Source organism: Phyllostomus hastatus, unplaced genomic scaffold, assembly GCF_019186645.2.
Source record: "Phyllostomus hastatus isolate PE091 unplaced genomic scaffold, TTU_PhHast_1.1 phas_contig_437, whole genome shotgun sequence".
NCBI classification, from domain to species: Eukaryota; Metazoa; Chordata; class Mammalia; order Chiroptera; family Phyllostomidae; genus Phyllostomus; species Phyllostomus hastatus.
Genome location: NW_025333881.1, coordinates 1 through 70784, shown reverse-complemented (window position 1 = coordinate 70784; position 70784 = coordinate 1). Strand labels below are relative to the sequence as shown.

Sequence of the window (70784 nt, the reverse complement as noted above, 5' to 3'; positions counted from 1 at the left end):
AAGCTCACATTCATTTGAGAGAGTGTTTGCCAGTTCACCAAGCCTCCATCATCACAGGTTCTGTGTCTCTCATTCTCTTAAGTGAACTTGCTGTTCTGTGAAGAAGAGGCTGGCTCAGCCCTCACAGGTCACTTTCCTGGGCTCATAGCACTTGGGAATGAATGTAACAGAAGTGTGTTTGTGCACTTTCCCAGTCATCATAGGAAACATTTTATTTTTCTCCATTTTCATTAAAGACAATTAAAAAATTAATCCATTTGTATAATGAATTCTAGACATACTTATCTTTTTTAAATGCTTTATTTTATTTTTCAGTTACAGTTGATGACCAATATTACATTAGTTTGTATACAACTTGGCTGCCTTCATTTGTCTGTGAGGGTCTTAGATAAATCCTCAAAATATAGCATACCCAAGAAAGATTAGTTAATATCCACTGAACAATTAGAGTGCATAGATATCAACAAAAATGGGATGTAATGCCTTAAGGTTGTAAATGATGAAAAATGCTCCTCACTGGAGTTGGTCCTTGTGCACATCACTTTGGGAACCTTGGTGTGGTTTGTGTGAACCAGGAGACAACAGCAGGCACACACGTCTTTCTTAATTCAAGAAATAAATACGTATGAGCACAACATGAACCACATTCCTGTAGGCCCCATATGTAAATAAAAAGTTGTAAAGAGGAAGATGTAAACTTTGGAGTTCCAACTTAGGTTTCTTTCTTTTTTAAAAAAATATATTTTATTGATTATGCTATCACTGTTGTCCCACTTCCCCTCTTCACTCCCCTCCACCCTGCTCACCCTCTTGCACCCACATTCCCCCCTTTAGTTCATGCCCATGTGTCATAAGTTCTTTAGCTTCTACATTTCCCATACTATTCTTACCCTCCGCCTGTCTATTTTCTACCTATCATCTATGCTACTTATTCTCTGTATCATTTCCCCCTCTCTCCTCCTCCTGCTCCCCTGTTGCTAATCCTCCATGTGATCTCCATTTCTGTGGTTCTGTTCCTGTTCTAGTTGATTGCTTAGTTTTTTTTGTTTTTTGTTTTAGGTGTGGTTGTTAATCATTGTGAGTTTGCTGTCATTATACTATACATGTTTTTTATCTTCTTTTTCTTAGATAAGTCCCTTTAACATTTCATAAAGTAAGGGCTTGGTGATGATGAACTCCTTTAACTTGACTTATTGGGAAGCACCTTATCTGCCCTTCCATTCTAAATGAAAGCTTTGCTGGATAGAGCAATCTTGGATGTAGGTCCTTGTCTTTCATGACTTGGAATACTTCTTTTCAACTCCTTCTGGCCTGCAAGGTCTCTTTTGAGAAATCAACTGACAGTCTGATGGGAACTCCTTCATAGGTAACTGTCTCCTATGTCTTGCTGCTTCTAGGATTCTCTCCTTCATTTTTACATTGGCTAATATAATTATGATGTGCCTTGGTGTGTTCCTCCTTGGGTCCAACTTCTTTGGGACTCTCTGAGCTTCCTGTACTTCCTGGAAGTCTATTTCCTTTGCCAGATTGGAGAAGTTCTCCTTTATTATTTGTTCAAATAACTTTTCCATTTGTTGCTCTGCCTCTTCCCATTCTGGTACCCCTATAATTCAGATGTTGGAACGTTTAGAGATGTCCTGGAGGTTCCTAAGCTTCTCCTCATTTTTTAAAAATTCTTATTTCTCCATTCTTTTTTGTTTGGTTGTTTCTTTCTTCCTTCTGGTCCACTCTATTGTTTTGAGTCCCAGTTTCCTTCCCATCACTATTGGTTCCCTGTGCATTTTTCTTCATTTCTTTTATTGCAGCCTTCATTTTTTCATCTAATTTGTGACCAAATTCAACCAATTCTGTGAGCATCCTGATCACCAGTGCTTTGAACTGTGCATCTGATAGGTTGGCTATCTCTTGGTTGCTTAAAAATATTGTCTCTGAGATTTCACTTGTACTTCAGTTAGAGCCTTCTTTTTTTGGTCTGGTTGCACCTGTTACGTAGTGAAGGGCGGAGCCTTAGGTGTTCTCCAGGGCGGGGCAACCCAGCCACTGGGGTCTGAGAGAAAACAATGGTGCTTGCTCCTCTCTCTGTTGGATTTCAGTCCCTTCCGCTGCTTCCCCAAAGCTAACTGGGCCTTTCTGGTGCTAATTCCCATGTGGGTGGGCTTGTGTATGTTCTAGGACCCTGTGAGTCTCTCCAATGCACTCTTCTGTGAGGCTGGGAGTCTCACCCAGTGCCTCAATGCCTGCAGGTTTTTCAGTCAGTGTCCCGAGGTTCTATATCCCAGTGCTGGGACCCTGGGTTGCATGGTCTGTCTCACTGCTCAATTTCCCCTGGTTTATCTGCATGGGAATGTGGCCAGGACTGCCAGGCACCTTGTGCACAGTGACTCGCTTCGCAGTCACCACCTCGCTGGGTCTGCCAGCTGCCTGTGTGCTCAGGATGCCTTATGCACCTGGGAAGCGTTGTGTCCAGTGCAACTGCTTTTTGTACCAACCCCTCTCTGCCCAGCTGCCTGACTCTGCCTCTCCTGCTGGTATGGATGAATGTCTATATTTTAACTACTTGGTTGTCCAACTTCCATACAGTTCAATTTTCTGTCAGATCTGGTTGTTATCTTGTTTCTAAATTGTTGCCGACCTTATTTTGGTTGTGTGAGGAGGCACAGTGTGTCTACTTACGCCTCCATCTTGGCTGGAAGTCCCCCAACTCAGGTTTCCTACCAATTTGTCTTCTCTCTATTTCCCCCAGAATTCAAGCAATTTTGTTTCTCTTCACCCTTGGATGCCTGTCCCCTAGATGAAAATATATGTGAAGTTTTTACAATTGTGGAATGAAAACTTCTCTAAGACTGAAAAATAACAAATCAAGAAGGAAAACATAAAACTTTTCTATGTCAACCAAATGTACTGGAGAAACAAACTCATGCCCATAAATAAACACAGACACATAAAAATGTTGACAGAGGAAGGTACAGTGTGTCAATATTCCTCCGCCAAAGACCTGGAGGAGCACCTGGGACAGACAGCAGGCTGTGTGCATCACTGCTGTGCCGGGGAGTGCATACCTGGGGACGTGGGCACCTTCAAAGGACCGGGTGAGACAGGACGTGTCCCAGATGTGGGCTCTGGACAGTGATCTCAGGATGATCTGTGGGAGCAGGGGCCCTCTAGATTGGTGTTGTGGGGACATGGGGCCAAGTTTGTGGCTGGGCATCTCAGGAAATACCTCTGAACGAAGCAGATGGGAGAGAGGATGTGGTGTCATAGGAAAGATACTGCCTTCCCTTCTGTTCGCAGGCCCAGGAGCTGCTTGGTAGTGTGTGACCCGCACTGTGCCTCCTTTCTGTCTGTGCTGAGACAACATGCAGTGTGGAGGTGTTTTGTGTCTCATGTCACCCTGGTGTCGGGATGTCCTTGTCTGATGCTGATGTTTTGAGAGAGCACGTGTTTCCTACCGGAGAATAACCCTGTCTAGCAGTGAGCACCAGGCCACCTCCTGGGACACTGGGCCTAGCTCTAAGCGCCAGACCTGTTCCAGTGTTTGGGCTTATTTTCCTTCCTCTTTAAGCTAAACAATTATATTTGTAATAAACACATGTAAACAAAAATGAGAATGGGGAATAAGAAAAATAGGAATAAAAATTAAAATCTATCAGTTTGACAAAGATGAAAGAAAATGATGAACATTTGAACCAGTGGGGAGGGAACACATTCTGTTGTGAAGGCTGAAGGGATTGCAAACTGGGACAAAACTCCTGAAGGATGCTTTTATTAAAGGTCTCAGTAGTTTAAATGTGCTTACATTTTGACACAGAAATTCCTCCTTTAGGAATTTATCCTAAGAAGATAATCACACTTGTATATATATATACAAGTGTATATATGTATATATATATACATATATATGTATATGTATATGTATGTATGTGTATATATATATTCATATATATTTATATGGATGCATCTTGTGTTGTAGTTTTATAAAGTGAAAGGATGGAATGTCTCTAAATGTTCCAATCAACAGAATGATGGTAACTGTGGACAGAGGATCACTTAATGTGTCTCAGGCAGTGACACCATGGGATCTACAGAGAGGGTCAAGTGTAATGTTCAGAGCAAACCCAAGAGGTACTCACTATGGAGTCCTTGTGGGGTAGAGGGGAAACGAGACTCAGAGAAGTTCCTGGTGGTGGAGGTGCGGTGAACACAGGGGGTTTTCTCTCAGAGCCTTAATGACTCACTTTCACTGGGTCACTTGACAGCTGTTGCCAGCAGACAGGCCTGAACCTCAGTAGCTCTGCCTCAGGCCAGCCTGTGGTGTGTGGTATTTGCTGAGAAAGTGCTTGGCTTTCTCTGGAAAATATTCCAGAACCCGAGTCTAGGGGATTTTGAAAGTATGTTTATTAAAGCTGGGGACAGTGACACTAAGGAAGGACTTAGGGAAGAAGAAGTAGCTGGAGAAAGTCTAGGTGGGGCAGCTGTCAGCTCACTGGGAAGTATGAGAAAAGGGGGCTTTGGAAACAGGATGGAGGTAAGGTCAGTACTAGCTTCCCACTCCCCTGGCTGAAAATCTCAAAGGCACCTTAGAACTCAGAAGGAGAGAAAGAAGTTCATGTCTGACATGGGCGTGTGGGTGAGCTCTAGTGTGAGCTGTCCCAGGTCTCTGTCTGGAGGGTTTTTAATCTCTCTTCTATGGGTGAGAATCTTATGAGAGGCTGTTTACAGAATATTCATCAGCTTTCCATGGGTGTTTTAAATATGCTGATGCATCAGAATGAGCACATAGGGGGCTTGGGGATGATCCTCTGGTTAGCTCAACTGTTTTAATTTTTCCTTAGTTCTGTCTGGCTCTAATGGTTTTTGTTTTGTTTTGCTTTGTTTTGTTATTTGTTCCCCTGACTTCTGTCCTTGGGTTCATCTGGCACAAATGGCATTAATTGAATGTCTGTTGTTTATTTTCACTCCAGGCAGGGAGATTAAAGCTATGTATTCTTGGGTTAGGGAGGAGAGATACAAAGCATTTCTTCTCAGTGTCCTTGGTTAGGGGAAGATGAGGCCTTGTGACTCACCAGCTGGCTGTAAGTTGTTCAGACTGTTTGGCCTTCCTTAATTTTCTTGGCCTTGGTTTCCGTATTCCTCTTGCCTAGGAAGTTTCCTAGCTCCTTACTATCCTGCCTCACTATGACTGTACACCATGCAAGTGAATGTTTGCAAAGTTCCAGCATGTTCTATGATAGGGCTCAGCTCAGGAGGACATCAGGGGCATTTTACCTTAGCTGTCCAGACCACAGTCAAGTTCATCATCCAGCATGGGTTTCAAAGCCACTACTGTCTCAGGACTAGTTAGAGTCTGGAGACAGAATGCAGAGAAAGACTAGGACCCTGGCTCTGTGACTCTGGCACTGTGGTGGGGGAGATGGGTCAGTAGCAGAAATCACACAGAGAAATGTAATCATGACCCAGTGTTGTGAGGGAAAGGTTCCTGATGTCACGTAAGCAGATAACCAGGAGACCTATGGGTCCTCTTCCACTGGTCTCCATCTTATCTGAAAGATATAAAAGATAATGGCATCTAAAACAGAATAATTATACACAATCATAGAACAGGAAAGGTCTCTTGGAAATTAAGAATATCAACATATAAATGAATAATTCAATAGTTGAACTGGAAGATTCAAATTGTACTCCTACTGAGTTACACAAATGGAAAAATATAGGCAAGCTGGAGAAAAGACCTATTAGTCTGTCCATCAAGGGATCCCAACAAGTTTATAATGCCTGTCTAAAAATAATTATGAGTAGGGAATGATTTAAAAATTTTCAACAATATTTCTCAAAGTTTACAGGTAAAAATTTGTATTTTAAAGGGCCTAGTCAAAGCCTTGCTACAGCAAATAAAAACAGACACATATAATGACACATCATGATGAAATTTGAGAAAGAGGGTGGGAGAGACTGTGAAAACTTCATTGGCAGCAAATATGGGTCTGGAGACTAGAAGACGTTGATGCAATGCCTTCCACTTTCTGCAGAAAAAAGTTTCCAACACAGAGTTCCACATCAAGTCAAGATGTGAGTAAGGGCTAGGATAGCCTACAGTTTCTTCATGTGTTTAGAGTTTTAATAGTTAAGTTTCCTTGTTCTTTTTTGGAAAATACTACCAGGAAAAGTGGGGAAAATGAGGAAGTAAACCAAAACAGAACATGAGGGTACCTGGTGAGGGGGGACCCAGAACAAGAGAGGCCAGGGCAGACCGAGATGAGGTGACACACATCCAGGGTGTCAGCCTGGCACCAGGTGTGCAAGGACCTGGTCCCCCTGTGGCAGGACCAAGGGCTGTGGACAGGTGTCTACAGAGATGACAGAGGTTGAAAATATGATGTGTTCCAATACATGCTCGTGAAGATTTAGACTCTAGGGAGAGCAGTGAAATGAATGTGTAAAGCCAGACAGAATGATGCTGTGGCTGACATAGGACCAGATGCTATGACCAACCTCTCCCTACCCTAGTGCTGACCGATCAGTGGAGACGTCGGCCCTGAGTCCCTCAGCCCCCTATGCAACCCATCCCCTAGAAGCCATTGGGGAGCCAGCCAGGTCTTAGAGCAACAATTTACTGGTGACGCTGGGTTTGTGCTGCTTCCTTAAATAAACCTTTCATTTCCTTTTTTTCTTTTCTCTTTTCTTTTCTTTTTTTATCCTGACCCAAGGATATTTTTTAATTGCTATCAGAGAGAGGAAGGAAGAGGAAGAAGCATTGATGTGAGAGAGAAACATGATAGGTTGCTTTCCCTGGGTGCCCAGACCGGGGATCATACACTAAACCCAAGCATGTGCCTTGACCAGGAATCAAACCCACAGCCTTTTGCTGCATGGGACAACACTCCAAATTACAGAGCCACCCACTGGGGCTGACAAAAATTCTTTGGTGAAGTGTCTGTCTAGAATATTGATCACTTTTTATTGAGTTATTGTTTTCTTATTGTTGAGTTTGATGATTCTTATATATAGTCTAAAACAAGTGATTTGCAAACATTTTCTCCCAGTCTGTGGCCTGAGCTCTTTTTACAGCCATTACAGCAACACTAATGCACAGATATGTTTTTCTTGGAAAGGAAATCAGAATCGACTCACTGTGAAGTCTTCCTGGTAGAAGACTTTGGTGACTGAGGGAGCAGGGGGACAATGTGACTCATTTATTTTGTGTATTCTTGAGAGTGTTTTGAGTTCTCTTGCATAATGTTTTCAAAGAACAAATTACATAAAATATCTTCACTAATAAAACTCCTGACAGATCATTCTCACATCACGATTTAAGATCCAGATTCTGAACCTGTCCTCTGGGACTAACCATTTGCTTCAGAAATTCAATTGCTGAAAAACTTGGCTGGACTCCATGGATGAATTTTCCCACAGAAAATAGCTCAAAATGTCATGTATAATAAAAAAAAGCATTTTCTTAAAAGCAACAAAGAGTTGAAAAGATACTAATGACCACACCCAAGAAGAAGGGAAAAACCCAGCTTGGCCTCCACAGAAGGCAGTGCCCTCAGTGAGCAGTGGGGGAAGGTGTGCAAGTTCATTGCCCAGAGCCCAGACATGGAGCCCAGCACTGTCAGCTCTGTGCTGAGCTCTTGACTTTCCTCTCCATCTGCCTTCCCTTTTATACAAGTCAACAAAGTGTTTTTAGTTGCCTTCCATGAGAGAGCATCTTGCATCCCCATATGAGAAGGGGGAAGACTGGAGAAAGGCCGAGTGAATGCTAGTGAGAATTCCTTTGCAAATGGGACAAAAACAGTGCAAAGTGGATTGTGACCTGGAGATATTCCTGAAGATGGCTCAACTATGTCTGGAGGGCAATGATCCAGTCCAGGCAGAGGTTTTCATAAATCCAGCCTCATTGCTTCAGAACAAATCAATGAGCGAATAGTTACAGGTACATGATAGGTATACTATGCACGTGTTCTTGATTTTAGAAGGAAATTCACTGAAGCTGCCCACAGGTACAGTGAGCTCTCTTACAAGGCAATGGGGCACAAAAGCAGAAGACTAGAGGCATTAAAACCTGCTTGGCACTGAAACATCTTAACATCCGCAGGATGACAGCATTGTCAAATGCTAGCTACTCTTTTTCAGGGTGAAAGGGGCCAGCAACCTGCTGCTTATGGGATCCTAGAGAAAATGTACCTGGGTGGGGTCACCAGAGGAAATGAGCTTAACACATTTGCTGCCATGCTGATACCTCACCAAAAGCAACCTCGGATGATGGTTCTACCATCTTGGACACAGCTGTTACTGAAGCAATGTGTTGTCTGCAAGCAAATTATAAAGTAATGTTACCTCTGAAGAACTTGGGGATCTTTAGAGATCCCTGCAGCTAGGGCAGAAAAGTTAGCTTCACAAAGGTTAACAGAAGGATGTATGAATAGATTTATTGATCAGATTGGTGGTATAGTTTATTTTGAAACCCCAGAAGTCCTGCTAACATGGGACAAACATCCAGTTCCTTCATTTGCAGGTAAATAACCTTTTGGAGAGAATTATTCAGCCAGCACCAGAAGGCACAGCACAAACCATGGACACCCAGAAGGACCAGAGACTCCTGGCAGAACTGTGCACGCTATACCTTCTCATGTTGTGCAGATTAGTGTCACTATCTCCAAAGCATTTGCACAGACATTTCAATCCCTTTCATTCGGGATTCCATGGAAAGGAGACGTTATTAAAGCAGGATATACAAGCATTTAAAATGTGAATTCCCATATATTCAGGGTCTCTGTGCATCAGGCTACCTCAGATGTTTCAAAGGGTTTTTCTTTAAACAGAGTAAGTGAAATACTCTGTTGGCTAAAATTGTTTGGGATTTGTGATAACTTTGTCATCGTGTGAAACTTAAGTGCTTTGTGCCTCTCCAAATGTGGTTATTCTAATAAATGGAGAAGTAAGCAAAACCCAGGTAGTGTTTTATGTTTTAAAAGTCAATCAGGAAAACCCGAGTGTGAACAAAACCCTATGTCCAAATTTCAGTGATGAAGCAAAAACTTACGTGGTGAATGTATATGTGGACACTTTATCTCTCTGTAATGGGGTTTTAACCATCCAATGAACAAAGTTCTTAGAGGGCCAACCATGTAAAACAGATCAGCATGTGTAAGAGGAAGCAATTCAAAGGAACTACCTGATTTTCTCTGTAACATGACAGCACATTGCAGACATATCAAGGGAAAGGATACAAAACAATGATTAACTCAATTTTTCATTTCCCAAAGTCTTTCTCTTTATCCATGAAATAAAATCTTCACCCACAAAAGAGTAATATGAATCTAGACCACTACTGGATTATGTGCCAATGTAAGTCAAGTGTCATCCACATTCACACTGAGGTAAATATATGGAAAATATTCCATATTCCTGAAAAAAGGGTAATTCCTTTCAACAGTTGCACTGGTCAATGGGGAGACATATTTCTTCTACAGTTTTGTGGATCTTTATCAGGCTCATTATATTCTGGATTGGCTTCAAAATCTTCTAGGAAATCTCCAATTTCAAATTGAGCTTCTAAGGTCAGCACAGATTTTACATAGTAAATGGTACTGAAGACATAATTCCTGAACAGAGTAGTCATGGTTACTATTGAAGCTGTCTTCTATATATTGACCTTCTCAACTGTGGTCTCGCCACGTCAAGAGCAGACTCAGGAGTTCTAGTCCCTGAGGAGCAGCAGGGAGGGGCTGATGCTAGGTGAACAGGAAACCAAGACCTGAAACATCTGCATCAGCCACAGACCAGAATCTACAAAGCAAGTGATGTAAGGAAGTAAAAATGGAATTGAGCTCCAGCATCAGCACGGTGTGGGTGTCTCTGATCTCTGGAGGGCATTGGTGGTGGCTGTGGGGGTGTGAATGTGCTACAGCCTCTGGAGGTGTCTGTGCAGGTGAAGCACCATGGAGACCCTGGGCCAGATGGTGAGGACAGTGAACATGACATCAGGACATGACCACAAGATGGCAATGCCTGCACTGGTTTTGAGGGTGAAACTAAACACTTCCCTTTGCTGTTGGTATCTTTTTGCCTGTTCAGTGGAGCAGTGACTTTCACAAGTGCAGAGATATTCATTAAGAAACTGGTCCTGGCTGGTGTAGCTCAACAGATTGGGCAAGGACTTGTGAACCAAAGGGTCTCCAGTTCCGTTTCTGGTGGGGACACATCCCAGGGTTTGGGGCCAAGTCAGGTTCCTGGTTGGGGGAGTGCAAGAGTCAACCACATATTAATGTTTCTTTCCTTCTCCCTCTCTTTCTCCTTCCCCCTCTCTTTCTCCTTCCCTTCCCTTCCCTATAAAAATAAATAAATAAAATCTTGAAATAAGGGAACAGAGAAAGAAACTGAACATCCAGCTGAACATTCAGCAGATGCAACAGGAAGGATGGAGGAGCTTGGGGCTCCTCCTCTGATATCCTCCTTTCCACTCTCCCAGGGTTCTGTGAAGAACTTATAGGTGCTCAGGACTCAGGTGGTCACAATGTGACACTCTCTGTACATAACAGACACACACCCAAGACTGGGTGGGGTTGGGAGGTGGAAGGATCCTCTCAACCAAAGCTGACATCTGTGGGGAATCCCAGAGAGGGAAGAATCATGACATTGGCCATGTCTGTGTGGGTGAGGATCCCGTCTTTAGGCCTTTGCCTGTGTCCCAGCAAGACTTAGGGAAGAAGTATTTCAAGTCATGAAAGGCAAGGACCTACATCCAAAGTTACTCTATACAGCAAAGCTCACATTTAGAATGGAAGGGCAAATAAAGTGCTTTCCAGATAAGGTCAAGTTAAAGGAGTTCATCATCACCAAGCTGTTATTATAAGGAATGTTAAAGGGACTTACCTAAGAAATTGAAAAAGATAAAAAATTATCAACAGTTAAATGACAATAAACTCACAACTATCAACAAATGAACCTGAAAAAAAGAAAAACAACAAAAACAAAATCTAAGCAAACAACTGGAACAGGAACAGAATCGGAGAAATGGAGATCACATAGAGGGTTTTCAGTGGGGAGGGAGAGGGGAGAAATGAGAGGGGGAGGTATAGAAAAGAAGAAGTATAATTGGTAGGCATAAAATAGACCGGGGGAGGTCAAACATGGTATAGGAAACAGAGAATTCAAAGAACTTGTATGTACTTGTAAGAACTTGTATGTTCATGTCATGGAAATGAACTAAGGGGAGATGATAGAAGGTTAGGAGGTGTAGGAAAGGGGGGAAATTGGGACAACTGTAATAGCATAATCAATAACATATTTTAAAAATAAATAAAATATGCTGGGAAATTGAACTTAATCCTTCCATGAGGTCATTTCTATGGAAATTAAGTGGCCAGAATTAAAATTAGAGCTTCTGGATAATGAAATAGTAGAACGTTGTAGTTCATCTGACCAGAGATAACACACAAGGTCAAAAGGACAGTGGATGAGGGAGGAAGATGTTATTAGGTTAATTAAACTTCTGATGATACATGCACAGGGTTTTGGTGGCTGGGCCACCAGTTGCCCTCAGACGCTCCCTTGTCTAGTATTAGATGTTTTCTCTTCCTAATTGGTGTTGCGGGTTTAGTACAGTTACTCCTGTCCCTGATGTGTAAATGTTACACTAGAGGCAAAAAAACACAACTTATAACAAGGAGCGAAAAGACTCAGGTCACAGCAGCTGAAAAACTGGAAAAGATCCAGAACATTCACAAACAAGAATGTGAAGGCTCTGACTGCCCCCATTCCCCTGTCTTCTCTGAATAATAACAGTTGGAACTTCAATGCCGTCCTGGGTTAGGGTCTGGGCCCGTTCTCAGGGGTCCGCCCTGTTCAGCCAGACAGACCTGACTCTGAGATGGCCCAGGAGTGAGCTTTCCCAGCACCATGGGGCCTCCTACCCACCCAAAGTGTTGGCCAGCAGTGCGTGCTTTGATTGGTTTATGACCAAAAAAGGGGCGTGTGGAAGGAAAGGGGCCACATAGTAACCTGGTAAGCTCAGGGGAGGCCTGTGTGGCAGCCTTACACACTCAGAGACCTAAGGGAACCTCACTGCTCATCCCGAGTGACCCGGGGATGGTCTCGCTGTGGGTTCTAGTCCCACAGCTGTCCCTGCTCATGGCTTCAGGTCTGTTAAGTGGCTTTTCCTGAAATGAAATGAGCCCCCAATAATCTGCATATAAATTATTTTTATATGTTTAAATTACAAAATGTTGGGTTCCACTATTTGCTCCAGAAACCACTAAGGGGTATCATTGCAGAGAGCGAGCATTCTGAGATTTTCATGATGTTGAACTGAGAGCCACTTTGTTCATCTTCCTCTTGACTTCACCCCACGATAGGGAAAACAGCACGTAGGCTTTCACCCTCATATGACGGTATATGAACTACCTTTGCATCCCCAGTCATCTGGAAAAACAGATACGTGGGGATTTAAGTCCTTTCCCCAATGTGGGCCCTAGCTCATCATTGAATTGTGTGGTTCAGAATCTGGCTTGTGGGCTTCTTACAAAATATTCAAATTTCTCCCCCAAAATGCTGTCAGGATATTGGGCATGATGTCCAAGTTAGCACCTTTTAAACTTTAAATATTTTTTTATTTTTCAAAACATTTGAAAGATAGTATTTATTAGTTCCATCTATAAAGCACAGTGATTAAATACTTACATAGCTTGTTAATTAATCTCCCTGATAAATCTAGTACACATCTCACACCATATGTAATTGCAACAACATTATTGACTATGTTCTCTAAGCTGTACTTCACACCCTACTCATAAATGTCCAGGCCTGATACAGGACAACCATCATATTTTCACTGACTTGGGTGGATGTTAATAGAGGGGCTAAAGAGGGTGAGTGTAGAAGTGGTGATGAGTGCAGCAGGACAATCTCAGAGTATCTCCCCATAAATTACTTATGAATGATAAAGACCAAATGGTGAGTCTGTGATGGGGAAACATGGCTGTCACCAGGCTGGGGAGTCACCAGGATGAATGTCCCCACTGTGCAATGAGGCTGCAATGACTATTTTAGCAGCAGGTGGGTGTAGAGTCCAGTCCTTGTTCTGTCCTCTTCCACAGTCCTGGCTCCCTTGGTGGCCTCATCCATGCTCATGACTTTAAATGTCATTTTTGTAGCATCACCTCCACATCTGTGTCCAGCCCAGACATTTCTCCTCAAGGTCCCCACACTCATCTGTCCAACCTGACACCTCACTGGTGTTTCTAAAACACATCTCACCTTGACCTTCTCATCCTCTGAAAGCTTGAAATGTCTGCCCCTCCCCACACATGCTCCTGCCAGAGTCAGCCCCCTCTCTGCTGATGCAACCCCATCTTTCTGCTGACACAGTGCAAATGTGGGGTGCCCACCTTAACTCCTTTCTCACACTCTAGATTGAATCCTTAGGAAATGCTGTGAAATGCATCTTCCAAATGGACTCAGGGTCCAGTCCCTTCCCACTGTTTCCACCACTCACAGCCCCATCAGAACACCCAGCACCTGCAGCCTGGAACCCTGGGAGCTTCCCCACACCTTTCCCTCCTGCCTCACTGGTCCCTTGTCTCCTGATTCTGTCCTCAGCCCAGCAGCCACACTGACTCTGTGGCCCGACGGCTCTTTCTTGGGGAGGAACTCTCAGAGGAAGCCACTAAGGACATTGGCTCCTTGGCCATGACCTTCCAGGACTCAGCATCTGCAGAATGAGAGCAGTGTCTACAGTTGATTAAGGACAGTGGATGCTGGAACAGTTCCTGCTTTAGGTAGGTGTTCTCACCTTCTGATTGGTCAGCTCTCTGAACCCCCCACATGGACACCTCTGAGTTCTTAAACAGGGGGTCCTGGAAGATTGGGGCAACTCCTAGGCAGCAAAGTAGCACTCGAGTAGAACAAAAGGACTGAACCAACCAGAGCCAGAGGTTCCAAAAGGTACATTTGGATGTGTGGGAAGAAACCCTTAATTGCCCATGGAGCACAGGTAGTCAGAGGGAACATCAGTGGGGAACCATGAGGTCCCCTTGTCCCATGGCACACAGTCTGTCCCTCCCGGGTTGTCTCCACACCTCATGGTAAGTGTATGAACTTCAAGTTACTTAGAATGGCTTAACAAATGGGGTGAAAGGTGAAGATAGAATAACACCTACCAGAAATAATACACCTTGGAGCCTTTAATTTAAAACAATTCTGATTACATATATATGGCTAATTTTAAAATAATGCAAACAAATTGTGATACACTTGCAGAAACAACAGAGAGGAATTCTTAAAATCCCAAAGGAGAAGCTTGAATTCATATTGTAGTACCAAGTCCCCTACAAGGCAGCTCTGTCACCCTGGAAAGAAAGTTATCATGAACAAATTCAGGTCAGTCTCGGAAGTGTCACATTCCCCCACAGTTCACTGCATGCTCAGAATGTCCCACTCTGAGAATTCCCAAAACCCAGCTGTGCCCCTCAATGGCAATGCCCCCCACTTCCTGCCCTCAGGGTCTCACCTTTGGGAGCTGTGAGAGACACATCAGAGCCCTGGGAGCTGTCGCTGCTTGAGGAAGAACAAACAGAGTTATGGGGTGGAGGATTCCCCCTCACAGACTCTAGCCCACACTCTCCCAAGGGACCCAGATGTCACCTCCCAACACCCAGACTTACAGGCAGCCTGAGCATAGCTCTCCCTGCCTCTGCCTGTGGGAAGAAAATGTTTTGTGAGAAGTTAGGGGGAAGGTTGGGTCCTGTGACCCTAAAGGAGCCCCACGCTCCTAAAGCACAGGGAAGGTTCCAGGACTGTGATTGAACTCCAAGGGTAGGATGAGGAAATACAGGGAAAGTACATGTGTGGGGACTGGATAAACCATGGACGGGGATGTCTGTCCTCAACAGGGACCTTCATCTCTGACCTATGACAGCTGGGAATCAGTCCCCATCACTAGAATCATCAGGTGATAAATGTGTCCCTCACTTTCCCATGGGCCTCACTAAAGAGTCAGTGTTAGCAAATAGGCCCCAGATGGACAAGCACCCAAGTGGGGACACGATGCCCATTAATGAGGCAGGGCACAGTTCCACCTGGGCTTGACCCCCAGGGGGACAGGAAACTCAGCCCCACCCCTTGCCTACCTGAGCGCTTCCTCCTCCACAGCACAGCTCCAGCGGCTACAGCTCCAAGGAGACCTAGGGCAGCAGCAATGACCACAATGGTGATGGTGGTCTGAGGAGGGGTTTCTGCAGGGGGAAGGTGAGAGGTCAGCCTCAGGCTTGAGTCCTGACCCTGCTCAGGGACACCCTGAGGAGAGGCTCTGTGCCCATGTCCCCTCCTCACCCCATCTCAGGGTCAAGGGCTCAGGCAGCGCCTGGTGTTGCACACGGCATGTGTATCTCTGCTCCTCTCCAAGGGGCACAACCACAGCTGCCCACTTCTGGAAGGTTCCATCCCCCGCAGGCCTGGTGTCCACAAGCTCCATGTCCTGGGTCAGGTCCTCCTCTTCACGCTGCCAGGTCAGGGTGATGTCCGCAGGGTAGAAGCCCAGGGCCCAGCACCTCAGGGTGACCTCATGATCAGAGATAGGGTGGTGGGTCACATATGTCTTTGGAGGGTCTGAGGGGAGGGTGAGAAAATTCAGGAAGTTTGCATGGTCATGGTACACTCCAGCAGTGCTCATGTGACCACCCTGAGAGTGGACAGGACAGTGGGGGTGGGGGAAGGGAGAGCAACACCCAGTCACCAGCCTGGACAGAGACACCTTGGATAATCTATTTCTTGGAAGTTCCAGAATCAGTGCAAGAACCTGGGGTAGGATAGTCTAGATCTCTAAGGGGAGACACAGACTCAGGTGGAGGCTGAATGACACAAAATAGCCAGAATCAGGTCTGGAGCGACAAGGGAGAGTGTCCTGGTGCACCAGGTGCTGCAGGGTGTGAGGTAACCACTGTGGGTGTTTCAGGGAGAGGCTGGGTCCCTTATTGTCCTTTAGAGAAAGCTGGGCCCACGGGTGAGTCACAGTATAAAGAAATCTGGGGGACTCTTTCCTCTCCTGAGAAGGAGAGACATTCTGACCCTTCCCCATTTGCCTCCTCTCCTTGTAGGAAGCTGACCCAGCTCACAGATCCCCTCCTCGCAGAGGCCCTGCCCTGGTACCTGCTCGGAGCAGCGTCTGCTTCCCGATCACCAGGAGCAGGTGGAGCCAGCGCTCGCAAAGGCCGTCCATGCAGAGCCTCCAATAGTCCACATCAAAGTTCTGCATCAAATTGCTATCGGTGGTGATCTGCACCTCGGTGTCAGCAGTGGTCCAGGAGCGCAGGTCCAGGTTTAGAGCGAGGTAGTCTTTGCCGTCGTAGGCGAGGTGGCCATACCCGCGGACGAGTCCCCCGTCGGGCCCCAGGATGCAGCCGGTCATTTCCTGGTGGGTGTGCGCCCCTGACCCAGCCCCGAAGTCAACTCCCTCCATTTATTCCCGCCCCAAGGACAGGTGTGCCCCCGACCCGACCATTCGCGACGGGCTTGGGTGAATTAAACGTAAACCATGAAAATAAGACCCTGTCAATATCCCCGCGGACTTTTCCCGAGTTGGGTGCAAGGCGAGTGGCAGCAGCCTGGAGATGTCGCTGGGACCAGAGACTGGGAGCGACCCCGGGCGGTCCTTGGGGGAGGGGGTGTGCCTGGACTCGGGCACGCGTGGCTCACCCTCCTCGCTCTGGTTGAAGTAGGCGCGCAGCTTGTTCAGGTTCGCTCGGAAAGCCTGTTCGTTGTCCTTGATGTCCCGCGTCTGCTCGTCCCAGAAGTGCGGATCCTCCTGCTCCACCCGCGGCTGCTCCAGCCACGGCACCTGCGGCTCCAGCTTTGGATTCGCGGTGTCGGTGTCGTACCGCACGACCTCCGTGTCGTCCACGTAGCCCATGACCGTGTACCGGTACTTCCCGCGGCCGGGTCGGGAGACCATGATGCTGAAAATCCTCAGGGAGTGGGGCCACCGCGGCGGGAAGGACGAGCGTCCTGGGTCCGAGGTCGAGCTGATAGGGGCAGGGGGCGAGGGGGACTGCGAAAGGTTGAGGAGAGGAGCGGGGGAGGAAAGGGGCAGGGGTGGGGCCGAGGCAGGAGTCCTGGGTCTGGGGTCTGGGCCCTGGGTGCTGGAGACGCGCTGTCCCTGAGTCTTGCGCCCCCAGCGCGTCCCCTCGATCCTCTCAGGTGCATGCCGTTTCTTCCCCAGGGGGCACTCAGCGGCCCAGGTCTCGGTCAGCGCCAGAGCCCCCGAGAACAGCAGGACCAGTGTTTGGGGCCCCATGACCCAGACCCTCAGATAATGTGCAGAAGGAATTCGAGTACTAGGTGAGGATTTTAGACCCGAAACCATGGTGACGCTGATTGGCTTGTCTGGAGTTCGGTTACCCAATGGGAGCGAGAATTGGGGGAGCGTTATTAGTATCCAAGCAGAAGGACCCGTGAGAGGGAGAAGGGGACTCCCCAATACAGAGAGTCCCCGCCCCAGACGCAGTCCTCGGGTGAGACCCTGAGAGCCAGGTTTGGGGACCCCTGACTTAGAGCCAACACCTCCTCCTGCACGGAGAACTCTGTCCCGCTGTCTCCCTTTGAGACCCCGCACATAGGACTCAAAGGTATTTTCCTGAAAGGATATTTTCACGAAATATTTTTTTCCATCCCTTACAGTCAGTTTGTCTTTCATTCTGAATTAAGTCTCATGTAGACAGCACATATAAAGGTTGTTTTTTTATCAAAAGATTTGGAAGTTTTATTTATATATATATTAGTTTAACTGTTGTTGCAGTACAATTTTCTATCTTTTACTCTCATCCCAACCCGCCCACCCAGCCCTCCCCTCCTCCCTCCCATTTCCACCTGCCCCTACATTTTATCCATGCGTCCTTCATATTCGTTCCTGTAAACCCTTCCCCTTTTCCCCTGAAAGTCCCTCTTCTCTCCCCTCTGGACACTGTCAGCCTGTCCTCTATTTCAGTGTCTTTGACTATATTTTGCTTGTTTCTTTATTTTGTTGTTTAGGTTCCTGTCAAAGGTGAGATCATACGGTATTTGTCTTTCATTGCCTGACTTATTTCGCGTAGCATAATGCTTTCCATCTCCATCCACGCTGTTGCAAAGTGTAGGAGCTCCTTCTTCCTTTCTGCTGCATAGAATTCCATTGTGTAAATGTACTGTAGTTTTTTGATCCATTCATTTACGGATGGGCATCTAGGTTGCTTCCAACACTTGGCTATTGTAAATTGTGCTAGGTTGTTTTGTTATTCACTCAGCCACCAGATGTCTTCAGATCAGAACCGTTAATTTATTTTCATTTAAAATAATGTTTGATAGATATAAAATTACAGCCATATTATTATTCATTTAAAATTTTTTCTTCTTCTTCTTAAAGAAGACCCTTTAACATTTCTTGTAATACTGTTTAGTGGTGATAAATTCCTTTAGTTTTTTCATGTTTGGGAAGCTCTTTATCTGTCCTTCAATTAAAAATGAAAGCCTTTCTGTCCTGTCTGGTGTGGCTCAGTGGATGGAGTGCCAACCTGTGAATTGAAAAGTCACCAGTTCAATTCCCAGTCAGGGCACATGCCTGGGTTGCAGGCTGAGTCCCCAGTGCGGTGTGTGGGAGAAGCAACCGATTGATATTGCTCTCCTTCTCTTTCTCCCTCCCTCCTCTTTTCTCTAAAAACAAATGAATAAAATCTGTGGGGAAAAAATGAAAGCTTTTCCAATCTCTCCTGACCTGAAAAGTTTCTGTTGAGATATCAGTTTCTGCTGACACAGTCTTGTGGCAGCTCCCTTGTAGGCAACTAATTACTTTTATTTTGGTGCTTTTAAAATTCTTTCTTTGTCTTTAATCATTGATGTTTTAATTATGACGTTTCTTGGTGTGGCCTTTTTGGGTTCATCTTGTTTGGGATGCTGCACTTTCTGGAGTTGTATGTCTACTTCTTTCACCAGGTTAGGAAAGTTTTCAAATTATTCTTTATTTTATCTATCTATCTATCTATCTATTTAAATTATTCAAGTACAGCTTTATGCCTTTTATTCCCATCCCAGGCCCCCCCCCAAATATGGTTTCAATTCTTTGCTTTATCTCTTCTGTTTTGGGCACCCCCATGAGGTGATATTGGTGTAGTTGAAGTTCTTCATGAGGCTACTTTTACTATCCTCATATTTTTCTTTTTGCTATTCTGGGTGGGTGTTTTCTGCTTCCTTATCTTCCCAATCTCTTATTTGATCCTATGCTTCAACTACTCTACTGTTGATTCCATGTAGTGTATTCTTCATTTCAGTAATTTTTTCATTGATAATGTTTTATTTATGTTTTACATATCCATTTTATCTTATCTATTTGTTGAAGTTCACACCAACTTTATTTACTCTTGCCCTAAGTTCTTGGAGCATCCTTATAAGCAATGTTTTGAACTCTGTATCTGGTAGGTTGCTTGTCTCCATTTTGTTTAGTTCTTTTCTTGGACTTGTGTTCTGTTCTTTCATTTGGACATGATTCTTTGTTTCCTCATGCAGGTGGCCTTCCTGTGCTTGTTTCTGTGTTAGGTAGAGCTGCTGTGTCTTCTGGACATAGTGGGTGTCCCAGAAGACCCAATGGTGCAGTCTCCCTGGTCACTCAACCCAGGCACTCCTGTGTGCCCCCCTTGTGGGCTGTGTGCACCGTCCTGTTGTAGCTGTGTCATGACTGCTGTTGGCAATGGAAGGGATTTATCCCCAGGCTGATCAGCAGTGAGGACTGGCTGCAACCACTGTGGAGGCTCTTGTGCATGCTGAGTCTGCCCCTTGAGTGTGTTGCTGTGGAGGTGGTTGAGTGATGCTTTTTTGTGATCTGAAGCACTCCATCAGTGGTGCTGGCTCAGGATCCTCTTGGGAGGTGCAGGCCACAGTCAGTCAGCTGCCTCCTATGCCCAGTCTAGGGCCACCCAGCATGAGCTACAAAACAATCTGCAGATGGCTGCTTCCTGTGCTGGGCTTGCAGGTGCCTGGGAGAGGCTAAGCTGCAAACCAAGGCCAGCTGCCATTAACACCCGACCTGGGGCCACTTCGCTGGAGATACATGGCATGCCTAGATCAGAAGCTCCTTGTTTGAGACATTTTAGGAAAATTTACATCATGAGCCAAAAAAGGCTGTTTGTATGGAAATATCACTGGAAAGTGTCATGGGGGGCCTGCAAGTTGGGCATGGTGGGGTTTCAGGGTATCACCAGGGCAGGGAAAAGAGTGAGAACCAGGTATATGGAAACTCAATGTGCCCACCTGCCAGCTCTGAGTGGGGGAGGGCTCAGAAAGGGAACAGAGGCCTCTGTCAGTATTTCTATTTGGACGAAAGCTGTCCCTCAGCTCTCAGTGTGATGCAAGACAACTCAGTTGCTTCCTCATGTGTTCCTGGTGCCTTCTGAGCTAATGTCCCAGCATTTGAAATCAGAGTAAGTTCATGTGCATGTGTGCCATTTTTATAAAAAGATTTAATTATTTATTTATAGACAGAGAAGAAGGGAGGGACAAAGAGAGGGAGAGAAACATCAGTGTGTGGATGCCTCTCACACACTCCTACTGGGGACTTGGCCTGCAATCCAGGCATGTACTCTGGGTGGGAATTGATCTGGGGACCCTTTGGTTCACAGGCAGGCCCTCAATCCACTGAGCCACACCATCCATGGATGTGTGCCTTTAAGAGGAACTGCCTGAAACTTCAAAAGCCTCCCTTTCTTTCAGCCACAATCACCACTATTTTTTACAGCAGGAAGTTGTAGAGACCTGTCTTCCTGGCATTGAAACCCTGGGCTGAGGAGCCTCGTGTTGGGCTAGGATTCCTTGCTCCTCAGGGGGGACCTCCACAGCTGACATATTCCTTTTGATTTTTATTTGCCACATGTGAGTGTGGGACTAGCCTGTTCTGCATCTCCACCCCTCCTACCAGTCTTGATGTTACTTCTTTAATTAGCTGGTTGTAGGGCTTTTGTTCAGCTAGATTTCAGGCAGTTCTGAACAGTGGTCATTTGTAGTGTAGTTGTGATTTTGATTTGGTTGCAGGGCATATACCTACACAGCCATCTTGAACAGAAGCCTAGATTATTTTAAAATGTTGATTTAAGATGATGATTTAATAATATAATAATTTTCTTAATTTTTTCCTTAAAGATTGTATTTACTTTTAGAGAGAAGGGAAGGGAAGGAGAACAAGATGGAGAGAAACACCAGTGTGGGGTTGCCTCATGTGCATCCCCTACTGGGGACCTAGCCTACAACCCAGACATGTACACTGAACAGGAATCAAACCAGCAACCCTTTGGTTCACAGGCTGGCATTCAATTCACTGAGCTACACCAGCCAGGGCAACAATAATAATTTTTAATCCTTCAACCATGTTGTTAAAGTGACACTGGTTTTGTTTACTAGTCTGTGAGGAGGTGGTGGTGAAGAAAGCCTGCTAATGCAGTTAGGTGTCCCAGTCTCCATTCTTGCTAAGCCTACCTCAGTGCAAATGTGGGCACAGTGAAAAGGCAAAGGATGTCCTTAATCCTGCAAAAATAGATTTGACCTCATAGATCCATGAAAGACACTTAGAAACTTTAATGTTTCCACAGGCCACACTTTGAGAATGGTTGTTCTGCATAAACCAGGGGGAGTCTCCCCGCTGGCCCAATCCTTTGCACCCTCCTCACTTCCTAGAATCCCTCTCCCTGAGTGGGATTCCTGCATCCCCACACTCTGCTGGAAGCATTGCCCCTGGGTTCTTCTAGAAGAAAGCTCACCAGCTGGAAATGAGATTTCAGAGAGTGTCTTTGGTCTGGGAAGGGAGGTAGGGGGACAGGTGTTTCCCCTTTGGAACTGGGAACACTCTGTGCCCGAAGGCACTGGATCCACAGGTAACCTAGTTTTGTTTGTTATACACCAGCTAAATATGAATTCATGTCCCAGACAGAAATCTGGTGTCGTCTGTCAGAGAGATGATGTTGTCCCTTTCATTTTTCATGGGTCTAGTGCTGTGACTGGAGACCAGAAAACACGAAGAGCAGTTCTGTCCAATAGAACATTCTGGACCGGGGATTTTTCCATGTCTGCACACCCAAGGTGGCAGCCACTGGCTGTTGAGCACTCGCGTGCAACCTGTCCTGCAGCTGGGAGGGTCACTGAGGCTGTAAGGGGGAATACACACCTGGGGATGTGGGCAGCTTCGAGGGGCCAGGTGAGACAGGACATGCCCAGGACTTGGGCTCTGGAAGGGGATCTTGGGAGGATCTGTGTGAAGAGGCAGTGTGGTGTTATTTTGTCTCTCTTCAGTGTGGTCTTGGGATGTCCTTGTCTGATGGTGATGCTCTGTGAGACCACATATGTCCAACCAGAGAATAACCCTGCCCAGCAGTGAGCACCAGGCTGGCTGCCTGCAACACTGGGCCTCACTCTAAGCGCCAGACCTCTTCTAATGTTGGGGCTGCTTTTCCTTCCTTCTTAAATTCAATCTTTTTTAAAAAATATTTCATTTATCTATTTTCAGAGAGGGAAGGGAGGGAAACAGGGAAAGAGAGAGAAACATCAATGTGTGGTTGCTGGGGGTCATGGCCTGCAACCCAGGCATGTACCCTGACTGGGAATCGAACCTGCGACACTTTGGTTTGATTCACTGAGCTACGCCAGCCAGGGCTTAAATTCAATCTTTAAAAATGTTTACAATGCAGAACATAAACAATAATAAGAAACAATTTGGATAAGATTAAATACACATGTTAAACAAATATATTTGTAATAAATACATGTAAACAAAAATGGGAATGTGGATTAAGAAAAATAGTAATAAAAATTAAAATCTATCAGTGCGGCAAAGATGAAAGCAAATGATGAGCATATCCACCAGAGTGTAGGGAACACATTCTGTTGTAAAGGGTGAAGGGATTGAAAACCAGGACAAAACTCCTTAAGGATGCTTTTGCATAAGGTCTCAGCAATTTAAATGTGCTTACATTTTGACACAGAAATTCTTCTTTTAGGAAGTTGTCCTAAGAAGATAATCACACATGCCCATATAGATATGTTTCTTGTATTGTGGTTTTGTAAAAGGAAAAGGATGGAATGTCTCTAAATGCTCCAATCAACAGAATGATGGTAACTATGGACAGAGGATCACTTAACATGTCTCAGGCAGTGGCACCATGAGATCTACAGAGAGGGTCAAGTGAAATCTTCAGAGCTAACTCATGAGACACTCAGTATAGGATCCTTGTGGGGGACAGAGGAAAGGAGACTCAGAGAGGTTTGGGATGGTGGGGCTGTGGTGAACGCAGGGAGTTTTCTCTTACAGCCTTGATGACTCACTTTCACTGGGTTCCTTAGCAGCTGAAGTCACCTGAAAGGCCTGGGCCTGAGCAGTTCTGCTTCAGGTCAGCCTGTGGTGTGTGGTGTGTGGAGTGTGGAGTGTGGATGCTTGACTTCCTCTAGAAAATATTCCGGAACCTGAGTGCAGGGGATTTTGAAAGTATGTTTATTAAAACCAGGGACAGTGACACTAAGGAAAGACTTAGGGTAAAAGAAGAAACTGGAGAAAGTCTGGGCAAGGCTGCTGTCTGCTCACTGGGAAGTCTGAGGAAAAGGGAGGCCTGGAGACAGCATGGGGGGTAAATCCAGCACTGGCTGCCCACTGCTCCCCTGGCTGATAATCTCAAGGGCACCTTAGAGTTCAGAAGGAGAGAAAGAAATTAGTGTCTGACACAGGGGTGTGGGTGTGCTCTAGAGTGAGCTGCCCCAGGTTTCTGTCTGAAGGATTTTTGTTTCTCCTCTGGGGGTAAGAATCTTAGGAGATGCTGTCACTAGAATATTCATCAGTTTTCCAGGGGTGCTTTTAATACGCTGATGCATCAACATGAGCACATAGTTGGGTTGGGGATTATCCTCTGGTCGGCTCCACTGTTTTAATTTTTTCTTAGGTCTGTCTGGCTCTAATGGTTTTGTTCTGTTGTTATTTTTTTTTGTTATTTGATACCCTGACTTCATTTGTCTTCAGTTCATCTGGTAAAATGGAAGTAATTGGGTCTTTCTTGTTTATTTTCCCCCGACAAGGTTGATTGAAGTTATGTATTCTCTGCTTAGGGAGGAGAGGTACAATGAAAACTTAAAAGGCAGCAAATATGGGCCTGGAGACTAGAAGACATTGTTGCTATGCCTTCCAATTACTGAAGAAAAAATTATTTCCAGCACAGAGTTCTATATCAAGTCAAGATGTGAATGAGGGCTAGGATAGCCTACAGTTTCCTCATGTGTTTAGAGGAAACAGAGCTTTAGTAGTTAACTTTTCTCATTCTCTTTGAAAAATACTATCAGACATATCAGGGAAATGAAGAAGTAAACCAAAAAAGGAACATGTGGGATCCAGGTGACAGGGAAGCTAGAACAAGACAGGTCTGGGCTGCCCAAAATGAATGGAAGGGCATCCAGGGTGTCCAACCGGCTCCTGGTGTGCAGGGCCCCAGGCCACCAGTGACAGGACTGAGGGCTGTGGACAGGTGTCTGCAGAGATGAAAGTGGTTGAAATATTTGATGTATTCAAATACGTACTCATGAAGATGAAGACTCAGGAGAGAGCAGTGGAATGAATATGTGAAACCAGACAGAACGACCCCATGGCTGAATTAGGACCAGATGCAATGACCAATCACCCCCTACCCTAGTACTGACCAATCAATGGAGACCTTTACCTTAAGTCCCATAGTCCCCTATGCAACCCATCCCCTAGGGGCAATCTTGGAGCCAGGTCTCAGAGGAACAACTCACCTGTGATCTGGGTTTGGTGCCAGTTCCTTAAATAAACATTTACTTTTTAAAATTTCTTTTTATTTTGTACTCACCTGAGGACACTATCTTTTCGTTGCTTATAGAGAGAGACAGGGAGAGAGATAAACATGGATGGGAGACAGAAACATCGATTGATTTTCTTCCATAGGAACCAGGCCTGGGGATCTCATGCACAGCCTAGGTATGTGCCCTGACCAGGGATTGAACACGCAACCTTTTGCTTATGGGACGATGCCCCAACCAACTGAAGCACACCAGCCAGGGCTAAACCTTTACTTTCTTTGCTGCACACTCTTGTTTGCTCTGGATTGGGCTTTAATGTGCACAGGTGAATGGACCCATTTTGTTTACTAATATTTGTCATTTATACCTTTTAACATTTTATAATTTTTATAGTCAATATACATTCATCATATGAATTGTATATTATTTATATATACATAATTAATTTAAAAGCTTTCTTACATGTATAGAAGGGAATGCAGATGAATAAGACAGTCAAGAGCTCAGCCCAGGGCTGACAGTGCTGGGCTCCATGCCTGGGCTCTGGGCAATGAACTTGCAAACCTTCCCCCACTCTTCAGGGTGCTGCCATCTGTGGACACCAAGCAAGGCCTTTCCCTTCTTTTTAGGTGTGGTCATTAGTATCTCATCAACTATTTGTTGCTTTTAAGAAGTTGGATTTTGTATTATACATGGAATTTTGAGCTATTTTCCGCAGAAGGATTTGTCCATAGAGTCCAGCCAAGTTTGTCAGGAATGGAATTTCTAAGGCAAATGGTTGGTCTTAGACAAGAGGATCAGAGTCTGAATCTTAAATTGTGATGTGAGGATGGTCTGTCAGGAGTTTCATAAGTGAAAAAATTTTATGTACCTTGATCTTTAAAAACATTATCCATGCACATACAAGAAAATTCAAAAGATACTCAAGAATACACAAAATAAATGAGTCACATTGTCCTCCTCCTCCCTCAGTCACCTAAGTCCTCTCCCAGGAAACCATCACAGTGAGTCACTTCTGATTCTTCCTCCCAGGAAAGTCTACCTGTGCATTAGTGTTGATGTTATGTCTGTAAAAAGAGCTCAGGCCACAGACAGGGAGAAAATGTTGGCAATTGAATTCTTTTAGAATATACATGAGAAGCCTCAACTCAACAATAAAAACAATAACTCAATAAAAATTTATCAAAATTCTAATCAGACACGCCACCAAAGAATTTATGCCTGCTTTGTCCAGGTGGTTCAGTTGTTTAGAGTGTTATCACATGTACCAAAATGTTGTGGGTTTGATCCCTGGTCAGGGTGCCTGAGAGAGGCAACTGATCAATGACTCTCTGTCTCTCTCTCTCTCACACACACACACACACACATACACACACACTCAAATAAATTAACATAGCCTTTGGTGACAATTATTTTTAGGCTTACTGCAGAACAGTATGTTTCATTATGGCTGCAGCAGCCTCATATGAGTGTTTACTGGGTCTCTTGATGTTGTCATTTTCTCCTGTGTTGACTTATTGTACAAGTTGTTTTGTACAACAACGTGCTGTGCAGGCTTGCAGCCTAGGAGCAACAGGCTGAGCCCTGCAGTCCAGGTGAGCAGTAGGGACACCACCCAGGTGTGAGTGCCTCTGTGCTGTTCAAACAACCACAGCATCACACAACCACATGTTTCTCAGGGTGGATCATCACCATTAGGCGGCACATGACTGAATGTAAGTGCATCACAGAAACACAATGGGTACCTTACACTTACACAAAGTCGTGTGTCAATTCTATTTTAATTTAATAATAAAGTTCACTGTGGATTTTATGTACAACATTGGCATTCAGTAAATGATTAGTAAACAGTGGAATTATAAATATTATAAACACTGACACCCACATGTTAGATTGTCAAGAGTCGATTCCAACAGTTCATGACCCCAGGAGCTCTAGGATCCCTTAGCATCCACAGTGAGGGGTGAAAAGCAGAAGATCAGGAAGCCAACTAGGAGAGGTATGCACCCACCAAAAATGAGGGCACACTCACACAGTGATGAAAAAAGCAGAAATGGAATTCAGCATGTACAAGGTGACACAAGTGACTGCCAGCGTTGAGATGGTGTGGGCAGCTCTAGTCTCTGGAGGGCATTGCTGCAGGTTTCTGGGGTGCAAATGTGCTGCAGCTTCTGGTGGTGTCTGTGCAGGTGAAGCACCAGGGAGACACTGGACCAGACTGTGAAAACAATGAACACGACACAGGACATGACCACATGATGGCAACACTTATATTAAAACCCGAGTGTGGGGAAGAAACATGATGGCTGCTGTTTGACAGATTTTGGCTTCACTCTTGCATTCGAGCACCTCTCACAAAGTTCAGGCTGGCATATATGGTGATACCCTGGAAAAAGGTATTTGGGAGGACTTCCGGCCAAGATGGAGGCACAGGTAGACACACTGTGCCTCTTCCCACAACCAAGATAGGGACAACAACAATTTAGAAACAGAATAACAATCAGAACTAACAGAAAGTTGAACTGCAGGGAAGTCGGACAACCAAGGAGTTAAAATAGACACGTTCATCCAGACTGGGAGAAGGGGCGGAGTCAGGTAGTCTGATGGAGAGCAGTCACAGCACAAAGAGTGTTGGGACTGTGTAAGACATCCCAGGCTCGCAAGACCACAGTGGCTGGACCCTGGGCACACAAGTGGCAGCTGGCAGACCCCAGGCAAGGGGTGGCAACCAGCAGACCCAGCAAGGTGGCAATTGTGAAACAAGGCACTGTGTGCAAGGCGGCTGGCTGACAGGGTGGTCCCAGGGTCCCAGCACCCAGAAATGAGCCTCAGGGCGCTGATGGAAAGCACCTAGGGGGGGTGTTGAGGCCCAGCGAGAGACTCCCAGCCTCACAGGAGAGGTCGTTGAAAAGACCCATGGGATGCACAACCCACCCACATGGGAATTAGCATCAGAAAGGCCCAGTTCACTTGGGGGAAGCAGCAGAAGGGACTGAAGTCCAACAGAGAGTGGAGCAAGCACCGTTGTTCCCTCTCGGACCCAGCCACCACACACAGCATTACAGCCCAGCAACTGGCTTGCCTTGCCCTGGTAAACACCTAAGACTCCGCCCTTCATACATAACAGGCAAGAGAAGACAAAAAGAAAGATGGCTCAAACAGAAAAACAAATGAAAGCACCAGAACCAATACTTTTAAGCGAGCGAGAGATAGCCAGCCTATCAGATGCACAGTTCAAAACACTGGTGATCAGGTTGCTCACAGAATTGGTTGACTTTGGTTGCAAATTAGATGAAAAAATGAAGGCTACAATAAGTGAAATGAAGAAAAATGCACAGAGAACCAATAGTGATGGAAAGAAAGCTGGGTCTCACATCAATGGAATGGACCAGAAGGAAGAAAACAACATACAATCAGAAAAGAATGAAGTAATAAGAATTCAAAAAAAATGAGGAGAGGCTTAGGAACATCCAGGGCATCTTTAAATGTTCCAACATCCAAATTATAGGGGTGTCAGAGGGAGAAGAGGAAGAGTAACAACTGGAAAACTTATTTGAAAAAATAACGGAGAACTTCCCCAATCTGGCAAAGGAAATAGACTTCCAGGAAGTCCAGAAAGCTCGGAGAGTCCCAAAGGAGTTGGACCCAAGGAGGAACACACCAAGGCACATCATAATTACATTAGCCAAGGTTAAAGATAAAGAGAGAATCCTAGAAGCAGCAAGAGATAAGGAGACAGTTACCTACAAAGGAGTTCCCATCAGACTGTCAGCTGATTTCTCAAAAGAGACCTTACAGGCAAGAAGGGGCTGGAAAGAAGTATTCCAAGTGATGAAAGGCAAGGACCTACCTCCAAGATTGCTCTATCCAGCAAAGCTTTCATTTAGAATGGAAGGGCAGATAAAGTGCTTCTCGGATAAGGTCAAATTAAAAGAGTTCATCATCACCAAGCCCTTATTTTATGAAATGGTAAAGGGACTTATCTAAGAAAGAAGATAAGAAAAAGAAGATAAAAAACATGTATAGTAAAATGACAGCAAACTCACGATTATTAACAACCACAACTAAAACAAAAACAAAAACAAAATAAGCAAACAACTAGAACAGGAACAGAACCACAGAAATGGAGAACACATGGAGGGTTAGCAACAGGGGAGTGGGAGGAGGAGAGCAGGGAAAAGGTATGGAGAATAAGTAGCATAGACGGTAGGTAGAAAATAGACAGGGGGGCAGCAAGAATAGTATGGGAAATGTAGAAGCTAAAGAACTTATGACACAAGGACATAAACTAAAGGGGGGGAATGTGGGTGGGAGAGAGTGTGCAGAATGAAGGGGAATGAAGGGGGAGTAATGGGACAACTGTAATAGCATAATCAATAAAATGTATTTTAAAAAGAAAAGAAAAAAATAATTTAAATATTTCATTGTGTATGTATGTAGAGAAAAAGGCATTAAGGTACCTGGAGCAGAACAACTAGAAGCTTGCAAATTCTTGTGGAAGCCGTGGAAAATGAGAAAGCCAGTCTCCTGATCTCTCCACAGTTGCTGACAGATTTCTGTACACACCTCCCTAACTTGCCTGAAAGCACAGCCAAAGGAACCCATCATTGAACCTTGGAAAGGATCCAGCAAAGTGTCATGTTCCTTGAGGAGCAGGCTGCTTCCATGAGACAGCATCTGCATCCCCAGAAGAGGAGGAAGACTGGAGAAAGGCAGCCCAAGAGCTGGTGGGAATTCCTTTGCAAACAGGACCAAAACAGTACCGTGTGAACTGAGACCTGGAGGCGTCCCTGAAGATGGCTCAGCTAGGTCTGCAGAGCGATGATCTGGTCCAGGCAGAGGCTTCCATAAATCCAGCCTCATTGCTTCAGAGCAAATCAACCAGCAAGTAGTTACAGGTACACGATATGTATGCCATGCACATGCTCTTGATTTTAGAAGGAAATTCACTGAAGCTGCCCAAAGGTACAATGAGCTCTCTTACAAGGTGACAGGGCATGAAAGGAGAAGACTAGAGGCTTTAGAACCTCCTTGGCACTGAAACATCTTAACATCAGCAGGACAACAGTGTCTTGAATACTAGCTACTGTTTTTGAGGGTGAACAGGGCCAGCAACCTGCTGCTCAAGGGATCCTGGAGAAAACGTACCTGGGTGGGGTCATCAGAGGAAATCAGCTTAATCCATTTGCTGCCATGCTGATACCTCACCAAAAGCAGCCACAGCTGATGGTTCTACCACGTTGGGCAGAGCTGTTATTGAGATCTATTTGTTGTCCCTCTTATGCATGCATCCATTGGTTAACTTTTGTACCTGCCCTGACCCAGGATAGAACTCATAGCCTTGGCATAGCAGGATGATGTGCCAACCAACTGAGCTACCAGCCAGGGCTGGGGGTTATAAATTCAGCACATGGATTTATGGACACAAACATGCAGACCACAGCATGGCCCAAGGTGCATCCAGTGCACTGTATTTCCAAATGTGAAGCACTCTGTTGAACTACTGATTTAATTCCTAATTAAATTTGTACTGGTTTAATTCACAACTGCATTTTTAAAAAGCCATATATTGGTTATCTTCACAATATTCACACTGCTCTGGCAGACATTGAAAATAATGGGACTTCATCTCACTCCAAATTCTTTGTTCTTCCTTGCTACCTCGGGTTGAGAGAGGTCAGAGGGGTGTCCTCATTCATTGAGAGACAGAAATGTGAGTGACACTCACACACACAGTAACCACTCAGGAGGGTGACGATGTCCCGGCAGAAATTCGTGAGAGGTCGGCACCTCCTGCAGGGGGATTTGAGACAGGACAAGTGTGTGTGTGTGGATCACTGAAGGGCAGACACTTCTCTGTGTCCTGTCTGTATCTGTGTGTGTGTCTCTCATGGGTCTCATTTCTTGACCCAGGATTTTTAAGTCACAACAGAATACTGCATGGCAATTAATACTCCTGTCCTCACACCCAACCCTAAACCTGGGAGGTCTCAGAAAAGTGGAATTTTGTTCAGGGTGGAGGAGTTCCATGGCTCCTGACATACAAGGCTGCTCCCAGGTTACAAGGGACCAACCCCCTTCTCTCACTAACAGGGACTCCAGGGTGCAGGGACCTGCAGGGACCCTCCTGAAATATCCCCTGACCTTCCCCTTCAAACCTGCCCAGCTCATGTGTAAGGGGCTGTTCAGGACCAGGCAGGCTCATCAAGTCCCACACAGAGCACTGCCCACTCTCAGCTCTGAGTCCCTCCTGGGCTGACCCCTCCTGGTTCTGCCCTGAGAGTGGATGCAAGGCAGCCCTCACCTGGCTGGTCTGAGCTCCACAGCTCTGTGCAGGGATTCCTCAGGCAGGGTGGCTCCTGATCCCAGTTACAGGGACAGAGTGTGTGGTCCTAACCTTTCTGCAGATATGCCACTATCATGTCATCTGTCCTGTCAGTGACACCATCTGTGTGGGGAACCTGAGGCGCCTCTAACAAAGAGCAAACTTGCCCAATGCAGATCACCCTCAGGCATGTCTGGTGACTGGGGACAGTGATGGCCATTACTGAGATGCCCTCAGAAAAAGCGGGCAGGAGGCAGAGAAAGTGTCCCCTGTTCCTGGGGAGAGCTGAGCTTAGAGTCACATGGCATTGGGATGCAGGGACATCTGGGCCAGGAGCCCATGTCACTGTGTTTCTGACTGGGCTCTTACCTTCAGCTCCTGCTCTTGTTTGCAACCTGGCCCCAAGTCCCTCACAGTGATCATCTTGTATGATCCAGTAGCTGAACTCTGTATAAATTCCTTTATTTTTAAATTAGAAAATTTGGGGTTCATTATTTGTCCAGAAAGCAATAAAGGAGATAATTGCAGAGAATGAGCATTTGGAGATTCTTATTATGTTGAACCTGGAGTCACTTTCTAAATCTTCTGCTTGACTTTCCCCCATGGTAGAGAAAATAATATGGGTCTGCCACAAAATACTCAAATGTCTCCCCCAAACTGCTCTCAGAATTTTGGGCATAAAGCCCAAAATATTATGTTTTATATTTAAAATAATTTTTTCTTCATATTTTCCATCACCATTTATCCCCTGATACCCTCTTCCACCTCCCAAGCCCTCCCACATGCAATTTCTACACTGTTCTCTGTGTCCATGAGTTTAACTTTTAAAATTTTTCAGTTTCACTTAACATACAATATTATATTAGTTTCAGGTACACAACTCTGGGATTAGACATTTACATAACTTATTAAATAATCACCCCCATATATCTAGTACCAATCTGACACCATATATAGATATGACAACATTATTGAGTACATTCTCTAAGCTACGCTTTACATCCTACTAATAAATATTCAGGGTTGATATGGGACAACCATCATATTTTCACTGACTTGGGTGGAAGTAATAATAGAAGCTAAGGAGGATGAGTGTAGAAGTGGTGAAGGGCTCAGTAGGACAATCTCAGAATATCTCCCCATAAATTACTAATGAATGACAATCACCAAGTGGTGAATCTATGATGGGGAGACCTGGACGTCACCAACCTGGTGAGTCACCAAGGTGAATATGCCCACTGTCAGGACAGGGAGGTACAGAGTCCAGTCCTTGTTCTGTCCTCTTCCACAGTCCTGGCTCCCTTGGTGGCCTCATCCGCACTCACAGCTTTAAATGTCATTTTTGTAGCATCACCTCAAAGTCTATGTCTCCAGCCCAGACATTTCTCCTCAAGGTCCCCACACTCATCTGTCCAACCTGACACCTCACTGGTGTTTCCAACACACATCTCACCTTGACCTTCTCTTGGCCCTCCCCCTCACATGCTCCTGCCAGAGTCTACCCCATCTCTGCTGATGTAAGCCCATCCTTCTGCTGGCACACTATAAATGTGGGGTGCCCTTCTTGACTCCTTTCCCACACCCCACATTGAATCCTTAGAAAATGCTGTGAAATTCATCTCCCAAATGCATCCAGTGTCCAGTCCCTTCCCACTGTTTCCACCACTCACAGCCCCATCAGAACACCCAGCACCTGCAGCCTGGAACCATGGGAGCTTCCCCACACCTTTCCCTCCTGCCTCACTGGTCCCTTGTCTCCTGATTCTGTCCTCAGCTCAACAGCCAGACTGATCCCGTGGCCTGAGGGCTCTCTCTCGGGGAGGAACTCTCAGAGGAAGCCACTAAGGGCATTGGCTTCTTGGCCATGACCTTCCAGGACTCAGCATCCACAGGATGGGAGCAGGGTCTACCATGGATTAAGGACAGTGGATGCTAAAACAGTTACTGCTATAAGCAGGTGTTCCTCACTTTCTGATTGGTCAGCTCTCTGAATCCCACATGGACACCCCTGAGGTCTACAAGTCAGGGCCCCGGAAACTTGGGATGACTCTAGGCAAGAAAGCGGCACTTGGTTAGAATCAGGGGACTCAACCAGCCATGGCCAGAGTCTCCAAAGGGTCACATTCGGATGTGTGGGAAGGAACCCTTAATTGTCCATGGAGCACAGGTGGTCACAGGGAACATCACTGGGGAGCCGTGAGGTCCTCTTGTAACATGGCACACAGTCTGTCCCTCCTGGGTTGTCTCCACACCTCATGGTAAATGTATGAATGTCAAGTGTATTAAAACAGCTTAACAAACAGGATGAAGGTGTAGACAGAATAACACCTACAGGAAACAATACACCTTGGAGCTTTGAATCTACATCTCTTTTGATTTACTTATATATAATATTAAAATAATGCAGGGACATTGAGATGATTAAATAAGGTTCTGATGCTGGGTGCAGAAACAGCAGACAGGCACCCTTAAAGTCCCAAGAAGAGCCTGAAGTGACTATTTTAGCACCAACTCCTGGAGAAAGCAGCTCTGTCACCCTGGAAAGAAAGTTATTGTGAAAAATTCAGGTCAGTCTCAGAAGTGTCACATTCTCCCACAGCTACCACATGCTCAGAATATCCCACTCTGAGAATCCCCAAAACTCAGCTGGGTCCCTGGGTCCCAATGTCCCCCACTCCTTGCCCTGAGGGTCTCACCCTTAGGAGCTGTGAGAGACACATCAGAGCCCTGGGAACTCTCGCTGCCTGGGGAAGACACAACAGTAGATTACAGTGTGGGGAGGCCCCCCTCACAGATCCAGTCCACACTCTTTCAAGGGTCTCAGATGCCACCTCCCCAACACCCAGACTTACAGGCAGCCTTTTCGTAGCTCTCCCTGCCTCTGCCTGTGGGAAGAAAATGATCTGTGAGAAGTCAGGGGGAAGGCTGGGTCCTCTGACCCTAAAGGAGCCTCATACTCTGAAGCACAGGGAAGGTTCCAGGACTGTGACTAAACACTCATGTTAGGATCCAGAAACACAGGGAAAGTACATATGTGGGGACTGGACCTACCACCACTCTGGACATCTGTCCTCAGCAGGGACCTTTCCCTCTGGACTCTGACAGATGGGAATCAGTCCCCATCAGGTGATAAATGTGTCCCTCACTTTCCCAGGGGCCTCACTAAAGAGTCAGTGTTAGGAAATAGGCCCCAGATGGACAAGCATCCGTGTGAGGACATGATGCCCATTAAGGAGGCAGAGCACACTTCCACCTGGGCTTGACCTCCAGGGGGACAGGAAACTCAGCCCCATCCCTTGCCCACCTGAGCACTTCCTCCTCCACAGCACAGCTCCAGTGACCACAGCTCCAAGGAGACCAAGGGCAGCAGCAATGACCATGATGGTGATGGTGGTCTGAGGAGGGGGCTCTGGTTGGGGAAGGTGAGAGGTCAACCTCAGGCCTGAGTCCTGACCCTGCTCAGGGACACCCTGAGGAGAGGCTCTGTGCCCACATCCCCTCCTCACCCCATCTCAGGGTCAGGGGCTCAGGCAGCCCCTGGTGCTGCACATGGCACGTGTATCTCTGCTCCTCTCCAAGGGGCACAACCACAGCTGCCCACTTCTGGAAGGTTCCATCCCCTGCAGGCCTGGTCTCCACAAGCTCCATGTCCTGGGTCAGGTCTTCCCCTTCACGCTGCCAGGTCAGGGTGATGTCCGCAGGGGAGAAGCCCAGGGCCCAGCACCTCAGGGTGACCTCATGGTCAGAGATGGGGTGGTGGGTCAAGTGTGTCTTTGGAGGGTCTGAGGGGACAGTGAGAAAATTCGGGAACTTTGCATGATCACGGGACACTCCAGCAGTGCTCAGGTGACCACCCTGAGAGTGGACAGGACAGCTGGGGTTGGGGTGCACCACCCAGACTCCAGCCTGGACAGAAGCACCTTGGATATTCTCCTATTTCTTAGAAAGTTCCAGAATCAGTGTGAGAACCTGGGGCAGGAGTGTCTAGGTCTCTAAGAGGAAACACACACTCAGGTGGAGGCTGAATGACTCTGAAAAGCCAGAGTCAGGCCTCCAGAGGGGGTCTCAGCCCCAGAACCAGGGAGAGCGTCCTGGAGCACCAGGTGCTGCAGGGTGTGAGGGAACCGCTGTGGGGTGTTTCAGGGAGAGGCTGGGTCCCTTACTGTCCTTCAGAGAAAGCTGGGCCCGTGGCTGAGTCACAGAATAGGGAGACCTGGGGGACTCTTCCCTCCCCGGGCAGGAGGGAGATTCTGACACTGTTCCATTCCCCTCCTCTGCTTGTAGGAAGCCGCCCCAGCCCACAGATCCCCTCCTCGGGGAGGCCCGCACCCTGGTACCTGCTCGGAGCAGAGTCTCCTTCACCTTCTCCAGGAACCCGCGGAGCCGGTTCGCGCACGTGTGCTCCAGGTAGGCCCTCCAACCCTCCACATCATCTTGATGCAACAAATTGCGCCTAACGGTGATCTGGGCGGTCGTGTTGCCTTCGGTGGTGGAACTCAGGTCCAAGTTCAGGTTGAAGGTTTCGGTGCCGTCGTAGGCATACTGACCGGACCCGCTGAGGAAGCGCCCGCCAGACCCCACAACGCAGGCAGTAATAATCTGGAAGGTGTGAGACCCTGACCGCGCAATAAAGTCAGCCCCGCGTACTTACTCCTGCTGGAAGACAGACGTTCCCTGCTCCCAGCCACTCGAGACCTGACCCACCCCGCGGGGACTAATGGAAACTGGGTGAAAATAAGACTGGGTTAGGATCCCTGTGGGCTCTTCCCAGGACGGGCACAGGGCGGGTCTCGCAGCCCTGGAGGGATGTTCGGACCCACAGATTCGGAGAGACTCCTGCCCGTCTGTGGGGATCGGGGTTGTGCCCGGATCCGGGCGCTCGTGGCTCACCGTCCTCGCTCTGGTTGTAGTAGGCGCGCAGGTTGTTCAGTTTTGCTCCGGAAAACTGTTCGCAGAACTTGCAGCCCCGCGTCTGTTCCGCCCAAAAGTCTGGGTCCTCCTGCTCCACCCACGGCTGCTCCTTCCAGGGCAACCCCGGCTGCGCCCTTGGGTTCGGGAGGTCACTGTCGAAACGCAGGACCTCCGTGTCGTCCACGTAGCCGACCCCGATGTACTGGGGCTTCCCGAGTCTGGACATTAAGGTGCCGAAATATCTCAAGGTGTGTGGGCCTGGGAACAAGGAGGACGCACATCTTGAGTCTGCGGTGGGGCGGGTAGCAGCGGAGGTCCCGGGGAACAGCAAAGGATTCGGTGGTTGAGAAGAGGAGTGGGGGCGGGAGGAGGGGAGGACAGAGGTGCGGGTCTGGGGTCTGGGGTCTGGGGACACGCGTCCGCGTCCCCGGGTTCTGCGCCCCCGCCGCCGGGTCCCCTCCTTCCTGCTCCACAGAGGCCGTCCCCTCCCGACCCCGCACTCACCGGCCCAGGTCTGGGTTACTGTCAGGGCCCCCGCGAGCAGCAGGAGAAGGGCTCGGGGTTCCATGATCCGGACCCTGAGCGTCTTGGGAGAAAGAACTCGGGTACTACTTGAAGACTTTATACTCGAAACCACGGTGACACCGACTGGCTTGTGCAGAGCTGGGACATACAAACCAGAATCGCAGCAGAACGTCAGGAGTATCCAGGCAGAAGGACCCGTGAGAAGGAGAAGGGAAACCTGGGGAGAAGGGCACACCCCAACACTGAGAGTCCCCGCCCCAGACGCCGGCTTCGGGCTGACACCCTGGGAACCTGGCTTGGGGACCTGGGACTCTGCCCCAGCCCCTCCTCCTGCACGGAGAGCTCTGTCCAGCTAGCTCCCTGAGTCGGGGCCCATGTACTGTTGGATTAAAGGACTCTCAAAGATTTTGTAACAGAATATCTATATAGTCTTACAAAATAGGGTGGATCCCCAAATGATTTTGTTTGCGTGAGTTATAGCTATCAATATTTACCCTGCAAGGAATAAAGCAGTTTGAAAAAAATTAATTCATTTGGGAAAATATTAATAACGAATGATATCTTAAAAGAAATAATATTTTTATGAAGAATCACTATTTCCAAAATAATTGAGGCAGTGAGAAGAGTGGATCTGCTTAAGTTTTACTTTTTGCAAGTCTCAGTGCTTGTCTGTATCATTAGCAGTCCGCTGGATTTTCAAATTTGCTGCTGTGTTTAATCTGTTATTTTGGTTGCAGTATGTGAAGAAATATACAGCCTCACACAAATATTTAGGAGGAGCATTTTTACTAACCTTTTCAGATAAGTGTGGATATTCAGCTTTGATCATGCACTAAAGCCACACAAGTGGTAGTTCCTGAAAAGCTCTTTGCAAAGTGGAACCTGAAACAAATCCACTGAGTGTTTCCTATTCTGTTACGTTGCTTGAGTTTCTCTTGTACTGATGTAGGATTATTTAAAAATAATGCATTGTTCCACTAAGTGATAGAGATCTCCCAGTGTTGATGTGTTTATTATACATCATCAAAAATTACCGCAGACCCCACTGAAAATGGTTGTCAGCTCTGGGAAGCTGTCTGGCTGCCGTGGGGAGACACACGTTTGCCAAAACCCTAGTTTTCCTCTGAGAGCTTCCATTCCATCCAGACAACAAGTGCTATCAGGTGTCAACTGCCCCCATGACTCATAAGAAAGAAGCTCATGTTCATTTGAGAAAGTGTTCGCCAGTTCACCACACCTCAGTCATCACAGGTTCTGTGTCTCTCATTCTCTTAAGTGACCTTGCTGTTCTGTGAAGAAGAGGCTGACTCAGCCCTCACAGGTCACTTTCCTGGGCTCATGACACTTGGGAATGAATGTAACAGAAGTGTGTTTGTGCACTTTCCCAGTCATCATAGGAGACATTTTACATTTTTATTATCCATTTCCACTAAGGACAGTTAAGAAATTAATCCATTTGTATGATGAATTCAAGACATACTTATCTTCTTTTAAATGTTTTTTAATTTTTCAGTTACAGTTGGTGACCAATATTATGTTAGTTTCTACACAGCTCTGCTGTCTTCATTTGTCTGTGAGGGTCTTAGATATATCCCCAAAATACAGCATACCCAAGAAAGATTAGTTAATATGCACTTAACAATTAGAGTGTATAGACATCAACAAAAATGTGATGTAATGTTGTGCGTGGGTCACCAGCCAGCAGTGACCACGGAACGCTGTGGATGGCTCGACGATAAACACGCGAGAAATAACAACATGCACAGAGACAAACTAGTTTCTGTGGGGAAGTAGGGACGAAATGGCCACCCCCCTAGTGGGGAGCGCACCGATTTACCGTCCATACCTGCTTTTATTGGGCTCATTCTGCATAATAATTCAGGTAAAGTACAGTACTCATTAGGGGGAAGTAAGGAACCACAGAAAACAAAGAGCTCTGCCGGTCTATTGAGTTGGAGATCAAAGAGCTGTAAGACTGAGGAACAAAATAACTTTCTCCTAAGACCCTTCTCATTCAACTGAGAGCATTCTAAACAAAGAAGGTTTCACAGTAATTTACATGTTCTTTCTTAGGCCTGATCACCCCGGGGAATCCGCACTTCTCAGTACAGAGCTGCACCACCCTGTCATTGTTTCAGGCTTAGGTGGAGTAAGGGAACTAAGGCAACTGGGAGACAAGGAGGTTTTCTTCCAGATGCTGAGAACTCAGGCTATGTCAAAGCCGAGGAGCGAGGGTCCATCACCCCCTTTTGCTGTAGCCCCCCAAGTCCTTCTTTTGGGGGGGCCTGCCAAAGTGATCGTGCCTGTCTTAGGTCATTCCCCCTGTGGGGAATCTTACCCGTCTTTGGCTAACCGACCAAGCTTTTTGGGGGTTCAGTTATGAATAAAGCAGCAGAAGCAGCATTCCTGCCAGGAAGATAAGCTTTTGTCTCCTTGCTGGCTTACAGTTCCAAGGGCGTTCCCTTAGCCTTAGCCTAGGCGGGGGTTTCATCTTCTGATACCAGTCAGGGCGGTTCCCAACAATGTAACACCTTAAGGTTGTAAATGATCAAAAACACTCTTCACTGGAGCTGGTCCTTGTGTACATCACTTTGGGACCCTTGGTGTTGTTTTTGTGAACCTGGAGACATCAGCAGGTACACATGTCTTTGTTAAGTTAAGAAATAAATACGTGTGAGCACAACATGAACCACATTCCTATGGGCCCTGCACGTAATTAAAGATCTGTAAAGAGGAAGATGTAAACATTGGAGTTCCAACTTAGATTTCTTACCGTTTTTAGTTCCCCCTATTTCCCCCAGAATTCAAGCAATTCTGTTTTCTTTCACCCTCGGATGCCTCTCCCCTAGATGAAAATATATATGAAGTTTTTACAATTGTGGAATGAAAAATTCTCTAAGACCAAAAGATGACAAAGAAGGAAAACATAAAACTTTTCTAGGTCAACCAAACGCTCCGGAGATACAAGATCACCCCTGTAACCAAATGCCAAGACACATAAAAATGTTGACAGAGAAAGGTAACGTCTGCCAGTGTTCTTCCGCCAAAGGCCCCGACAGGCGCCTGGGGCAGACAGCGGGCTGTGTGCACTGCTGCCTCGAGGTGGAGTGCACACCCCGGGGGCGTGGGCACCTCTGAGGGACTTGGTGAGACAGGATGTGCCCCAGACCTGGGCTCTGGTCGGAGATCTCGGGAGGGTCTGTGGGCACAGGGGCCCTTCTAGATTGGCATCGTGAGGACCTGGGGGCAAGTCTGTGATTGGGCATCTCAGGAAAAACCTGGGGATGAGGCAGACAGGAGCAAGGGTGAGGGATGATAGGAAAGTCACTGCCTTCCCTTCTGTTGGCGGGCCTGGGAGCTGCTTGGTCGTGTGTGAGCTGCACCATGTCTCGTTTCTGTCTGTGCTGAGACAACACGCAGTGTGGCGTTGGTCTGTCTCCTGTCGCTGTGGTCTTGGGACACTCTTGTCTGATGCTGATGTTCTGTGACAGCAGGTATGTCCAACCATGTATCTGTCTGGCAAAGATGAAGGAACCTGATGAGTGTTCCAGCCTGAGGGTGGGGAACACATTCTGTTGTAAAGTTTGAAGGGATTGAAAACTGGGACAAAAATCCTGAATGATGCTTTTGTAAAAGGTCTCAGCAATTTAAATGTGATTACATTTTGACATAGAAATTCCTCCATTAGGAATTTGTCCTAAGAAAATAATCACATGTACTTCAAGAATATTTATTCAGGGATATTTCTTGTGTTGTGGTTTTATAAAAGGAAATTGATGGAATGTCTCTAAATGCTCCAATCAATAGAATATGTTAACTCTTACCAGAGGATTGCTTAACGTGTCTCACGCAGTAACACCATGGGATCTACATAGAAGGTCAAGTGTAAATCCATTGGGCACTTGATGTGGGATCCTTGTGGGGCACAGAAGAAAGGAGACTGAGAGGTTCCCGGTGGTGGGGCTGCAGTGAACACAGGGTGTTTTCTCTCAGAGCCTTGATGACTCACTTTCACTTTGTCCCTTGGCAGCTGTTGGTACTGGATGGGCCTGGGCCTGAGCAGTTCTGCCTCAGGCCAGGCTGTTGTGTGTGGTATTTGGTTTGTAGTGAGTGGCATGTGTATGCTTGACTTCCTCTGGATAAGATTTCACAACACAAGTCCAGGGGATTTTGAAAGTATGTTTATTTAAACTGGGGAAATCGACATTAAGGAAGAACTTAGGGTAGAAGTAACTGGAGAGAGCCTAGGTGGGGCCGCTCTGGTTCTTGGAAATGTTACAGGAAAGGAGTGAGTCAAGACCGGGCTGTTGTCAGCTCACTGGGAAGTAAAACTCCCAGAGACAGAAGTGAGCCAAGGTGGGGCTACTGTCAGCTCACTGGAGAGTGAGGGAAAAAGGGGACCTTAAAGTCAGGATGGGAGATAAGCCCAAGATCAGCTGCCGCTGCCTGCTGCTCGCCTGGTTGATAATCTCAGGGAACCGCAGAGTTCAGAAGGAGAGAAAGTTCATGTCTGACACAGGATGTGGGTGTGCTCTAGAGTGAGCTGCCCCAGGTCTCTGTCTGGAGGGTTTTTATCGCTCTTCTCTGGGTGAGAATCTTAGGGGAGGCTGTCAGCAGAATATTCATCAGTTTTCCAGGGGTGATTTTAATACACTGATGCATCAAAATGAGTGCATAGTTGGGTTGGGGATTATCCTCTGGTCAGCTCCACTGGTTTACTTTTATCTTAGTTCTGTCTGGCTGTAATTTTTTTGTTGCTGTTGTTGTTGTTATTTGTCCCCCTGACTTCATCTGGCCTTGGGTTCATCTGCTACAAATGGCATTAATTGGGTTTCTGTTGCTTGTATTACAACCAGAGTGATTTACACTATGCATTCTCCTGTTAAAAAAGAAACATACAAGCAATTTGTTCTCAAGTGTCTTTGGTTAGGAGAGATAAGGTCTTGTAATTCACCAGTTGGCTATAAGTTGTTCAGACTGTTTGGCCTTCCTTAATTTCCTTGTGCAGTTTCCCCATTCCACTTGCACAGTTTTCCTTGCTTCTTACAATCCTGCCTTGCTGTGACTCTGCACTCCATACAAGTGAACTGTTGCAATGTTCCAGAATGTTCTGTGATAGGAGGCTGCTGGGCTCAGAGCTTAGGAGGACAACAAGGGGCAGTGTACCTTAGCTATCACATCCTCAGGCAAGTTCATCATCCAGCATGGATTTCAAGGTCTCCACTAAATCAGAATTAGAGTCTGGAGACAGAATGCAGAGCAAGAGTAGGACTCTGGTTCTGTGACTCTGGCACTGTCGTTGGGGAGATGGGCCATTAGCAGAAATGACAAAGGGGAATGTAATCATGACCCAGTGCTGTGAGGGAAAGGTTCCTGATTTCACGGAAACAGATGAACAGGGCATCTACGGGTCTCCTTCCACTGGTTTCCATCTTATCTGAAAGATGTAAAAGATAATGGCATTTGAAATAGGACAATTATGCCCAATCATAGAATATGAAAGATCTCTTGGAAATAAAAATATCATCATGGAAATGAATAATTCAGTAGGTGAATGAACTGGAAGATTCATATTGTTCTCCTACTAAGTGATACAATTGGAAAAGCGTGGGGAAGCTGGAGAAAAGATCTCTTAGTCTGTCAGTCAAGGGATCCCAACAAGTTTATAACATCTGTCTAGAAATAATGATGAGTAGGAAATGATTTTTAATGTTTTCAAGAATATTTCTCAAAGTTTACAGATAAAAAATTACATTTTGAATGGCCTAATCAAAATGTAATTCTCACTACAACAGATAGAAACAGACTCACACGGTGGCACGTCATGATGGATTTCAGAAAGAGGGTGGGAAGAGACCTTGAAAACTTCAAGAGGCAGCAAATATGGGCCTGGAGACTAGAAGACATTTATGCAATGCCTTCCACTTGCTGCAGAAAAAATTATTTCCAACACATAGTTCCACATCAAGTCAAGATGTGAATAAGGGCTAGGATAGCCTACAGTTTCTTCATGTATTTAGAGTTTTAATGGCTAACTTTTCACATTCCCTGATGGAAAATACTATCGGGCAAAGTGGGGAAAATGAGGAAGTAAATAAAAGAAGAGGAACATGTGGGATCCAGGTGACAGGGGATCCAGAACAGGAGAGGCCAGGGCTGCCTGAGGAGAAGTGAGGGACATCCAGGGTGTCCAACCGGCTCCAGGTGTGCAGAGACCCAGGCCACCTGTGCCAAGACCGAGGGCTGTGAACAGGTGTCTGCAGAAATGAAAGTGGCTGAATATCTGATATGTTCAAATATGTGTTCATGAAGATGTAGACTCTGGAACAAGTTGTGGAATGAACGTGTGAAACCAGACAGAATGGCCCCATGGCTGACGTATGATCAGATACAATGTTAAGCCACCGCCTACCCCAGTGCTGACCGATAAATGGAGACCTCGAGCCTCAGTCCCTTAGTGCCTTCTACAACCCATTGCCTAGAAGCCATCGGGGAGTCAGGTCTCAGAGCAACACCTTACCTGTGACTTCGGGTTTGGTGCCACTTCCTAAAATATACCCTTCCTTTCCTATTTATCTCTTTTGTTTTCTTTCTTCCTTCCTTCCTCCCTTCCTTCCTTCCTTCCTTCCTTCCTTCCTTCCTTCCTTCCTTCCTTCCTTCCTTCCTTCCTCACTATAGGACTTTTTTCCCATTGACTTCAGAGAGAGAGAGGAATGGAGAAAGAGAAACATTGATGTGAGAGAGAAACATGGTTGGTTGCTTGCTTCCCATGGGCACCTAGGTGGAGGATTGTACCCTAAACCTAAGTGTGTCCACTGACCAGGGCTTGAAACCACAACCTTGTGTTGTGGAGTGCTGCATGGGACAACACTCCAACCAACTGAGCTGTCTGGCCAGGCCTGGCAAAAATTCTTTGGTGAACTGTGTGTCTAGAATATTGATCACTTTTTATTGAGGTATTGTTTTCTTATAGTTGAGTTTGAAAATTCTTATGTATAGTCTAAAATAAGTGATTTGCAAACATTTTTCCCCAGGCTGTGGCTTGAGCTCTTTTTACAGACATTAATGCACAGATATATTTTCCTGGGATGAGAAATCATAAGTGACTCACTGTGAAGGGAAGTCCTCCTGGGAGAGGACTTAGGTGACTGAGGGGGGCAGGGGGGACAAAGTGACTCATTTATTTTGTGTATTCCTGAGTGTCTTTTGAATTGTCTTATATGTGCATTAAAAATGTTTTTGAAGAACAAGTTACATAAAATCCCTTCACTCACAAAACTCCTGACAGATCATCCTCAGATTGCAATTTAAGATCCAGATTCTGATCCTATCATCTGGAATCAACCATTTGCTTTAGAAAGTCCACTCCTGATAAAGATGGCTAAAAGATGTAGACAAATCCTCCCATTAAAATAGTAAAAAATGCCATGTATAATACAAAAACCAGCTTCTTAAAAGCAATGAAGATTTGATGAGATACAAATGACCACACCCCAGAAGAAGGGAAAGACCCAGCTTGGCCTCCACAGAGGGCAGCGCCCTGAGTGGGGAGTGGGGGAAGGTGTGCAAGTTCATTGCCCAGAGCCCAGACATGGAGCCCAGCACTGTTAGCCCTGGGCTGAGCTCTTGACTTCCCTCCCCATCTGTTTTCCCTTTTATGCATGTAAAAAAGCTTTTAAAATTAAATATATGTATATAGATAATACATGACTTATATGATAAATGTATATTCGCCATAAAAATTATAAAATGTTAAATGTTATAAATGATAAATTTTTATGTAAGGAGTTTGTTCACCGGTGCACATTGAAGCCTAATCACACGCAAACAGGAGTTAGCTGAAAAGAAAGTAAAGGGAACTGATACATGTTTCTCTCTCTCTCTCTCTCTCTCTCTCTCTGGGTGTCTCTCTCACCCATAAACATATCCTCAGGTAAGGATTAAAAAGAAAGCCTTTTGCAGCAGAACAGTATTCTTTGTTATGGTTGCAGAGCCTCACGTACGTGTTATCGGGTCCCTTGATGGTGTCATTTTCTCCTGTGTTGATTTAATCTCGTGCTGTTTTGTGCAGTAATGTGCTGTGCAGGCTTGTAACCCAGAGGCAATGGGCTGTCCCCTGTGGTCTAGCTGAGCAGTAGGTAGACCATCCAGGTGTGAGAGCCTCTGTGCTGTTCACACAGTCACAGCATCACACAACCACGTGTTTCTCAGGGTGGATCACCATCACTAGGCGTCACATGAGTGAATGTAAGTACATCACGTAAACACACTGGCACCTTACACTTACACAAGGTTGTGTGTCAATTCTATTTTAACTTAAAAATAATGTTCATGGTGGATTTTGTGGACAAACCTGGCATTCAGTGAAGGATCCCTAAACAGAGTAATTAAGAATATTATAAACACTGACATCCACACATTAGATTGTCAACAGTCCCTTCCAACAGCTCATGACCCCAGGAGCTCTAGGATCCCTGAGCATCCACAGTGAGGGGTGAAGAGCAGGGGAACAGGAAGCCAACCAGGGGAGGTCTGCGCCCACCAGAGATGAGGGCCCACTCACACAATGATGTAAAAAGAAAAAACAGAATTCAGCACATAGAGGTGACACAGGTGACCACCAGCATCAGGACAGTGTGGGTGGCTCTGGTCCCTAGAGGGAATTTGTGGTGATTGTGGGGGTGTGAATGTGCTACATCCTCTGGTGGTGTCTGTGCAGGTGAAGCACCATGGAGATGCTATTATAAATGATAGCTTTTCTGGATAGAATGTAGGTCCTTGCCTTTGAATACTTCTTCCCAGCCCCTTCTTGCCTGCAAGGTTTCTTTTGAGAAATCAGCTGATAGTCTAATGGGAATTCCTTTGTAAGTAACTGCTTCCTTTTGTTTTGCTGCTTTTACGATTCTCTCTTTGTCTTTAATCTTGGGTAACTTAATGATGACGTGCCTTGGTATGTTCCTCTTTGGGTCCAACTTCTTTGGGACTCTCTGAGCTTCATGGACTTCCTGGAAGTCTGTTTCCTTTGCCAGATTGGGGAAGTTTTCCTTCATTATTTGTTCAAATAAGTTTTCAATTTCTTGCTGTTGTTTTTCTTCTTCTGGAACCCCTATAATTTAGATATTGGAACGTTTCAGGTTGTCCCAGAGAATCCTCAGCCTCTCTTCATTTTTTTGGATTCTTGTTTCTTTGTTCTGATCCTGCTGGATGTTTATTTCTTCCTTTTGTTCCAAATCATTGCTTTGAATCCTGGTTTCCTTCCTGTCCCTGTTGGTTTCCTGAATATTTTGCTGTATTTCATTTTGGGTATCTTTCATTTTTTGACCAAGCTTGATCAGTTCTGTGAGCATTTTGTTGACCAGGGCTGTAAATTCTCCATCACACAGATTGGCAATCTCCTCATCACTTAGTTGTGAGGTTTTGCTGTGTTCTTTCATTTGGACCATATTTCTTTGTCTTGGCAGAGCTGACAGGTTGTAAGGGGGTGGGGCCTTAGGTATTCACCTGGGCAGGGAAACCCTCTTTGCTGTGCTTTGGCACTGCCGGTCTGGTTGTTCTGGCTGATTTTTCCTTTAATTTCTTGGTTGTCGGAGTTCCATGCAGTTTGATTTTCTGGTGCTTTTTGTTGTTTATTGATTTTACATTGGTTGGTATCCTCCTTTCAGCTGTGCGAGGAAGTGAAGGGCTTCTACCTACACCTTCATCTTGGCTGGATCTCTGATATATTTATCTTTTTTAAAAGTATTTTTTATTTTCAATTACAGTTGATATAGAATAACGTATTAGTTTCAGGTGTACAATTCTGAGAATAGACATTCATATAAATAACAAATCATTAACCCCAATAAATCTAGTACCCTTCTGATACCACATGTAGTTATTACAATATTATTGACTATCTTCCATATGCTATACTTTATATCCCCATGACTGCTCTGTAACTACAAATTTGTACTTATTAATCCCTTTACCTTTGTCACCCATCCCATTGAACCTGCTGCCTTCTGGCAGCCAGCATCTGTTCCCTGCATCTGTGATTCTGTTTCTGTTCTGCTTCTTTGTTTATTTTGTTCTTTAGATTCTACATATAAGAGCAATCACCTGGTATCTGTCTTTCTCTCACTGACTTATTCCACTCAGCACCATACCTTCCATCTATTTATTGCCAATGGAGAGATTTCATTATTTTGTGTGCATGTGGCTTAGTTATATTTTGTTGTATATACGCACCCTTCATTACCATATCATCTACTGATGGACACTTAGGTAACTTCAATATTCTTGGCTGTTGTAAATAATGCTGCAATGAACATGTATGTGTTTTTGATTTTGTGTTTTGGGTTTCTTCAGTTAAATGCCAAGAGGTAGAATGCTTGGGTCCTTCTTTCTCTCTTGTCATATGGCCTTTTATTTAAAGTCTGTTTTGTCGGGTATAAATATTGCTACTTCAGCTTCTTTGTTTGTTTGTTTATTTGTTTGTTTCTATTTTCATGAAATACCTGTTTGCATCCTTTTACTGTGATTGTCTTTCAATCTGAATTGAATCTCTTGTAGACAGAATATATAAGCGTTGTTTTGCTATTCATTCTGACACTGTGTCTTTTAATTAGATAATTGATTCATTTCACTTAAAGTGATTTTTGATAGATATGCATTTATACACATTTTCTTATTTATATTTTTTCTCCTTCTTAAAGAAGACCCTTTAACATTTCTTATATTACTGGTTTGGTGCTGATAAACTCCTTTAGCTTTTTCTTGTTTGGGAAATTCTTTATCTGTCCAATTAAAAATGAAAGCTTTGCCAATCTCTTTTGACCTGAACAGTTTCTGCTGAGAAATCAGCTTACAATGTTATGGGAGCTCCCTTGTAGGTAACTAACTGCTTTTATCTTGGTGCTTTTAAAATTCTCTCTTCATCTTTAATACTGTATTTGGCATTTTAATTATGTTGTTTGTTGGTGTGGCCCTATTTGGGTTCATCTTGTTTGGGACTCTGCAGTTTCCAGACTTGTATGTCCACTTCTTTCATCAGGCTAGGGAAGTTTTTGGTCATTTAAAAAAAATAGGATTTCAATTTTTTGCTCTCTCTCTTCTCTTTGAGCACCTCCATAATATGAATGTTGTTATGTTTGGAGTTGTTCCAGGGGCTCATTTATTTATTTCTTTTTCTTTTTGCTCTCCTGGTTGAACTTTTTCTGCTTTCTTATCTTCCCAATATCTCATTTCACTTTATGCTTCAACCACTGTACTGTTGATTCCCTGTAATGTATTCTTCATTTCAGTAATGGAATTTTTCATTTATAAAGTTTTCAATATGTTTTTTATCTTCATTTTTATGAGTCCTATCTCTTTGTTAAAGTTTACACTGACTTCATCTACTCTTTCCTTAAGTTCATTGAGAATGCTTACAACTGGTGTTTTGAACTCTGCATTGGTAGAATGCTTGTCTCCATTTTGTTTAATTTTTTTTTCTGGAGTTTAGTTCTGTTCTTCCATTTGGGGCATGATTCTCTGTCTCCTTATTTAGGCAGCCTTCCCGTGTTTATTTCTATGTGTTAGGTAGAGCTGCTCCAACTCCTAGTCTTGGTAGAGTGTCCTTATGTCGTAGGTGTAATAGACGTAGTGATGCAGCCTCTTTGGTCACCTAACCTGAGCACTCCAGGTGCACCACCCCCTCCGCTGGTGTGGGCTGTGTGCAGTCTCGTGTTGTAGCTGAGTCATGACTGCTTTGACAATGGAAGGGATTTACCCCCAGCCTGTTCAGCTCTAAGGACTGGCTGCAACCACTGTGAAGGCTCTGGTACTCACTCAGTCAGCCCCTAAAGTGTATTGCTATGGAGGTGATGGGGTGGTGCTTTGCTGGGGTCTGAGGCTGTCTATCGGGTGTGCTGGCTCAGAGACCCTGTGGGATGTACAGGCCATGGTCAGCCAGTACCTGTGCTCTGCCCTCAGATACCCGGCATAAGCTACAGAGCAATCTGCAGATGGTTGCTACTTTTGCTGGGCTTGGAGGTGCCTCAGAGAGGCCACACTACAAACCAAGTCCTTGTGGCTGGCTGCCACAAGTCCTAGGCTGAGGGCCAGTTGGCTGAAGATACAGAGCATGTCTAGGCCAGATGCTGCTTGTTTGAGACATTTTAGGAAAGTCCTCAGCATGAGCCAAGAGAGGCTGTTTCTATGCAAATATCACTGTAATGGGCCATGAGGTGCCTGCAAGTTTGGTGGAGTAAGGTTTCAGGGAATCATGAGGGTGAGAAAAACAGTGAGAGCCAGGTTGTTGGAGATTCAGATCTCGTGTCTGCCTGTCAGCTCTGAGTGGGGGAGGGCTCAGAAAGGAGCAATGGCCTCTGCCAGCACTTGTGTCTTGGAGACAGCTGCCCCTCAGCTCTCACCCTGATGCCAGACCACTCAAGTGTTCCTCATATGTTCCTGGTGTTTTGTGAGCTGCAGTCCCAGCACTGGAGCCTAGAGAAGGTTCATATGCTTGTGCAACTTTTAAGAGGTAGTGCCTGGGACTCCAGAAGCCTCCCTCCCACTCAGCCACAATCACTGCTGTTTTTTACAGCCAGAAGTTGTAGAGACATGTCTTCCTGGGACTGAAACCCTGGGCTGGGGAGCTTCGTGTGGATCTGGGACATCTTGCTCCTTGAGGGAAACTCCACAGACGAGATGTCTCTTTTGATTTTTGTCTGCCACACCCGAGTGGGGGACCAACTGGCTCTGTACCTCTACATCTTCTACCAGTCTCTATGTGTCTTCTTTAATTAAAAAGTTGGGGAACTTCTTTTCAGCTAGATATCAGGTGATTCTGAATCATGGTTGTTTGTGGTGTAGTTGTAATTTTGATGTGGCCGTGGGGCAATGAGAATACTGCACTTACCTACCCAGCCATCTTGAACAGAAACCAAGGTATTTTAAAAATGTCAATTTGAAGATGATGACTTAGTAATATTAATAATTTTCAATCTTTTCACCATATTCTTCTAAAGTGACAATGGTTTTGTTTTTTAGTTTGTGAGAGAGTCATGGTGAAGAATGCCTGCTCTTGCCTCCATTCTTGCTAACTTTACCTCAGTGTAAATGTGGGCACAGTGGAAAGGCAAAAGATGTCCTTAATCCTATAAAAATAGTTTTGACCTCATAGGTCCTGTGAAAGGCTCTTAGAAACTTCATGGGTCCCCCAGAGCACACTTTGAGAATGGTTGTTCTGCATAAACCAGGGGCAGTCTTCCCACTGGCCCCCAAACTTTGTGTCTTCCTCATTTCCTGTAATCCTTCTCCCTGAGATGGGATCCCTGCATCCCCACACTCTGCTGAAAATATTGCCCTGGATTCTTAGAAGAAAGCTCACCCCCTGCCAATGAGATTTCAGAGTGTCCTTAGTCTGGGAAGGCAGGTGGGGGGTCAGGTGTTTCCCCTTTGGAACTGGGAACAGTCTGTGTCTGAAGGCACCAGATCCACAGAAACCTAGTTCAGTTTGTTATACACAAGCTTAATACATAGTCACATCCCAGACAGAAATCTGGCGTCATCTGTCAGAGAGATGGTATTGTCCCCTTCCTTTCTCATGTGTCCAGTGCTCTGACTGGAGACCAGAAAACATGAAGAGCAGTTCTGTGTGATAGAATGTTCTGGAACAAGGGATTGTTCTAGTGTTTGCACGTCCAACATAGCAGCTGCTGGCTGCAGGTGGCTCCTGAGCACTTGGAGTGTGACCTGTGTGCAGAGTAGTTGAACTTCTACTTTTATTTACTTTTCATTCAAAAGCTAGAGGTATCTTTTAGCTACCATATCAGGCAGTGCCTGTCTAGAGTGTTTTTAGTTTGTGGTCTTGGCCCGCAACCCCAAGACACGGTGTGACTCATAGTTTGACGTATATTAAAATTATCTTCACGTGGAAGTCATGGGTATTTCTTTGTCTGTGAGGGTCTTAGATACATCCTCAAAATACAGCATGCCCAAGAAAGTTTGCTTCTTATGTATTTAACAACCAAAATGTGATTTAACATTCTAAGTTTGTAAATGGTGAAAAGCACTCCTCACTGGGGCTCGTCCTTGTGCACATCACTTTGGGACTCCTGGTGTTGTTTTTGTCAACTTGGAGAATATAAGCAGGCACATAAACCTTCAGTTAACTCAAGAAAAGATATTTATTGAACACGACATACACCAAATACCTGTGGGCCCCAGACGTAGTTAAAAAGTTGGGAAGCAGAAGGTGTAATCTTCAGAGTTGCCCCTTAGAACTCCTTACTTATTTGTCTTCTCCATGTTTCCCCCAGAATTTGAGCAATTCTGTTTTCCTTCATCCTTGGGCCCCTCTCCCCCAGATGAAAATATGTATGATGTTTTTACAATTGTGGAATGAAATATTCTCTGTGTAAGACCCAAAATGAAAAACCATAAAGGAAAACAAAACTTTTCTATGTCAACCACATGCTCTGTAGATACAAACTCACCCCCATAACCAAACTCAAAGACACATAAAAGTGTTGACAGAGGAAGGTAATGTGTGTCAGTGTTCTCCTGCCAAAGACCCCGAAGAGCATCTGGGGTAGACACTGGGCTGTGTGCATCACCGCTGTGAGGGGGAGTGCACCCCCGGGGATGTGGGCAGCTCGATGGACAGGGTGAGACAGGAGGTGCCCAGGACATGGGCTCTGGACGGTGATCACGGGAGGATCTGTGGGCGCAGGGGTCCCTCTAGATTTGTGTTGTCAGGACCTGGGGGCAAGTCTGTGATAGGGCATCTCAGGAAATACCTGGGGACGAGGCAGACAGGAGCAAGGGTGGGGGTGATAGGAAAGATGCTACCTTGCTTTCTGTTGGCCAGCCCGGGAGCTGCTTGGTAGTGTGTGAGCTGCACCTTGTCTCGTTTCTGTCTGTGCTGAGACAACACTCGGTGTGGAGGTGTTTTGTCTCTTGTCACCGTGATCTCGGGACGCTCTTGTCTGATGCTGATGATCTGTGAGACAGCGTGTGTCCAACCAGAGAATCACCCGGCCCAGCAGTGAGCACCAGGCCGGCTCCTGGGACACTGGGCTTCCCTCTAAGTGCCAGACCCGTTCCAGTGTTTGGGCTTAGTTTCCTTCCTCCTTAAGTTAAACAATTATAGTTGTAATAAACACTCGTAAACAAAAATGAGAATGTGGAATAAGAAAAATAGGAATAAAAATTAAAATCTATCAGCTTGACAAAGATGAAAGAAAATGATGAGCATTTCAACCAGTGGGGAGGGAACACATTCTGTTGTGAAGTTTGAAGGGGTTGAAAATGGGACAAAATTCCTAAAGGATGCTTTTGTAAAAGGTTGCAGCAATTTAAATGTGCTTACATTTTGACACAGAAATTCTTCCTTTAGGAAATTGTCCTAAGAAGATAATCACACTTGTCCATGTATGTGTATTCATATATATTTATATGGATGCATCTTGTATTGTGGTTTTATAAAGTAAAAGGATGGAATATCTCTAAATGCTCCAATCAACAGAGTGATGGTAACTGTGGACAGAGGATCACTTAATGTGTCTCAGGCAGTGACACCATGGGGTCTACAGGCAGGGTCAAGAATAATGTTCAGAGCAAACCCAAGAGGTACTCAATATGGAGTCCTTGTGGGGCACAGGGGAAATAAGAGTCAGAGAGGTTCCGGGTGGTGGAGCTGTGGTGAACTCAGGGTTTTTCCTCTCAGAGCCTTGTTGGCCCACTTTCACTGGGTCCCTTAACAGCTACTGCCACCAGACAGACCTGAGCCTCAGCGGTTCTGCCTCAGGGCAGCCTGTGGTGTGTGGTGTGTGGTGTGTGGTGTGTGGTGTGCGGTATGTGCTGTGTGGTGAGAAGGTGCTTGCCTTTCTTTGGAAAATATTCCAAAACCCAAGTCCAGGGGATTTTGAAAGTATCTTTATTAAAGCTGGGGACAGTGATGCTAAGGAAAGGCTTAGGGCAGAAGAAGTAGCTGGAGAAAGTCTAGGAGGGGCAGCTGTCAGCTCACTGGGAAGTCTGAGAAAAGGGGGCCATGGAGACAGGGTGGAGGTAAGCCCAGTACTAGCTGCCCACTCCCCTGGCTGAAAATCTCAAAGGCACCTTAGAGCTCAGAAGGACATAAAGAAGTTCATGTCTGACATGGGGATGTGGGTGTGCTCTAGAACAAGCTGCCCCAGGTCTCTGCTGGAGGGTTTTTATCTCTCTTCTCTGGGTGAGAATCTAGGGGAGGCTGTCTGCAGAATGTTCACCAGCTTTCTATGAGTGTTTTAAATACGCTGATGCATCAAAATGAGCACATAGTTGGGTTGGAGATTATCATCTGGTCAGCTCCACTGTTTTAATTTTCCCTTAGTTCTGTATGGCTCTAATGGTTTTTGTTTTGTTTTGTTTGTTATTTGTTCCCGTGATTTCTTCTGTCCTTGGGTTCATCTGCACAAGTGGCATTAATTGAATGTCTGTTGTTTATTTTCACTCCGGGCAGGGAGATTTAAGCTATGTCTTCCCTAGTTAGGGCGGAGAGGTACAAACTATTTCTTCTCAGTGTCCTTGGTTAGGGAAAGATGAGGCCTTGTGATTTACCAGCTGGCTGTAAGTTGTTCAGACTGTTTGGCCTTCCTTAATTTTCTTGCCTCAGTTTCCCCATTTCTCTTGCCTAGGAATTTTCCTAGCTCCTTACTATCCTGCCTCACTATGACTGTACACCATGCAAGTGAATGTTTGCAAAGTTCCAGAATGTTCTATGATAGGGCTCAGCTCAGGAGGACATCAGGAGTATTTCACCTTAGCTATCCAGACCACAGTGAAGTTCATCACCCAGCATGGGTTTCAAAGCCTCTACTGTCTCAGGATTAGTTAGAATGTGGAGACAGAATGCAGAGAAAGAGTAGGACCCTGGCTCAGTGACTCTGGCACTGTGGTGGGGCAGATGGGCCATTAGCAGGAATCACACAGAGAAATGTAATCATGACCCAGTGCTGTGAGGGAAAGGTTCCTGATATCACATAAGCAGATAACCAGCAGACGTATGGGTCCCATTCCACTGGTCTCCATCTTATCTGAAAGATGTAAAAGATAATGGCATCTAAAATAGAACAATTATACACAATCATAGAACAGGAAAGGTCTCTTGGAAATTAAGAATATCAACATATAAATGAATAATTCAATAGTTGAACTGGAAGATTCAAATTGTACTCCTACTGAGTTATACAAATGGAAAAATGTGGGCAAGCTGGAGAAAAGACCTATTAGTCTGTCAGTCAAGGGATCCTAACAAGTTTATAACACCTGTCTAAAAATAATTATGAGTAGAGAATGATTTAAAAATTTTCAACAATATTTCTCAAAGTTTAAAGGGAAAAATTTGTATTTTAAAGGGCCTAGTCAAAGCCTTGCTACAGCAAATAAAAACAGACCCATATAATGACACATCATGATGAAATTTCAGAAACGGGCTGGAAGAGACCTTGAAAACTTCAATGGCAACAAATATGGGTCTGGAGACTAGAAGACGCTGATGCAATGTGTTCCATTTTCTGCAGAAAAAAATTTCCAACACAGAGTTCCACATCAAGTCCAGATGTGAGTAAGGGCTAGGAGAGCCTACAGTTTCTTCATGTGTTTAGAGTTTTAATAGTTAAGTTTCCATGTTCTTTTTTGGAAAATACTACCAGGAAAAGTGGGGAAAATGAGGATGCAAACCAAAAAAGAACATGCAGGTACCCAGTGAGAGGGGAGCCAGAACAAGAGAGGCCAGGGCTGACCGAGATGAGGTGACACACATCCAGAGTGTCAGCCTGGCACCAGGTGTGCAAGGACCTGGTCCCCCTGTGGCAGGACCAAGGGCTGTGGACAGGTGTCTGCAGAGATGACAGAGGTTGAAAATCTGATGTGTTCCAACATGTACTCATGAAGATTTAGACTCTGGGGAGAGGAATGGAATGAGTGTGTGAAGCCAGACAGAATGACGCTGTGGCTGACATAGGACCAGATGTAATGACCAACCACCCCCTACCCTAGTGCTGACCAATCAATGGAGACCTTGGCTCTGAGTTCCTCAGCCCCCTATGCAACCCATCCACTAGAAGCCATTGAGGAGCCAACTAGGTCTTAGAGCAACAATTTACTGGTGACGCTGGGTTTGTGCTGCTTCCTTAAATAAACCTTTCATTTCCTTTTTTTCTTTTCTCTTTTCTTTTTTTTTTTATCTTGACCCAAGGACATTTTTTTCATTGCTTTCAGAGAGAGAGGAAGGAAGAGGGAGAAGCATTGATGTGAGAGAGAATATTGATAGGCTGCTTTCCCTGGGCGCCCAGACCAGGGAACATACACTAAACCCAAGCATGTGCCCTGACCAGGAATCAAGCCCACAGCCTTTGCTGCATGGGACAACACTCCAAATTACCAAGCCACCCACCCAGGGCTGACAAAAATTCTTTGGGGAAGTGTCTGTCTAGAATATTGATTACTTTTTATTGAGTTATTGTTTTCTTATTGTTGAGTTTGATGATTCTTATATATGGTGTAAAACAAGTGATTTGCAAACATTTTCTCCCAGTCTGTGGCCTGAGCTCTTTTTGCAGCCATAACACTAATACTAATGCACAGATATGTTTTTCTGGGAAGGGAAATCAGAAGTGACTCACTTTGGTGGTTTCCTGGTAGAAGACTTTGGTGACTGAGGGAGCAGGGGGACAATGTGACTCATTTATTTTGTGTATTCTTGAGAGTGTTTTGAGTTCTCTTGCATAACGTTTTCAGAAAACAAATTACATAAAATCTCTTCACTTATAAAACTCCTGACAGACCATCCTCACATCACGATTTAAGATCCAGATTCTGAACCTGTCCTCTGGGACTAACCATTTGCTTCAGAAATTCAATTGCTGAAAAACTTGGCTGGACTCCATGGATGAATTTTCCCACAGAAAATAGCTCAAAATGTCATGTATAATAAAAAAAAGCATTTTCTTAAAAGCAACAAAGAGTTGAAAAGATACTAATGACCACACCCAAGAAGAAGGGAAAGACCCAGCTTGGCCTCCACAGAAGGCAGCGCCCTGAGTGAGCAGTGGGGGAAGGTGTGCAAGTTCATTGCCCAGAGCCCAGACATGGAGCCCAGCACTGTCAGCTCTGTGCTGAGCTCTTGACTTGCCTCTCCATCTGCCTTCCCTTTTATACAAGTCAACAAAGTGTTTTTAGTTGCCTTCCATGAGAGAGCATCTTGCATCCCCATATGAGAAGGGGGAAGACTGGAGAAAGGCCGAGTGAGTGCTGGTGAGAATTCCTTTGCAAATGGGACAAAAACAGTGCAAAGTGGATTGTGACCTGGAGATATTCCTGAAGATGGCTCAGCTAGGTCTGGAGGGCAGTGATCCAGTCCAGGCAGAGGTTTCCATAAATCCAGCCTCATTGCTTCAGAATGAATCAACCAGGGAATAGTTACAGATACATGATAGGTATGCCATGCATGTGTTCTTGATTTTAGAAGGAAATTCACTGAAGCTACCTACCCAAAGGGACAATGAGCTCTCTTACAAGGCGACAGGGCACAAAAGCAGAAGACTAGAGGCTTTAAAACCTGCTTGGAGCTGAAACATCTTAACATCAGCACGATGACAGCATTGTCAAATGCTAGCTACTCTTTTTCAGGGTGAAAGGGGCCAGCAACCTGCTGCTCATGGGATCCAAAGAAAATGTACCTGGGTGTGGTCATCAGAGGAAATCAGCTTCAAGCATTTGCTGCCATGCTGATGTCTCACCAAAAGCAACCTCAGCTAATGGTTCTAGCATCTTGGACAGAGCTGTTACTGAAGCAATGTGTTGTCTGCAAGCAAATTATAAAGTAATGTTACCTCTGAAGAGCTTGAGGATCTTTAGAGATCCCTGCAGCTAGGGCAGAAAAGTTAGCTTCGCAAAGGATAACAGAAGGACGTATGAATGGATTTATTGATCAGATTGGTGGTATAGTTTATTTTGAAACCCTGGAAGTCCTGCTAACATGGGACAAACATCCAGTCACTTCATTTGCAGGTAAATAACCTTTTGGAGAGAATTATTCAGACAGCACCAGAAGGCACAGCACAAACCATGGACACCCAGAAAGACCAGAGACTCCTGGCAGAACTGTGCACACTACACCTTCTTATGCTGTACAGATTAGTGTCACTGTCTGCAAAGCATTTACACAGACATTTCAATCCCTTTCACTCGGGATTCCATGGAAAGGAGACGTTATTAAAGCAGGATATACAAGCATTTAAAATGTGAATTCCCATATATTCAGGGTCTCTGTGCATCAGGCTGACTCAGATGTTTCAAAGGGTTTTTCTTTAAACAGAGTAAGTGAATATCTGTGGCTAAAATTGTTTGGGATTTGTGATAACGTTGTCATTGTGTGAAACTTAAGTGCTTTGTGTCTCTCCAAATGTGGTTATTCTAATAAATGGGGAAGTGAGCAAAACTAAAGTAGTGTTTTGTGTTTTAAAAAATAAATTAAGAAAACCCGAGTGTGAACAGAACCCCATGTCCAAATTTCAGTGAAAAAGCAAAACTTTACGTGGCAAATGTATACGTGGCCACTTTATCTCTTTGTAATGGGATCTTATCCATCCAATGAACAAAGTTCTCAGAGGGCCAACCGTGTAAAACAAATCTGCGCAGGTAAGAGGAAGCAATTCAAAGGAACTACCTGATTTTCTCTGTATTATGACAGCACATTGCAGACATATCAGGGGGGAAAGATACAAAACAATGGTTAAAACAATTTTTCATTTCCCAAAGTCTTTCTCTTCATCCATGAAATAAAATCTTTGCCCACAAAAGAGTAATATGAATCTAGACCAATACTGGATTATGTGGTAAACCAATACCTTGGTAAGTCAAGTGTCACCCACATTCACATTGAGGTAAATTTGTGGAAAATGTTCAATATTCCTGAAAAAAGGGTGATTCCTTTTAACAGCTGCACTGATCAATGGGGAGACATATTTCTTCTATAGTTTTATGGATCTTTATCAAGCTCATTATATTCTGGATTGACTTCAAAATCTTCCAGTGAAGCTCCAATTTCAAACTGAGCTTCTAAGGTCAGCACAGATTTTATGTAATAAATGGTACTGAAGACATAATTCCTGAAAAGAGTAGTCATGGTTACTATTGAAGCTATCTTCTATATATTGACCTTCTCAACTGTGGTTTTGCCACGTCAAGAGCAGACTCAGGAGTTCTAGGTCCCTGAGGAGCAGCAGGGAGGGCCTGATGCTGGGTGAACAGGAAACTAAGACCTGAAACATCTGCATCAACCACAGACCAGAATCTACAAAGTGAGTGATGTAAGGAAGTAAAAATGGAATCGAGCTCATAGAAAGTGACACTGGTGACCACCAGCATCAGCACGGTGTGGGTGGCTCTGATCTCTGGAGGGCATTGGTGGTGACTGTGGGGGTGTGAATGTGCTACAGCCTCTGGAGGTGTCTGTGCAGGTGAAGCACCATGGAGACGCTGGGCCAGATGGTGAGGACAATGAACGTGACATCAGGACATGACCACAAGATGGTAATGCTTGCACTGGATTTCGAGGGTGAAACTTAACACTTCCCTTTGCTGTTGGTATCTTTTTGCCTGTTCAGTGGAGCAGTGACTTTCACAAGTGCAGAGATATTCATTAAGAAACTGGCCCTGGCTGTTGTAGCTCAATAGATTGGCCAAAGACCTGCGAACCAAAGGGTCTCCAGTTCCGTTTCTGGTGGGGTCACATCCCTGGGTTTGGGGCCAAGTCAGGTTCCCAGTGGGGGGAGTGCAAGAGTCAACCACACATTAATGTTTCTTTCCTTCTCCCTCTCTTTCTCCTTCCCTTCTCCTCCTTCTAAAATTAAATAAATAAAATCTTGAAAGAAGAGAACAAAGAAAGAAACTGAACATCCAGCTGAACATTCAGCAGTTACAACAGGAAGGATGGAGGAGCTTGGGGGTCCTCTTCTGAGCATCCTCCTTTCCACTCTCCCAGGGTTCTGTGAAGAACTTATAGGTGCTCAGGACTCAGGTGGTCACAAGGTGGCACTCTCTGTACATAACACACACACACCCAAGACTGGAAGGGGTTGGGGAGGTGGGAAGATGCTCTAAACCAAAGCTGCCAAACTGTGGGGAATCCCAGAGGAGAGAAAAATCATAACATTGGCCATGGCTGTGTGGGTGAGGATCACGTCTTTAGGTCTCTGCCTGTGTCCCAGCAAGACTGAGGGAAGAAGTATTTGAAGTCATGAAAGGCAAGGATGTACACTAAAGATCACTCAATGCAACAAAGCTATCATTTAGAATGGAAGAACAGATAAAGTGCTTCCCAGAGAAGGTCAAGTTAAAGGAGTTCATCATCACCAAGCCCTTATTATAAGAAATGTTAAAAGGACTTACCTAAGAAATTGAAAAAGATAAAAAACTATGAACAGTAAAATGACAACAAACTCACAACTATCAATAAATGAACCCCCCCCCCAAAAAAAAACTAAGCAAACACCTAGACCAGGAGCAGAATCAGAGAAATGGACATCACATGGAGGGTTTTCAGTGGGAAGGGGGAGGGGAGAAAAGAGGGGGGAGGCACAGGGAAGAAGGAGCATAATTGGTAGGCATAAAATAGACAGGGAGAAGTCAAAAATGATATAGGAAACAGAGAAGTCAAAGAACTTATACATACAACCCATGGACCTGTACTAAGGGGGGATGATGGAGGGTTGAGGGGTGCAGGGCGGAGGGAGGAGGAAAGAGGGAAAATTGGGACAAATGTAATAGCATAATCAATAAAATATTTTAAAATAAATCAAATATACTGGGAAATTGACCTTAGCCCTCTCATGAGTTCATTTCTATGGAAACTAAGTGGCCAGAGGAAAAATTAGAGCTTCTGGATAATGAAATAGTAGAACGTCATAGTTCATCTAACCAAAAATAATATAGAAGGTAGAAAGGACAGTGGACAAGGGAGGAAGATGTTATTAGCTTAATAAAACTTCTGATGATACATGCACAGGGTTTTGGTGGCTGGGACACCAGTTCCCCTCAGACGCTTCCTTGTCTAGTATTAGGCATTTTGTGTTCCTAATCGGTGTTGCAGGTTTAGTACAGTTACTCCTGTCCCTGATGTGAAATGTTACACTAGAGGCAAAAAAACACAACTTACCACAAGCAGTGGAAAGACTCAGGTCACAGCAGCTGAAAAACTGGAAAAGGTCCAGAACATTCACAAACAAGGACGTGAAGGCTCTGACTGCCTCCTGTTCCCCCACCTTCTCTGAATAATAACACTTCAACCTTCAATGCCGTCTGGGGTTATAGTCTGGCCCTGTTCCCATTGGTCCGTCCTGTTCAGCCAGACAGACCTGACTCTGAGACGGCCCAGGAGTGAGCCTTCCCAGCATGGTGGGGCCTCCTACCCATCCAAAGGCTTGGTCAGCAATGCATGCTTTGATTGGTTTATGACCAAAAGGGGGGGGGGCATGTGGAAGGAAAGGGGCCACATAGTAACCTGAGAAGCTCAGGGGAGGCCTGTGTGGCAGCCTTACACACTCAGAGACCTAAGGGAACCTCACTGGTCATCCCGAGTGACCCAGGGCTGGTCTCCCTGTGGGTTCTAGTCCCACAGCTCTTCCTGCTCACAGCCTCAGGTCTGTTAAGTGGCTTTTCCTGAAATAAAATGAGCCCCCATTAATCTGCATATAAATTCTTTTATTTTTAAATTACAAAATGTTGGGTTCATTATTTGCTGCAAGAATCACTCAGGGGTATCATTGCAGAGAGCGAGCATTCCAAGGTTTTCATGATGTTGAACTGACAGCCACTTTCTCATCTTCCGCCTGACTTTCCCCATGGTAAGGAACACATTATGTACCCTCCACCCTCATATGATGATGTGTGAGGTACCTTTCCTCACCCAGAAGAAGAAAACATTGAAATGTGCATTTCAGTCATTTCCCCAGCCTGGGCCCTATCTCACCACTGAATTGTGTGCATGCAAATCTGTCTGAGACCAGGATGGCTTGTGAGCTTGTCCGAAAACACTCAGATTTCTCCCAAAAGTTACTGTCAGAATGTGGGGCATGAAGTCCAAGTCATCACTTTTTTTAACTTAAAGTAATTTTTTTCTTTTTCTTCTTTTTATTTATTTTTTCTATCAGTGTATATCCCTCTCAATACAATCTCGCACCTCCAACCACCCACCCTGCCCCCCGTAATCACCACGCTGTTGTCTGGGTCTATGAGTTTAATGTTTTTATTTTTAATTGCAGTTGACAGTCTATATGTCATAATAAACTTTTTGTTAAGTGAAGTCACAGGGCTGTCCCCATTCAATGAGAGAGACAGAAACATGAGTGACACACACAGTATCCACATGGGAGGTGACGGTGTCCCAGCAGAAATTCCTGAGGGGACAGCACCTCCTGCAGGGGGATTTGAAACAAGAAAAGTGCGTGTGTGGATCTCTGAAGGGCAGACACTTCTCTGTCTAGGCATCTGTATAAGAGATGGGCTTCTCCAGAAGACTAGTAAGAAGATTTTCTGTTGTTTCCCTGTAGGTGGCGCTGAAACACAAGTTTGTTTGTTTGTTTTGTTTTTTAGTTCCCTTGCACCACGGGTTTTTTCTCTGTCTGCAAGGATGGTGGGAAATGGCTCCTGATCCCTGCAAAGGTGAGTGTCTCCTCTGTGTTCTGGTCACCTTGGTTTCAGGGCACTAAGCCAATGGGGGAATTTGGGGGAGGAAGGGATGGGGTTTCAAAAGCCTGAAATCACAGTGCTATCCCCTGCAGACAGATGTTGCAGACAGCCCAGCTGCTGGGGGCAGGGTGGGGGCTGGAGGGGTGAGCTGGGGGCAGTTGGCCACTGCTTTTATGGCTTTGTTCTCCTACAAGTGGTGACCTGGGGATCTCTGTAGCCTCCCCTCTGTACCTGCACTTGACCACGGCATTAGCAGCAGAGAACGCCTGTCCCCCATGGAAAAAGTGTTTCTGTGCTACGCTTCCAGGTTTGCAGATAATGTGCTCTGCAACCCCCAAATCAGTGCTACAGCATCTTTGGTTGCATGCTGCGCGCTCTGGGAGGGTGAGAGGGAGTGAGCACAGGGGGAATGAGGGAAGGCCAGGCCTGGGAGAGCAAGGGGAGGCGGCTCAACTTTCCCCCACTGAGAGAAAACACTATACCTTTATATGTTGTCACATCATGTGACAACATATAAACTATCTTTTCTTCCCCAAAAAAAGAAAACATTTAAATGTGGATTTAAGTCCCTTCCCCAACCTGGGCCGTAGCTCAACACAGAATTGTGTGCATCCAAATCTGTCTGAGACCAGGAATGCTCATGGGCTTGTCACAAAATACTCAGATTTCTCCCCCAAACTTCTATCAGATGCTGGGTAAGAAGTCCAAGTTAGCATTTAAAAAAAACTTTGAATAATTTTTTATTTTTCAAAAACAGTTGACATATTTATTAGTTTCAGCTATAAAGCACAGTGATTAAACATTTATATTGCTTACTAAGTAACCTCCCCAATAAATCTAGTAGCCAACTGACAACATACATAGTCACAACAATATTATTGATTGTATTTCTTAAGCTGTATTTTGCTTCGACCCTACTAATCAATGTTGATGGCTAATATAGGACAACCAGCACATTTTCACTGATTTGGGTGGAAGTTATGAGAGGAGCCAGGGAGGGTGAGTGTAGAAGTGGTGAAGAGCACAGCAGGACAATCTCAGAATATCTCCGCATAAGTTACTAATGAATGACAAACACCAAATGCTGAATGTATGATGGGGAAACATGGCCATCACCAACTGCAGTGAGTGACCAAGATGAATGTCCCCACTGTTGGGACAGGGAGGTGCAGTGTCCAGTTCTTGTCTTTCCTCTTCCACAGTCCTGGCTCCCTTAGTGGCTTCATCCACACTCACGGATTTAAGTGTCATTCTTGTAGCATCACCTCCAAGTCTATGTCTCCAGATCAGACATTTCTCCTCAAGGTCTCCACACTCATCTGTCCAACCTGACACCTCACTGGAGTTTCTAACAGACATCTCACTGTGACCTTCTCTTCAGCTGAACATATGAAATACCCACCCCTCCCCCACATGTGCTCCTGCCAGAGTCTTCCCCATCTCTGCTGATATAACCCTATCTTTTTGCCGACACAGTACAAAGGTGGGGTGCCTTCCTTGACTCCTTTCCCACACCCCAGATTGAATCCTTAGGAAATGCTGTGAAATCCATCTTCCAAATGCATTCAGTGTCCAGTCCCTTGCCACTGTTTCCACCACTCACAGCCCTGTCAGAACACCCAGCACCTGCAGCCTGGAACCCTGGGAGCTTCCCCACACCTTTCCCTCCTGCCTCACTGGTCCCTTGTCTCCTGATTCTGTCCTCAGCTCAGCAGCCACACTGACCCTGTGGCCCGAGGACTCTCTCTTGGGGAGGAACTCTCAGAGGAAGCTACTACGGAATTTGCCTCCTTGGCCATGACCTTCCAGGACTCAGCATCTTCAGGATGAGAACAGTATCTGCAGTGGATTAAGGACAGTGGAGGCTGGAACAGTTCCTGCTGTAAGCAGGTGTTCTCACCTTCTGATTGGTCAGCTCTCTGACCCCACAGGGACACCCCTGAGGTCTACAACACAGGCCCTGGAAGCTTGCAGGGACTCCTAGGCTACAAAGCAGCACTCCATTAGAATCAGGGGACTCAACCAGCCAGAGGCAGAGGATCCAAAAAGTACATTTGGATGTGCAGGGAGAAACCCTTAATTGCACACGGTGCCCAGGTGGTCACAGGGAACATCACTGGGGAGCTGTGTGGTCCCCTTGTCACATGGCACACAGTCTGTCCCTCCTGGGTTGTCTCCACACATCCTGGTAAGTTCATGAATATAAAGTGGCTTTGAATGGCTTAACAAACAGGGAAAATGTATTGAGAGAATAACACCTACCAGAAACAGAACACCTTGGAGCTTTTAATCTACATCACTTTTGATTTATTTATATATTTATATAATATTCAGATGCTGGTTGCAGAAACAACAGAGAGGGACCCTTAAAGTCCCAAGGGAGGCTGTAGTGACTATTTCAGCACCAACTCTTGGAGAAAGCAGCTCTGTCACCCTGGAAACAAAGGTATTGTGAACAAATTCAGGTCAGTCTCAGAAGTGTCACATTCTCCCACAGCCATCACATGCTCAGAATGTCCCACTCTGAGAATTCCCAAAACCCAGTTGTGTCCCTGTTCCCAATGCCCCCCACTCCCTGCCCTCAGGGTCTCACCCTTAGGAGCTGTGAGAGACACATCAGAGCCCTGGGCCCTGTCACTGCCTGGGGAAGACACAACAGCAGAGTTACAGGGTGGGAGAGCCCCCTCTCAGACTCCAGCCCACACTCTCCCAAGGGTCCCAGACATCACCTCCCCAACACCCAGACTTACAGGCAGCCTGAGTGTAGCTCTCCCTGCCTCTGCCTGTGGGAAGAAAATGATCTGTGAGAAGTCAGGGGGAAGGCTGTGTCCTGTGACCCTAAAGGAGCCCCACACTCCTGAAGCACAGGGAAGGTTCCAGAACTGTGACTGAACACCCAGGGTAGGATCAGGAAAAACAGGGAAAGTACGTGTGTGGGGCTGGACCACCCACCCTTCTGGATGTCTGTCCTCAGCAGGGACCTTCCCCTCTGACCTCTGACAGCATGGGAATCAGACCCCATCACTAGAATCATCAGGTGATAAATGTGTCCCTCACTTTCCCATGGGGCCTCACTAAAGAGTCAGTGTTAGCAAATAGGCCCCAGATGGACAAGCACCCTGTGTGGGGGGTATGATGCCCATTAAGGAGGCAGAGCACACTTCCACCTGGGCTTGACCCCCAGGGTGACAGAGAACTCAGCCCCACCCCTTGCCCACCTGAGCACTTCCTCCTCCCCAGCACAGCTCCAGTGACCACAGCTCCAAGGAGAACCAGGGCAGCAACAATGACCACAGATGATGGTGATGGTGGTCTGAGGAGGGGGGTCTGCAAGGGGAAGATGAGAGGTCAACCTCAGGCCTGAGTCCTGACCCTGCTCAGGGACACCCTGAGGAGAGGCTCTGTGCCCACATCCCCTCCTCACCCCATCTCAGGGTCAGGGGCTGGGGCAGCCCCTGGTGCTGCACATGGCACGTGTATCTCTGCTCCTCTCCAGGGGGCACAACCACAGCTGCCCACTTCTGGAAGGTCCCGTCCCCCTGCAGGCCTGGTCTCCACAAGCTCCATGTCCTGGGTCAGGTCCTCCCCTTCATGCTGCCAGGTCAGGGTGATGTCCGCAGGGTAGAAGCCCAGGGCCCAGCACCTCAGGGCTGACCTCATGGTCAGAGATGGGGTGGTGGGTCACATGTGTCTTTGGAGGGTCTGAGGGGAGGGTGAGAAAATTCAGGAATTCTGCATGGCCTTGGGACACTCCAGCAGTGCTCATGTGACCACCCTGAGAGTGGACAGGACAGCTGGGGTGGTGGAAGGGAGAGCAACACCGAGACACCAGCCTGGGCAGAGCCATCTGGGATAATCTCCTATTTCTTGGAAAGTTCCAGAATCAGGGTAAGAACCTAGGGTAGGAGGGCCCATGCCTCTAAGTGGTGACACAGCCTTAGGTGGAGGCAGAATCACTCAGAAAAGCACTAATCAGGCCTCCAGAGAAGGTCTCAGCCAGAGAACCAGGGAGAGTGTCCTGGTGCACCAGGTGCTGCAGGGTGTGATGGAACCGCTGAAGAATGTTTTAGGGAGATGCTGGGTCCCTTATTGTCCTTTAGAGAAAGCTGGGCCCCTGGGTGAGTCACAGAATGAGGAAACCAGGGGGATTCTTCCTTCTCCCTAGCAGGAGGGACACTCTGACACTGCCCTATTTTCCTCCTCTTTTTGTAGGAAGCCACCCCAGCCCACTAATCCCCTCCTCGGAGAGGCCCGCGCCTTGGTACCTGCTCGGAGCAGCGTCTCCTTCCCCTTCTCCAGGAACAGGTGTAGCCGGCGCACGCACGTGTGATTCAGGAAGACTCTCCGGATGTCTGCGTCAGGGACCTGCACCAACTGGTGCCACCTGAGCCCAGCCACCTTGTGGGCCACGGTCCAGGAGCTCAGGTCCTTGTCCAGGGCAACGTAGTCGGTGCCATCATAGGCGAACTGAGTGTACCCTCTGAGGAAGCGTTCCTCCGACCCCACGACACAGCCGGTCATTTCCTGGAAGGTGTGAGACACTGACCCAGCTCGGAGGTCAGCCTCGCCCACTTAGACCAGCACAGCCCACACCTGGCCTCAGCCTTGGGGTGACCCTGGGACCCTGAGACTCACGGTCCCCCCTGCCGCTATTATGGGGATGGGGGTCGTTCCCGGACCTGGGTGGCGGTGGCTCACCGTCCTCGCTCTGGTTATAGTAGGTGCAAAGCTTGTGTACGTTCTCTAGGGAAGTCTGTTCGTTCTGCTTGATTTCCTGCATCTGTTCCTTCCAAAAATCTGGATCCTCCTGCTCCACCCACGGCTGCTCCATCCAAGGCACCCGCGGCTCCAGCCTTGGCCTGGCTGCGTCGCTGTCGAACCGTAAGATCTCGGTGTCGTCCACATATCCGACAACAATGTACCGGTTCTTCTCGCGGCCTGGTCCGTACATGGCGGTGCTGAAATATCTCAGGCTGTGCGGACCTGGGGGCATGGGGGACATGCGACCTAGGTCTGCGGTTGGGCCGGTAGCGGCAGGGTGCTTGGCGGACAGAACACCGGGCAGTGGTTCAGAGGAGGAGGAAGGGGGCGTGGCCCGGTCAAGCAGGAGTCTGGGGTCTAGGCCTGGGGTGCTGGGACACGCTTTCTCCAGGTCGTGTGCTGCCACTGGATCCCCTCCCTCCTGCCCCGCAGAGGACGTTCCCTCCCAACGCCGCACTCACCGCTCCAGGTCTGGGTCAGGGCCAGGGCCCCGGAGAGCAGCAGGAGCAGGATTTGGTGTCCCATGACCCAGACCCTGAGCGTCTGGGGAGGAGGAGTTCTGGTCACTGCACCCACTATAAAGCTGATGGCTTGTTTAAGTGATTGGACATCTGGTGGCAGTGAGAACCAGGGCAGGGGCAGGGTCCAGCCTGGGGACGTGGCGCTTTGTCCTGAACCCTCCTCCAGCCGGAACCTCTCTGCCCCTCCCTGAACAGTGGCCATCTGGTGTAGCCAAGCCTTGTAAACAGACAGAAGAGATAGTTAGGGGCACTCATTTAACTATTTATGTTCCTCATTCCCTTGACTTCACTGACCTCTCATCACACTCAACATGTCTCTGTCTGTCCTCTGGCTTCTCAGGAAGTGTCCTGCTGTCTGCACCTGATGTCACTTTAACTCGGTGTGACCACCTTAGCCCTGCACCTGTTACCGTCTTTACACCATGAAGACAGTTGTGTTTTGCTGACTGACCACCTACTGGTTCCTAGGAATGATTTACAGGAAACTCCTACTGATACTGCTGCTTTAACTTGGTTACAGAGGGATGTTATCTGATGGATGAACAGGGACATCACTGAGAGGGACATGCAGTAACTTCCATGGTGGATGTAATCGAGAGCTCTCACAGACTGGAAATAAAATCTTCCCAGCACGCTGAACTCACTGCTCTAACTCGGGCAGTGGGGAGGCCTCCTCACTTCCTCAGGGCAGTCCACAAAGAAATGGAAAACTGGTTGCAGATTTATTAGATGCCACACAGGACCCAAGACAATGGGCCTTTATCAAAATTCTGGGGCATTCTAGAGCTGTCACCATGGAAAGGAAAGAAAGTCATTTTGCTGACAGTGAAACTGGATAGGCAGCATTAAACAGAAAAATTATCCAGACCCAAGAATGTTCCCTCCTTTCTACTAAATCAACAAAAAAATTAACTTTTATAGTTTAGACAGACAGCTAAGGAGGAAGAAAAGAGAATATGGCAACAAAAAAGGGGAAACCTTGACCCAGACAGAGGGATGTGGGTTTGATCCAATCAGAACCTATCTTACCTGCAGGGGCCCGACTCCCTGCACTTGAACCTGTACATGAGCCACCACACTGGGGTCCTGGGAAGGTGATTTCATGGAGGGAACGATGTCACTGGAGACCTTCTGCTGCTGTTGCTCATGAGGAGGACAGCAGATGTCCTATCTGTCCAAAGTGCAGCCCAGGGACCCACTCCCTGGGTCCCAAGGACATCTCCCACTCCTGTGGGTCCACGTGAGGTTTGGCAATTGCATTTCATGCAAATCTCACCGTTTCAGGGACACAAATGTACATGAGTGATGACTTGTGTGTTTCCTCACTGGGTTGAGGTGTTGCCTTGCAGGAGATCGACAGCCTTAATGACTGGCAATTCTTGTTAGAAAGAATAACTCCCCACTGGGGAATTTCCTCTGAGTGACATTGTGTCTGAGGGACTCATTTCACTGGGCAAGTCACAAGATCCATGTGGAACATTTGGCCCCTTTTGCAGCACTTTCACTGTGCCCCTCACCCCCGCCCTCTGGACTGGGGGACGCACCAATGGGACATCAAAATTCAACTGGACAGAACTTCAGAAGCCTTTACTCTGCCCTGGACAGAAGCTCTCCCTAGAGTGCAACTCAACCCGAGAGCCACGCCCTTTGGTGAACATGAACCTTCTCCTTTGGGATTGGTCACTGGCCTCCCTGTACATCTGGATGAAAGGGGATGTGGACCAATTTTGCTGAAAGGAGACCTTCTACATCACTGCCAGGGGCTTATTAACCACCTTAAAAACACTGATAAATTAGTAACCAATTCATTTCACACTGTGCTCCTGGAGACACAGATTTCAAAGATCATGGCTTACAACCAGGATATTCAGTCTGTTGGAAGACACATCAAACAAAGGACTCTCTCCAACCTCATTGGAGGGACCTTACCAGGTACTACTAACTAACCCACATGCAGCCCAACTCAGAGGAGTTAATACCTGGGGTCACGTTTCTCATTTAAAAAGGCGCCTGATAGTTCATGGAGATCTGCCCCTTCCCTGACATTTGCCTCCATCCACAGCGGAGATCAAGGACCTTTCAAGGATGAGAAGCCACCGACCAGGCAAGCAGACAGCTGTCCCAGCACAGCAGTGGGGACTGCAGGCTCACAAATTGATGCTGCTGTTGATGGAATGCACATAAGATGATTTTATATCATTATTATCCTCCTCCTGGCTTACAGGTGGAGACGGTACCTGTCTCCCCAGAACCCTCTCCCTTAATAGATATGAAACATTTAGCTTATGTATGTGCTATTCTTTCCCACCTACTAGACAATGATATTCTAATTAATAGTTATGGTAATGAAGTTAATGCTTTGTTGGCCACACATTGGGCTTCTCCTACTATTGATACACACTTTGGAACTTTTTTCCTGAATATATCTATTATAAAGGACCCATCTAGGGGAAATTCTTCCAAGGACACGTCCCTGATAATTCCCCTGCTGGAATCACATATGGACCCACCTAGGTGAGTGTTGTGTAGCTACAGCAATGGGTGATGAAGAGCTAACAGAGACACCTGCATGTGGTGGGAAAGGCTGGCAGTGACTGACTCTCTCTGTCACAGTGTGTCTGGTCCTCGGACTCACCAGCCCTGTGCCTGTGGCTGCATGTCTGTGAAACAAGAAAAAAATCAATGGCTCCCCATTTTCAAAATTTATTGTTATTACTTGTGGGGCAGATATATCTGTAAATACCCCACTCTCTTGTGACCTGGATGCTTGTGGGAAGCCCTATGGAATATTCAAACTCTAGCTGATTTGGAAGTAATAACCCCTACTCATTTAACTACCGATGGAGAAGTCAACATTTCTGGGTCCATTAAGTGTACCCCAGCTGCTCCCTGGCCATGGGTACCCAATGGCAACAACATCCTTGGTGGATCCCACCCCACCCGCCCTCTAAAAGAAATAAAAGGGTACTTGGAGGATTAGGGGCTGGACTTGGTATTGGGGCTGGACTTGGGGGAAAAGGTACAGGGAAGAAGAAGCATAATTGGTAGGCATAAAATAGATGGGGAAAGGTAAAAAATGATATAGGAAACAAAATTCAAAGAGCTTATATGTACAACCCATGGACATGAACTAAAGGGAAGGGAATGCTGGAAGGTTGGGAGGTGTAGGCTGGAGGGGGATAAAAGGGGAAAATTGGGACACTTGTAATAGCATAATCAATAAAATATACTTTTAAAAATCCAGTGTACTGGGAAATTGAACTTAACCCTCCTATGAGGTCATTTCTATGGAAACTAAGTGGCCAGAAGAAAAATTAGAGTTTCTGGATAATGAAATAGTAGAACGTCATAGTTCATCTGACCAAACATAACACACAAAGTAGAAAGGACAATGGATGAGGGAGGAAGACAATATTAGATTAATAAAACTTCTGATGATACATGCACAGGATTTTGGTGGCTGGGACACCAGTTCTCCTCAGACACTTCCTTCTCTAATATTAGATGTTTTCTGTTCCCAATCAGTGTTGTGGGTTTAGTACAGTTACTGCTGTCCCTGGTGTGTAAATGTTGCACTAGATATGGAAAAACACAACTTACCACAAGCAGTGAAAAGACTCAGGTCACCACAGCTGAAAAACTGGAAAAGACCCAGAACATTCACAAACAAGGACGTGAAGGCTCTGACTGCCTCCTGTTCCCCCACCTTCTCTGAATAATAACACTTCAACCTTCAATGCCATCTGGGGTTACAGTCTGGCCCCATTCCCAGGGGTCTGCCCTGTTCAGCCAGACAGACCTGACTCTGAGACGGCCCAGGAGTGAGCCTTCCCAGCATGGTGGGGCCTCCTACCCATCCAAAGGCTTGGTCAGCAATGCATGCTTTGATTGGTTTATGACCAAAAGGGGGGCATGTGGAAGGAAAGGGGCCACATAGTAACCTGAGAAGCTCAGGGGAGGCCTGTGTGGCAGCCTTACACACTCAGAGACCTAAGGGAACCTCACTGGTCATCCCGAGTGACCCAGGGCTGGTTTCCCTGTGGGTTCTAGTCCCACAGCTCTTCCTGCTCACAGCCTCAGGTCTGTTAAGTGGCTTTTCCTGAAATAAAATGAGCCCCCATTAATCTGCATATAAATTCTTTTTATTTTTTAAATTACAAAATGTTGGGTTCATTATTTGCTGCAAGAATCACTCAGGGGTATCATTGCAGAGAGCGAGCATTCCAAGGTTTTCATGATGTTGA

General features: G+C 46.1%; 2 protein-coding genes, 1 long non-coding RNA gene and 2 pseudogenes across 3 annotated transcripts; 2 read left to right on the top strand and 3 right to left on the bottom strand.

The window, feature by feature from the left end:
* Positions 1–7693: 7693 nt before the first annotated feature.
* Positions 7694–13719, top strand: LOC123822860 (annotated as a pseudogene).
* Positions 13720–14182: 463 nt separating this feature from the next.
* On the bottom strand, positions 14183–17356 carry LOC123822859 (HLA class I histocompatibility antigen, alpha chain G-like). Its single transcript, XM_045845026.1, has 7 exons — positions 16690–17356; positions 16144–16422; positions 15328–15603; positions 15126–15230; positions 14661–14693; positions 14507–14553; positions 14183–14345 (listed from the first exon to the last, which is right to left on the bottom strand). The coding sequence occupies exons 1-7, from the start codon at positions 17354–17356 to the stop codon at positions 14325–14327; spliced, it is 1428 nt and encodes a 475-aa protein (XP_045700982.1). The 3' UTR covers positions 14183–14324.
* A 9744-nt stretch (positions 17357–27100) lies between these two features.
* Positions 27101–63088, top strand: LOC123822858 (annotated as a pseudogene).
* Positions 33469–36856, bottom strand: LOC123822856 (patr class I histocompatibility antigen, A-126 alpha chain-like). Its single transcript, XM_045845024.1, has 8 exons — positions 36542–36856; positions 36017–36295; positions 35464–35742; positions 34633–34908; positions 34431–34535; positions 33979–34011; positions 33823–33870; positions 33469–33663 (listed from the first exon to the last, which is right to left on the bottom strand). The coding sequence occupies exons 1-8, from the start codon at positions 36603–36605 to the stop codon at positions 33659–33661; spliced, it is 1089 nt and encodes a 362-aa protein (XP_045700980.1). The 5' UTR covers positions 36606–36856; the 3' UTR covers positions 33469–33658.
* Positions 63089–63542: 454 nt separating the features above from the next.
* LOC123822857 lies at positions 63543–64583 on the bottom strand. The gene is made up of 3 exons (XR_006786438.1): positions 64477–64583; positions 63852–64041; positions 63543–63692 (listed from the first exon to the last, which is right to left on the bottom strand). It is a non-coding gene; the product is annotated as an uncharacterized LOC123822857 (long non-coding RNA).
* Between the last annotated feature and the right edge of the window lie 6201 nt (positions 64584–70784).

Excerpts from the sequence above, each read along its gene's own strand:
- LOC123822859 (XM_045845026.1), bottom strand. The coding sequence starts at position 17,356 with ATGGTTTCGGGTCTAAAATCCTCACCTAGTACTCGAATTCCTTCTGCA. Across the intron at positions 14,694-15,125 it reads GTGGAGGAGGAAGCGCTCAG|GCAGAGGCAGGGAGAGCTAT; the intron begins GTAGGCAAGGGG and ends TTCTTCCCACAG. Across the intron at positions 14,554-14,660 it reads GAGCTATGCTCAGGCTGCCT|CAGCGACAGCTCCCAGGGCT; the intron begins GTAAGTCTGGGT and ends TTCTTCCTCAAG.
- LOC123822856 (XM_045845024.1), bottom strand. The coding sequence starts at position 36,605 with ATGGAACCCCGAGCCCTTCTCCTGCTGCTCGCGGGGGCCCTGACAGTA. Across the intron at positions 35,743-36,016 it reads CTACAACCAGAGCGAGGACG|GGTCTCACACCTTCCAGATT; the intron begins GTGAGCCACGAG and ends TTGCGCGGTCAG. Across the intron at positions 34,909-35,463 it reads GGAGACTCTGCTCCGAGCAG|ACCCTCCAAAGACACACTTG; the intron begins GTACCAGGGTGC and ends CTGTCCCCTCAG.